Source organism: Salvelinus alpinus, chromosome 8 (genome assembly GCF_045679555.1).
Source record: "Salvelinus alpinus chromosome 8, SLU_Salpinus.1, whole genome shotgun sequence".
NCBI classification, from domain to species: domain Eukaryota; kingdom Metazoa; phylum Chordata; class Actinopteri; order Salmoniformes; family Salmonidae; genus Salvelinus; species Salvelinus alpinus.
In genome coordinates, this window is record NC_092093.1 from 41,322,660 (window position 1) to 41,394,748 (window position 72,089).

Here is a 72,089-nt window from a genome sequence, read left to right on the forward strand (position 1 = left end):
TTCTTCTCCAGATTAAACAGGAACACAATATGATTGTCTTTTAAACTATAACAAAAGTCACCGGATTGTCACCGTCTTAATGGTTCTTCATAGATAGCTCCTCTCTCTCGGTGGCCATCTTCCAGAGTTAGTTCTTCCTCCTTTCCTGTTGGTTCCATACTCTCTCTTATAGGGGAAGGAGAATATCTCATTAGTAGTGTCAGCTGTGCTCAATTGCCTCTGGTTACCTTGTCTCCCATGCCTTGTTGGGCTACCATCCGTGAGCCCAGCCTGCCCTCTGGTGGTCCTTCCACAATATATATATGTGTGTGTGTGCGTATATATATGTATGTATATGTGTGTGTGTGTGTGTATATATATATATATATATATATATATATATATATATATATATATATATATATATATATATATATATATATATATATATATATGAATGTGTATGTATGTGTATATATGTATATGTGTGTATATACATACATACACAAACACACTTGAAGTCGGAGGTTTACATACTCCTTTGCCAAATACATTTCATCTCAGTTTTTCACAATCCCTGACATTTAATCCAAGTAAAAATTCCCTGTTTTAGGATCACCACTTTATTTTAAGAATATGAAATGTCAGAATATGTCAGAGACAATGATTTATTTCAGCTTTTATTTCCTTCATCACATTCCCAGTGGGTCAGAAGTTTACATACACTCAATTAGTATTTGGTAACATTGCCTTTAAATTGTTAAACTTGGGTCAAACGTTTTGGTTAGCCTTCCACAAGCTTCCCAAAATAAGTTGGGTGAATTTTGGCCCATTCCTCCTGACAGAGCTAGTGTAACTGAGACAGGTTTGTAGGCCTCCTTGCTCGCACACGCTTTTTCAGTTCTGCCCACAACATTTCTATGAGATTGAAGTCAGGGCTTTGTGATGGCCACTCCAATACCTTGACTTTGTTGTCCTTAAGCCATTTTGCCACAACTTTGAAGAATGCTTGTGGTCATTGTCCATTTGGAAGACCCATTTGCGACCAAGCTTTAACTTCCTGACTGATGTCTTGAGATGTTGCTTCAATATATCCACATAATTTTTCTGCCTCATAATGCCATCTATTTTGTGAAGTGCACCAGTCCCTCCTGCATCAAAGCAACCCCACAACATGATGCTGCCACCCCCATGCTTCACGGTTGGGATGGTGTTCTTCGGCTTGCAATCTTCCCCATTTTTCCTCCAAACATAACGATGGTCATTATGGCCAAACAGTTCTATTTTTGTTTCATCAGACCGGAGGACATTTCTCCAAAAAGTACCATCTTTGTCCCCATGTGCAGTTGCAAACCGTCTGGCTTTTTTATGGAGGTTTTGGAGCAGTGGCTTCTTCCTTGCTGAGCGGCCTTTCAGGTTATGTCGATATAGGACTCGTTTTACTGTGGATATAGATACTTTTGTACCTGTTTCCTCCAGCATCTTCACAAGGTCTTTTGCTGTTGTTCTGGGATTGATTTGCACTTTTCGCACCAAAGTACGTTCATCTCTAGGAGACAGAACGCGTCTCCTTCCTGAGCGGTATGACTGCTGTGTGGTCCCATGGTGTTTATAATTGCGTACTATTGTTTGTACAGATGAATGTGGTACATTCAGGCGTTTGGAAATTGCTCCCAAGGATGAACCAGACTTGTGGAGGTCTACCATTTTTTTTCTGAGGTCTTGGCTGATTTCTTTTGATTTTCCCATGATGTCAAACAAAGAGCCACTGTGTTTGAATGTAGGCCTTGAAATACATCCACAGGTACACCTCCAATTGGCTCAAATGATGTCAATTAGCCTATCAGAAGCTTCTACAGCCATGACATCATTTTCTGGAATTTTCCAAGCTGTTTAAAGGCACAGTCAACTTAGTGTATGTAAACATCTGACCCACTGGAATTTTGATACAGTGAATTATAAGTGAAATGATCTGTCTGTAAACAATTGTTGGAAAAATTACTTGTGTCATGCACAAAGTAGATGTCCTAACCGACTTGCCAAAACTGTAGTTTGTTAACAAGAAATGGAGTGGAGTGGTTGAAAAATTTGTTTTAATGACTCCAACCTAAGTGTATGTAAACTTCCAACTTCAACTATATAAATATATATACACACACACACACTGAAGACAACCAACATTCTTAAAGAGAATAGTTTCGTGGGCTAGGGCTAGGCTGTACTTTTTTCTCACACGCAATGGACACCATCTTTAATTTCAGAGAGCTCTGCTTGATTTTTCTTCTTGGCTGTGTAATTTAGGGTACCCTACTGGGCTCTTAATGTGGCTGCCGATCGAGATGATGATTGAGAAGTGGTTCGTTGCAGGACGGAGTTCAGGTACCGAATCCCCCAGACTATAGATACATTCCTCCCCATCGTCCTCTCTCTCCTCACGTTGGTGTCCCTCGAAGCTATTCTGGCCCAGCAATGGAACTTATCCTTGATTTGCAAGCTGGTGGCCCAGCCCTTATCCACCTGGCTAAGGAACTTGTCCCTCAATTTCTCCTTGACTCAGTCCCAGACAGACGCACAGAGTAGTATGACTTAGTATCAGTTCCAAATAGGCTTTTAAGTCCTTCTTGCGAGAGTTTTTTTTCTTGATGACTGTCGATTACCTGCACAATGCAGCTCAAAAGTGCAGGCCTTTGGTTGAGCTGTGAAGCGTAGCCACACGAGCCATGCTTTGTGGACTTCAATTATAGCTGTATTTTGAAGCTCTTCAGTTCAGTACAGTCTAGCTCTATTAATAGGGTGTAGTTCTATGGTGAAGTACCACAATCGTTGCTCCACCAGTTCTAGTGTCCTGCCTCTTTTCAGGGGAACTCCAGTCCATCCAGCCCAGAGATAGTGTTCCTTCTGTCTGAGCATCGAGCAAACCCTTTCTCGCTTTGTTTTTTTCAATCTCACAGCCAACTAGGTCCAGCACTCTCCACCCGCATGACTATTCGATGTGTCTGTGTGCATCTGTGTGAGAGGGTTTGGCGTGAATGTGTGTGTGTGTCTACATATACGGTGCATTCAAATTATTCAGACCCCTTTTACCACATTTTGTTACGTTACAGCCTTATTCTAAAATGGATTCCGCATCAATCTACACACAATACCCCATAATGATAAAGCGATTGAATTTACATTAGTATTCAGACCCTTTGCTATGAGACTCGAAATCGAGCTCAGGTGCATCCTGTTTCCATTGATCATCTTTGAGATGTTTCTACAACTTGATTGGAGTCCACCTGTGATAAATTCAATTGATTGGTCATGATTAGGAAAGGTACACACCTGTCTATATAAGGTCCCACAGTTGACAGTGCATGTCAGAGCAAAAACCAAGCCATGAAGTCAAAGGAATGGTTGTAGAGCTCCGAGACAGCATTGTGTCTCGGCACAGATCTGGGGAAGGGTACCAAAAAATTTCTGTAGCATTGAAGGTCCCCAAGAACACAGTGGCTTCCATTATTCTTAAATGGAAGAAGTTTGGAACCACCAAGACTCTTCCTAGAGATGGCCGCCCGGCCAAAAACTGAGCAATCAGGGGAGAAGAACCTTTGTCAGAGAGGTGACCAAGAACCTAATGGTCACTCTGACAGAACTCCAGAGCTCCTCTGTGGAGATGGGAGAACCTTGCAGAAGGACAACCATCTCTGCAGCACTCCCCCAATCAGGCCTTTATGGTAGAGTGGCCAGACGGAAGCCACTCCTCAGTAAAAGGCACATGATAGGTGTCTTTTGGCAAACTCTGGACTCTGACCATGAGAAACAAGATTCTCTGGTCTGATAAAACCAAGATTGAACTATGCCAAGTATTACGTCTGGAGGAAACCGTGCACCATCCCTGCGGTGAAGCATGGTGGTGGCAGCATCATGCTGTGGAGATATTTTTCAGTGGCAGGGTCTGAGAGACTAATCAGGATCGAGGGAAAGATGAACAGAGCAAAGTACAGAGACAACGCAGAAGTGGCTTCGGGACAAGTCTCTGAATGTTCTTGAGTGGCCCAGCCAGAGCTCGGACTTGAACACGATCGAACATCTCGAGAGACCTGAAAATAGCTGTTCAGCGACGCTCGCCATACAACCTGACAGAGCTTGAGAGGATCTACAGAGAATGGGATAAACTCCCCACTACAGGTGTGCCAAGCTTTTAGTGTCATACACAAGAAGACTTGCGGTTGTAATCGCTGCCAAAGGTGCTTCAACAAAGTACTGAGTGAAGGGTCTGAATACTTATGTAAATGTGATATTTCATTTTTTAGGGGGGCAAAAATTTGTTTTGGATTTGTCATTATGGGGTATTGTGTGTAGAATGGTGAGGGGAAGCAACTATTTAATACATTTTAGAGTAAGGCTTTAACGTAACAAAATGTGGAAATAGTCAAGCGGTCTGAATACTTTCCGAATGTACTGTATCTGCACTTGAGTGTGTGAATATGGCTTAAAGTATTTATCTGAACTCACACACAGCTGCCTGCACGCCTCAACCAAACACCCCCACAAAACAAACAGTCTCTCTTCACTCTTTTGTACTCCCTTTGTTTTTCCTTCCCATTGCCAAAGAGAATGTATATAGGTGATCAAACTGGCTGGAGCTGCATGGCAATATTGAGGACAGGAAGTTCAGCACTGACACACAGCATCTGCCTTTTGTTTCATCACAACTCACAGGACTTCTCTGCTGTTTGCACGTCCTATACTGGTGGTGTGAAATGTCCGACTACCAGACGTGCCATTAGGCATGGTCCTTTATGGAGTAGATACAGTTTAACACTGCCTTCCTGTCAATACTGTCTTTTCCCCTTCTTTTCCTCTCTCTCTCTCTCATTTCCTAATACCTAAAATGTGTCTTTCCCCCTTCTGTATCAGTATTTTTGATCTGCTCTCTTTTTAACTGGACTGTAAGATCAGATTTTCTCTCTCCATGTCTTTCTTCCTCTTTTATCTCTGTGTTCTCTCACGCCTCCATATCTCAGAAGCCCAGCAGATTTTGAGAGAAACGGGAGGTTGGAGGGTTCAAGGTGAGACGGAATACTTAAAATCATCAGTGTTTTCTTCCACCTTCATCTCTTATCCCCTCCAACCTAATGTATAGTCAACCCAGGCATCTGCTCTGCCATCCTGGGTCTCCACTCCAGTCGTGCCTGGGGTTTTGGGTTCTATCTTGAGTAGGGCCCTATTAAATCTGCATTGTGGAAAACATGTACGGAATCATGGAATTAAAATGGAATGGCAGCAGGCACGACTGCACGATTTTAATCAATTAAAATGTATTGAACTTAGTAGGACATAAAGTAAATGTATTGAAAATTAATTCGCCAAGTTAATCATAAGAGATGAACAAAACTAATAAGTGATTCAGTTTTTTTTCGTAAACGGCACAGGAATGCCCATCTCTGTGTGTTGTGTGCGGGGTATGTCAAGTCTACAGTCTTGGCCAAAAGTTTTGAGAATGACACAAATATTAATTTTCACAAAGTCTGCTGCCTCACAGTGTCTTTAGATATTTTTATCAGATGTTACTATAGAATGCTGAAGTATAATTACAAGCATTTATTTCGTAAGTGTTATAGGCTTTTATTGACAATTACATGAAGTTGATGCAAAGAGTCAATATTTGCAGTGTTGACCCTTCTTTTTCAAGACCTCTGCAATCTGCCCTGGCATGCGGTCAATTAACTTCTGGACCACATCCTGACTGATGGCAGCCCATTCTTGCATAATCAATGCTTGGAGTTTGTCAGAACTTGTGGGTTTTTGTTTGTCCACCCGCCTCTTGAGGATGGACCACAACTTCTCAATTGGATTAAGGTCTTGGGAGTTCCCTGGCCATGGACCCAAAATATCGATGTTTTGTTCCCCGAGCCACTTTCTTATCACTTTTGCCGTATGGCAAGGTGCTCCATCATGCTGGAAAAGGCATTGTTCATCACCAAACTGTTCCTGGATGGTTGGGAGAAGTTGCTCTTGGAGGATGTGTTGGTACCATTCTTTATTCATGGCTGTGTTCTTAGGCAAAATTGTGAGTGAGCCCACTCCCTTGGCTGAGAAGCATCCCCACACATGAATGGTATCAGGATGTTTTACTGTTGACATGACACAGGACTGACAGTAGCGCTCACATTGTCTTCTACGGACAAGCTTTTTTCCGGATGCCCCAAACAATCGGAAAGGGGATTCATCAGAGAAAATGACTTTACCCCAGTCCTCAGCAGTCCAGTCCCTTTACCTTTTGCAGAATATCAGTCTGTCCCTGATGTTTTTCCTGGAAAGAAGTGGCTTCTTTGGTGCCCTTCTTGACACCAGGCCATCCTCCAAAAGTCTTCGCCTCACTGTGCGTGCAGATGCACTCACACCTGCCTGCTGCCATTCCTAAGCAAGCTCTGTACTGGTGGTGCCCCGATCCCGCAGCTGAATGAACATTAGGAGACGGTCCTGGCGCTTGCTGGACTTTCTTGGGTGCCTGAAGCCTTCTTCACAACAATTGAACCGCTCTCCTTGAAGTTCTTGATGATCCGATAAATGGTTGATTCAGGTGCAATCTTACTGGCAGCAATATCATTGCCTGTGAAGCCCTTTTTGTGCAAAGCAATGATGACAGCATGTGTTTCCTTGCAGGTAACCATGGTTGACAGAGGAAGAACAATGATTCCAAGCACCACCCTCCTTTTGAAGCTTTGAGTCTGTTATTCGAACTCAATCAGCATGACAGAGTGATCTCCAGCCTTGTCCTCGTCAACACTCACACCTGTGTTAACGAGATAATCACTGACATGTCAGCTGGTCCTTTTGTGGCAGGGCTGAAATGCAGTGGAAATGTTTTTGTGGGATTCAGTTAATTTGCATGGCAAAGAGGGACTTTGCAATTAATTCGATCACTCTTCATAACATTCTGGAGTATATGCAAATTGCCATCATACAAACTGAGGCAGCAGACTGAAAATGTATTTGTGTCATTCTCAAAACCTTTGGCCACGACTATATGCTATGTAGCTGTTAGTGACAATGTTAATGATAAACGGAAACCTGGACAAACAAAACTGAGAAAACAGAATTTGGGAAAACAATGGAATCAGGCAAAAAAAATACGGATTTTATCACGCTGATCTATTTTGCTATGCACAGTGCTGAACATGTACACTGGTTCTCTGTATGTGTAGAGATACTGCTGTCTCCAATAGGACCATTATAAGAGTGGCTTGGAGTCCAACAGAGGACAGCCCTGACTCTCCCTCAATTTTGAATTCCTGTTTTTTACTGACATCTAATGGTGAAACTCATTAATGCGAACCAGTGTAATGGGAGCAGACTTTAATTTGAGTCAATGGCATTACCTTGCCCATGTAGAACAACGGTTCTGGTTGAACATAATGCTCTATTTCATGTGTTGGAATTATTTTGATTAGTGGCAAATGATTTTCTGCCTTGCCTGCATGCAGAAGTGAGGTCTGCATTCTTGTGCATGTCACTAGATGTATTGTGAAATTGCCTTTGTGTCCCCCCCACTGCATGACTGCCTGTTGAAAGTACACAAGAGTGCCGCTGTATGGACGTGGGGTGTAAATGCACCAATGACGTTAAAATGAATCTGTCACCAGTGTCTGCTTATATACACTGAGTGTACAAAACATGTCAGACTGACCAGGTGAAAGCTATGATCCCTTATTAAATCCACATAAATCAGCGTAGATGAAGGGGAAGAAGGATTTTTAAGCCTAGAGACATGGATTGTGTATGTGTGCCATTGACGGTGAATGGGCAAGACAAAATATTTAAGTCCCTTTGAACGACGTATGGTAGTAGGTGCCAGGCGCACCGGTTTATGTCTGAAACACTGTGTTTTTCCACACTGAATGGTCCACCACCAAAAGAACATCCAGCCAACTTGACACCTCTGTGGAAAGCATGGGCCAGCATCCCTGTGGAATGCTTTCGAAACCTTGTAGAGTCCATGCCCTGATGAATTGAGGTGGTTCTGAGGGCAAAGGGGGGAGTGCAACTCAATATTAGGAAGGTGTTCTTAATGTTTTGTACACTCAGTGCCACGTGTCGATATGGTGTTGTAGCCTGTAAGATATTCATGAGCAGGCTAAATTAAATGTGTGAACAGGTGATCCACTACACACCTTTGATCATGTTACATATTTAGACACATTGGTACTTGATTTCAAAACTCACTTAGGCAGATGCATAGATTCTCACACACACACACCCCTCCATCTCCACCCCTCTAACTAACTCCTCTCCTCCCCGGCAGTCGCAACATGTCAGGTGATCAGGAGGACCAGCAGCAGCCTCAGCCCCCCCACGGCCAACACCCCAAGGACACCAAGCCACGCTCCCTCCGCTTCACCTGGAGCATGAAGACCACATCGTCCATGGAGCCCCACGACATGATGAGCGAGATCCGCAAGGTGCTGGACGCCAACAGCTGTGACTACGAGCAGCGCGAGCGCTTCCTGCTGCTATGTGTGCACGGTGACGGCCACGCCGAGAGCCTGGTTCAGTGGGAGATGGAAGTGTGCAAGCTGCCGCGACTCTCACTCAACGGTGTGCGCTTCAAGCGGATCTCGGGCACATCCATCGCCTTTAAGAACATTGCGTCCAAAATCGCCAACGAGCTCAAGTTGTAGGGCCTCCTAAAGATACGAGGGTGGGGGAGTGTTGAGCGAGCAGGTAAAATCTTGCGATTTGAAATAGACTAAAGCAGGGATATTCAACTCTTACCCTATGAGGGCCGGAGCCTGCTGGTTTTCTGTTCTACCTGATGATAAATAATTGCACCCAATCTTGTGTCCCAGGTCTAAATCAGTCCCTGATTAGAGGGGAACAATGAAAACATGCGGTGGAACTGGCTTTGAGGTCCAGAGTTGTATTTGACAGGACTAAAGGAGGCTGCGTAACGTGGGGGAAAGAAAGCGCTTCAAAATGGACTGAACGAGCCGTACAGTCGTTATAAAAAAAACTTAAGTCGCAAATTCACAACGGTTTTCCTCCAAGACACTTACAAAGTATGTATTGAAAACTATGTATAGCTTTTGGCAATCATTTCCTGCGTCTTTGGAGCATTATCATTGTTGATGATGTGAGAGGTGGTCTTGAGCTGTCGGGACGTTGGTCTGACATTGACATTTAGTTGTCTTGTTTTTTTGCCGAACGCATTATTGCCATTGTGGCTCTGGAACAGGGCTCTCCAAGCCTGCTCCCGGAGAGCTATCATCCTGTAGGTTTTTGCTACAACCCTAATAATTAGCTGGTTGATTAGCTTACATCAGGTTAGTTACAACTGTGGTTGGATTGAAAACCTACCGGAAGGTAGCTCTCCAGGAACAGGGTTGGAGAGCCCTTGTCTGGAAGATGCCTCCCCATTGGGAGTTTAAACTCTCATACAAGGGAGGGAGTGGAGGAAGAACATTAAAAATGGACTCCTTCCCCCTCTTACAGAGTACCCAGAATTCCTCTTGCCAAGAGAATATGGCTGCCAGATACGAGTGGTTGGATAGCCTAGCTAATTGCACAAGTAGTTACGGTATTATTGTCAAATACTGTTAATTTTGGCAGTTTGCGCCCTCTACCCTTACTTAGCTAGCTTCTACACACTTGCACACACACTTTCATTCTATGATTTGAACCGGTTGTTCATCCATGTGATAACAGCATAAATGCAATGTATGGACCCAGCTAAGCCTCTGCTGTACGGGGTCACCCACTCCAGAAAGCAGGGCCTGGAGGATGACACATTTCGGCAGACCCACGATTTAAAATGGGGGATTGTTGCAAAGTATCATGGGACTGGGTCACTCGCTACAAAAAAAGACTTCAGGGAAGATTTTCCTTCCTGGCATATCTGCATATTTAGTTTTTTTCCCCCTTTGTTACCATAATTGTTTCAACGGTTCTCTTCTCAGATATTACTGAAATGCCCCCTTCTATCTGGTCCCACCCACCTGGGCCGGTTCAGATGTGGTCGGCCATTCCTGGAACAGATCGAAGATCAACCACGGCCATATTCAGGCCTTCAGTATTCACTTCCACCTTCCTAAAAACGTTGGCACGGTTTTTTTGGGGGGGAATGTAAATAATATACCTTAGTTTTGCAACAGCTGCATATTGATATACTTCCTTGTTTTTTTTTATTGAGCCCAGAGCTGTGGAATTAGTGTTAACTCATTCATCACCGGGTAAGTTTAACACGTGTCTCTATTAAAATACCTTCAGTGACTAGCCTCTGTGTCTGACTGAAGCCATGGCATCTTCAAGGGTTGTGGGTTCGTTTCCCGCATGGGACACCTAACGAATGTGTTGACTTCAGAAGTCGCTTTAGAAATGAAGTGACCATATTCTCTCTTGCAAAAGCTATTTGGTCAATAAAGTTTTAGATGAAAATGCTATATTATGTGACTATAGTTTTGAAAAAAGGATGCGGGTAATGTGAGATCTTTTATATTTTTCCATGTTATCTATTGCAGTAATGAAGGTTGAAAAGTGCCTTCAATGACACTGAAAAGGCATTAAAGGGGCCATCTGCGGTTTCATCAATAACAAAGCAGAAACCCTGCCACTGTTTTAGTAAAAAATTAAGGGATGGAGCTGGAGACCAACTCAAATTCATAGACCGAGACAATGGATGCAAGGACTGATCAGGGGCAAAGTACAGGGGAGCCAGGGGGGGTTCAGCTTCCACGAATGAGATATTAGCTCCCCTAAATGTGGCCAGAAATAGACCATTTATTTAACTTTATTTTCTATCAATATTTGTTTTCTTTCCTGGATCAGCTGATGATGGTCGCCAATATCACTAGACAACTAGCCTTTGGCTAGACACCAATGCGCATCCAAAACATCCCAACATTGGTGATAGTTGACTCTTTCGGTTAGAAGCCATTGATTTTGCAATGGCGTAGGCCTTCATTATTTTGGACTTGGGTGCCCATGAGAACTGTTTTCACAGAGAAACATAATGAAATGTTACATAGGCATAGTTACAATGCGTTTTCCGACATCTCCAAGATCCAGGAATCGTACAGGGTTCTAATTCAATTGTTAAATGCTTAATAATGACAAATAACACTGTCATTAATGTAAGGAAAGAAAGGTAGTCTTTTATGTCACACAATCTGTGAAGACAAGCATTCAACTCCTGAATTAGGGTGTAAACACATTTGAATTCAACTTGTGTTATATTAATGTAGGCTACCTGTTCTGCGTGTGTAAAACTGCATCAGTTTAGAGGGTAATCTTCCGGCAATGGTGTAGGCCTAATGGAGGGTAAACACAACTGAACGCAGTTGACCCTCCCTTTTCAGAAAAATGCATTGAAAGTATATGGAGCGTAAGATCACGGGACCGGCAATCAGAGTTTATCAACCAAATTATTTTTTTTTACCACTAGCTATCTGTAGGCCTATTTGAATTTTATGGTAATAGGCCTATTACACATTTTTAGCCCAGTCACGATAATTGACCATGTGTGAGGGTGACCATCCCGGGACAGTTTCAGGCCCATTTTAGGTTACAAAAAAAAAGGTACATTTGTCAGCAAGAATGTCATTGGGCACACTTTGTGTTTGGAAATAGACATGTTTAAAATTCTTTAAATGGCACGAGTGTACATGCATTGCACTGTTTGGATTATTTTGGAGTGGACGAACATGCACAGATAGCCTACTTTAAGTGTTTTGTTTGACAATCAGTTGAAACCATCATGACTGGTTGTGTTCATGCCACATTGATTAATTTGTACCATTAAATTACGCAAGCGGGGACTGACCATCCATGATTTAAAAATTATAGTTTTAACCATACTTTGAGTCTATACAGTGCGTTTACAAACAGAAAACAGGCATATTTTGGGTTCTGATGGAGTACGACAGTTGAACTAAGCTCATGGGGAATTTAAGTTATATTCTTCAAGAATCAATGGGTATGTATCATGCATTTTAAAGTCCAAAAATGGATGCAGTGTCGCAGATTGGGAATCGAAATATAATGCCTATTGCTCCGCTTTCAATGACCTGATATCTGGATAAGCATGTGTAGATCTTACGATGTACTGTAGATCTATGCCACTGTTTAGATCACCGTATTCAAGAACAGCTCCATGACTCTAAATTGTAGGTTTCTGGCCCCATCAGTTGTCGGTCTTTTAGCAGGGCTGTGGGTGAGTCCTCAATGGCACCCTATCCCCTTTAATGCATTTTCTTTTGAACAGGGCCCAGTTGGAATAAGACATAAGGCTCCATTTGGGACGCATTCCTGAGTCATTGAGTGAACTGTGCTCACAGCTACACGCCTATCTTATGTTACTGAGCTGGTTTGTATTTAACAGATGTCTTAATACTTTGGCTACAGTGGGTAAGAAAGTGTTACCATAAATGGGACCACTAGGTGTCACTGTATGACAGGGGTCTCCAGCTGGTCCTGACGAGCTATAGAGTACACAGCAGTATTACACATGCTAACAATAATCGTGGTCCAGACTGAAGGCAGTTATGTTACGTTAAACAGTTTGGCTATAAATATGAATAGATTCTCAGATCATATGGTTCAGTGGATACCAACATGTTGTAGCTAGATATGTCAAAATCTTATCGAAACAATTAGTCAAGGGTGAGCATTCAACTATTAACATTCTTAACAAGGCTTAAGAATGAGAACTAATCCTATAAAATTATTCAAACTAAAAAATGTTACATTTTATTTAACCAGTTAGGCCAGTTGAGAACAAGTTCTCATTTACAACTGTGACATGGCCAAGAAAGCAAAGCAGTGCGACACAGTTACACATGGGATAAACAAACGTACAATCAATAACACAATAGAAAATCTGTATAGTGTGTGTAAATGGAAGAGGTAAGGCAATAAATAGGCCATAGTGGCAGAGTAATTACAATTTAGCAAATAACACTGGAGTGATAGATGTGCAGATGATGTGCAAGTAGAAATAATGGGGTGCAAAAGAGCAGAAAAAAAGAAATATGGGGATGAGGTAGATAGTTGAGCTATGTACAGCTGCAGCAATCGGTAAGCTGCTCTGACAGCCGATGCTTGAAGTTAGTGGGGGAGATATGTCTCCAACGTCAGTGATTTTTGCAATTCGTTCCAGTCATTGGCAGCAGAGAACTGGAAGGAAAGGCGGCCAAAGGAGGTGTTGGTTTTGGGGGTGACCAGTGAAATATACCTGCTGGAGCGCGTGCTACGGGTGGGTGCTGCTATGGTGACCAGTGAGCTGAGATAAGGCGGGGCTTTACCTAGCAAAGACTTATAGATGACCTGGAGCCAGTGGGTTTGGCGACGAGTATGTAGCGAGGACCAGCCAACGCGAGCATACAGGTCGCAATGGTGGGTGGTATATGCGACGTTGGTGACGAAACGGATGGCACTGTGCTAGACAGCATCCAATTTGCTGAGTATAGTGTTGGAAACTATTTTGTAAATGACATCGCCGAAGTCACGTATCGGTAGGATAGTCAGTTTTACGAGGGTATGTTTGGCAGCATGAGTGAAAGAGGCTTTGTTGCGAAATAAGAAGCCGATTCTAGATTTAACTTTGGATTGGAGATGCTTAATGTGAGTCTGGGAGAATTTACAGTCTAACCAGACACCTAGGTATAAATAGTTGTCCACATATGTCAGAACCGTCCAGAGTAGTGATGCTACTCTGACTCAAGACCTGGGTTCAAATACTTTGAGTGGTTGCTCTAGCCTGCGCGTAGTGCCAAATGGGCAGGATTTACAGTTATGACTATTCTATTGTGGGCCGATTCAGACTTAAGGCGTACATTTCAGTAGTTAGTATTCCGACTTAACTTCTGCAGATGCGTAACAGGCATGATTCTTACATGCGCTGAAGACAATTAAACCGCTTAAAACCCCACTTTCTGGCCAACAGATTCAGTAAGTATCTAAAGCCATCCCTTTAAATTTGGTGTACTTTTTAATTCTAACTTATGGAGAGAACGGTTTAAAATATTAAGACAATGTAAACTGTCTTCACCAATTGGTAGATTAAAAATACTGATCGTGTATATTATTTAGGGTTTGATTCATCCTGGAAGTTAACATTCAATCGTTCAAGTCATGAAATATTGGAAGGTGAGAAGTGTACAATAGGGGTTGAACAGTAGTCGTATAACTCAACCCTAATAATCTTCAATGATGGTCCCGTTATGACAATGGGCCAGTCGTAGTGAACCAGGCTCCAGGTTTAAACTGCTACTTATGGTCTGCGTTCCGTAATGATTCAAATCAGCTACATGTCCCAAATTGCGCAACTAAATACTTTAGCCTAATATGATTCACCATTGCTAGCAATCCTCAGGAACCACAACAAAAAAAAACACAGAAATGTAAATGAACAAGTCAGTGACATGTAGGTTTAACTGACGGTGGCTACCGATAATGACTAATATTTAACGAAACATTAAGTCTGGGGATAATTAAAACAAATAAACTAGGTTTGGTGCTTTACTGTCATTTGCACATGGCTACAGAAGCCAATAGTTTGGGTCTCAATTTCATTCCAAGTTTAGACCAGCATTTCATAAACCTCTGTGGAAGAGGTGACATGCATGTTGCAGTATGACCTGTTTCACATGTCTCCAGTGTTAAAATGGAGCCAAAACAATTGTAATATTTACAATCCTCTTAACCAAATGGCTTACTCATTTACGTAGCACCATTCTCTAATTTACAAGCGCTATTGCTATTCAGGAAAAAGGTAGATGTTCCTCTTGGAACTGACAGGTTGGACAACATTGTTCAAAGTTTGATTGTGTAAGGCTTAGTATAGTTGTATTCCAGCCACTAGGGGGTACTCTGGCGAAGCCCATGGGAAATAAAGAAATAGTTTAAGTGATTTGTGGAGTGGAAGAATGAAAAACAAGACTAAACGGCTGTTACCTGTGCTGAAATGATTAAAAGTGAAGTAAACCGTACTTTTCGCATTGTAGTTTATATGATAAGCTCATTGGAAGGGTAACATTTGCACAGAAGGTAGTACACTAAGGGAATTCAGTCAGAATGAAATGCATCTATAGACACTATGCATTTGGTTTCCACTCCCTACAAATAGCATGCTATTATGCTTAAGTTAAAGGTCAGAATAAATGGAGACAAAATGGCATAAAAGGAATTGCATCAGAATTTCCCTTTGTCAATTGAGCTACAGTAGGCAAGTGTAATTAAGCACAGAGAAAGTATTAGAAAGGACTAATTCATGACAATGTCCAAACAAATCACATGCTCAAAGTGACAAACACAACAAGCACATTCCATGGGCCACAGATACTTTTATTTCAGGTGTTAATATCCATCCGCAAACATTTAGCAAAAAGTTTGCATTTGATACAAAATCCTTCATCACGCAGATGAAGACTCATCTAACTTTTGTGCCACTAAACGTGTCGGGCAGAGTGCATTTCCTTGATGTAGTTAAGACTTTATGGAGACAAGGGGGAGATATTGGTGACGAGGTGAGAGGTAAGAATGTTTGAGAGAGCGTGTTCACTTCTGGTCGGGCATCAGGTCGTTGAAGGACTGGCCGCCCTCCAGACGCTTTTCCATCTCAACAAGGGTCTTGACGCCGTCGACAACCATCTGCACCAGCTCCACCTCGGAGAAGCCCAGACGGTCTGCGTTGGAGATGTCGAAGACACCGCCTACCGCTGCAGTGTCCACACCACCTGGGGGGGGGGGGGGGGGGTACCAAAGAAAAGCTGAGCCAAATGGTGCTGGATACGGTTGGCTTCTCCGCAACTAGGGGTGATCGGCCAATCCTGCTCCTGGAGAGCCAGTGGGTATGCAGGTTTTAGTTCCAGGCAGCCCTACTTTAACACCTTTCAGCTACTGTAATCTAAGTCCTGGGGCCTCAAATGTTGCTTATGCACAAAATACACAAATATGCATGCTCCAGTTCACTCAAAAGTTAGCGTTTATAAAATGGAATTTGACACGAGAATGTGCTTAGCTTCCTGCAGACTTTAGACCAGGGTTCCCCAACTGGCAGCCCATGAGTGGTATTAGGTCCATGCAATCCAATCAAGCGCAGTTTAAAGGTAGAACAGAAGGTTCACCTTACATTTTAGGGTACTGCACATCTTAGCCTACTGTAATTGCAAATGTATCACGTAAACAATATTTCATTAATAAACATAATTGTCATAACCATTGCAGAACAAGCTTTAGCCTACAAATTACCATGGGCATCCCTCATTTAAATTGGGTTAGATAAGCTATTATTTGAAGTGTTTTGCTCTATGCATCAGAAAAGGGAGTGTGATTTATAATACAGTAGAATGCAAATGAACAGAGTTGACTTTTTGCTTTGAAGTGTGTAGACTACCACTAAGTAGGCCTACTGTAGTTTAAAATTCAACATAGACAATGTTTCAGAATTTGCAGGCAGTGCAGTATATTTAGGGTCGGGAAAACTAAACACAACCATGTTTACAGGTCCTCAACAATTTGCAAATCGTTTTTCAGGAACTGTCAGAGCAAACGTAACTAAAAGTTTAAAACATTCTGCCAACACCTCCAGAGAGACATTTGATGTAGTTGGCCTAATTCCAACACCTCCAGAGAGACATTTGATGTAGTTGACCATTGCCTTTAGAAACCGCCTTGGCCTAATTCCAATACATCCAGAGAGATGTGCTGTGTTGTCACCATAAAAAAGGGAAAGATGGGCATTTCAGGCAGTGTTTTAATGCTTGTTCACACATGCAGTTTCAGGACAAGTCTGATTTATAACGGGCGTGCACGAAGTTTATAAATCTCAGTACTTTTGTACGTGTGCAGTCTTTTCAGAAGTGGTGTACAGTTATGAGGCCCGAGGAGCAGCTACTTAGCCAAAATAGGAGTAGGGCTGAATCAAAATCCCACAGCAGTGTAGCTCCCCAGGAGGAGAGTTGGCCATCCTGGCCCTATTCAGTGGACAGTTAACTTCTTATGGCTGCAGAGGCAGTATTGAGTAGCTTGGATGAAAGGTGCACAGAGGTGCCCATAGTAAACTGCCTGCTCCTCAGTCCCAGTTGCTAATATATGCATATTATTCGTATTGATAGAAAACTCTGAAGTTTCTAAAACTGTTTGAATGATGTCTGTGAGTATAACAGGCAAAAACCTGAGAAAAAAAATCCAAACAGGAAGTGGGAATTCTGAGGTTGGTCGATTTTCAACACAGCCCCTATTGAACACAGTGGGATATGGATGAGTTTGCACTTCCTACGACTTCCACTAGATGTCAGTCTTTAGAACCTTGTCTCATGCCTCTACTGTGAAGTGGGGCCGAAGGAGACAGGAAATAGTCAGGTCTACCATGACCTGGCCATGCGCGTTCACATGGAGCTCTGTTCCATCGCACATCTGAAGTCAATGTAATTCTCCGGTTGGAACTTTATTGAAGATTTGTTAAAGACATTCTAAAGATTGATTCAATACATTGTTTGACATGTTTCTACTGACTGTTACGGAACTTCTGGACATTGTCAGCTTTTAGTGAACGCGCTTCCTGACTTTGGATTTGTTTAAAACACGCTAACAAAAATAGCTATTTGGACATAAATGGATATTACCGAACAAAACGAACATTTCTTGTGGAAGTGGGAGTCCTGGGAGTGCATTCCGACGAAGATCAGCAGAGGTAAGTGAAGATTTATAATGTTTATGAGTTTTGTTGACTGCACAATTTGCCGGTTAACTGTATGGCTTCCTTTTGTGGCTGAACGCGGTTCTCAGATTGAATATTGTGCTTTTGCCGTAAAGCTTTTTGAAATCTGACACAGCGGTTGCATTAATAACAAGTGTATCTTTAATTCTATGTAAAACATGTATCTTTCAAAGTTTATGATGAGTATTTGTGTTATGACGTGGCTCTCTGCAATTTCTCCGGATATTTTGGAGGCATTTCTGAACATGGCGCCAATGTAAACTGAGGTTTTTGGATATAAATATGAGCTTTATCGAACAAAACATATGTATTGTGTAACATGAAGTCCTATGAGTGTCATCTGATGAAGATCAAAGGTTAGTGATTCATTTTCTCCATTTCTGCTTTTTATGACTCCTGTCTTTGGCTGGAAAAATGACTGTTTGTCTGTGATTTTGCGTTGACCTAACATAATCGTTTGTGGTGCTTTCGCTGTGAAGCCTATTTGAAAATCGGACACCTTGGTGAGATTAACAACAAGATGACCTTTAAAATGGTATACGATACATGTATGTTTGAGGAATTTTAATTATGAGATTTCTGTTGTTTGAATTTGGCGCCCAGCACTTTCACTGGCTTGCAGCCATAAGAAGTTTTAAGACCTAGTGGAAAGTGTTATCCACATTTAGGAGAATTGTAGCCAGTTACAGCCAAAGGTTTAGAGGCATGTTGGATTAGTATAACTGTCAATTTAAGTACATGGATTCCGATTCAATTAAACATTGACATCTTGAATGCACAATGTTTTTACCAGGCTACAGTAACAAACATTGGTTAATAAATCAAACGTAGAGAGACTATTCCAGATCTGCTCGACGTTCACTTAATCCCAATAACTGCTAGACAGAATGCCCCATCTACATTTCCTAATAGAATTGGTGTATTGAAAATGTACATACCTGTGCCGCGCTTCTGCAGCCTCAACCTCTTGAGGACCTCGCTGAATTTCTCGTGCTTGCTCATGTTGGGCAGCTTGACGTGCACGCCGGCGCGCAGCCCTGTGCCCAGGTTGGAGGGGCAGGTGAGCACGTAGCCCAGGTGCTCGTTCCACATGAACTCATGGCCCTTGTCCTTGAACAGGCTCTCAATCTGAAGTGGTCAGAGGAAACAGGGAGGTAAGGGGCCAAAGGTTATAAGTTGTGTTGAGAAAGCAACTGCAGTGTTGGGGGACTGTTCAAGTTTAAAAGGTTTCCCCCTTTTTTTGCAACAGTTTATGACACACCTTTGTGAGGCCTGTGCAGAAGCGGTGGAACACCTCCTTCATATTGCCGCCCTTCTGCATAGAGATGACTCGCAGATGGTCCTCCTCATTCACCCAGACCAGGAAGGTCTTGCCATCATTGTGCCTGTCAACAAAAATCAACATATTAGTTCAACATTGGCTGGAATGAGACGCCATTATACATAACGATCATGTTTATTATCACTGACGGCACCCTCCAGCTGGTACTCCAGTGTAGGGTGAAGTTAGTCAGACGCTGATCTTGGGTAGATAAAAAAAAATATCCACCACTAATGGTTAGGATTCGGGGAGGGTAGCTTGTCCTAGATCTGTACCTAGAGGAACTTCGACCCAGAGCCTCCTTTAATTGACCCACAACATCAGAGAACACAACTGCATATCACTATTTTAGAGCAGGGCACGCCAACCCGGTTCCTGGAGAGCTAACATCCTGTAGGTATTCACACTCACCCTAATCTAGCACACCTGGTTCTAATAATTAGATGACTCATAACTGTTCAGGAACAGGGTTGACCACCCCCGTTTGAGTATAATGTGGATTGAAGAATCGTAGATGGGGCCTCCAGTGAATTTTGACCATTGAAGCGGTCAACAAGCATCCATTTTATTGGCACATGCACCGAAGACAACAGGCGTAGGTAGACCTTAGTGAAATGCTTACTTACGAGCCCATAACGAACAATACATTTAAAAAATACAGATAAGAATCAGAAAAAGTTACAAGTAATTAAAGAGCAGCAGTAAAATAACGATAGCGAGACTATATACAGCGTCAATGTGCGGTGGCACCGGCTCGTTGAGGTAATATGTACAGAGCTATTAAAGTGACTACGCATAGATGAGAGAACCAGCGGTGTAAATAAGTGGGGAATGCAAATAGTCTGGGTAGCCATTTGATTAGATGTTCAGGAGTCTTATGGCTTGGGGGTAGAAGCTGTTTAGAAGCCTCTTGGACCTAGACTTGGCGCTCCGGTACCGCTTGCCGTGCGGTCAGAGAGAACAGTCTATGACTAGGGTGGCTGGAGTCTTTGACAATTTTTAAGGCCTTGCTCTGACACCGCCTGGTATAGTTCCTGGATAGGAGGAAGCTTGGCCCCAGTGATGTACTGAGCCGTACGCACTACACCGTCAGAAGCCGAGCAGTTACCATATCAGGCAGCGATGCAACCAGTCAGGATGCTCTCGATGGTGCAGCTGTAGAACATTTTGAGGAACTGAGGACCCATGCCAAATATTTTCAGTCTCCTGAGGAGTGTGCTTGGACCATGTTATTTTGTTGCGGATGTGGACACCAAGGAACTTGAAGCTCTCAAACTGCAGCCTCGATGAGAATGGGGGCGTGCTCGGTCGTCTTTCCTGTAGTCCACTTTTTTTTTTAAACCTTTATTTAACTAGGCAAGTCAGTTACGAACAAATTCTTATTTTCAATGACGGCCTAGGAACAGTGGGTTAACTTCCCTGGGATAGGTGGCAGTATTTTCACGTCCGGATGAAAAACGTGTCCAAAGTAAACTGCCTGCTACTCAGGCCCAGAAGCTAAGATATGCATATTATTAGTAGATTTGTAGAAAACACTGAAGTTTCTAAAACTGTTTGAATCCCGTCTGAGTATAACAGAACTTATTTGGCAGGCGAAACCCTGAGGACAAAACATTCAGAATTATTTTTTATATATTTTTTGAGGTCACTTTTCAATGGGTTTTCATTGGGAATCCAGATTTCTAAGGGACCTTCTTGCAGTTCCTATCGCTTCCACTGGATGTCAGTCTTTAGAAATTGTTTGAGGTTTTTCCTTTGAGAAATGAAGAAGTAGCACTGTTCAGAATGAGGCTCGAGGGAAGTGTAATCTTTGTTAGAGGTGCGTGACCTGAAAGCTAGCTACACTTTGTTTTCCTCCGGTATTGAACACAGATCTAGTCTTGAATTTGATTGATTATTTACGTTAAAAAAATACCTAAAGTTGTATTACAAAAGTAGTTTGAAATGTTTGGACAAAGCTTACAGGTAACTTATGAGATATTTTGTAGTCACGTTGCGCAAGTTGGAACCGGTGTTTTTCTGGATCAAACGCGCCAAATAAATTGACATTTTGGATATATATATATTGACAGAATTAATCGAACAAAAGGACCATTTGTGATGTTTATGGGACATATTGGAGTGCCAACAGAAGAAGCTCATCAAAGGCAAGGCATGAATTATATCTTTATTTCTGCGTCTTGTGTCGCACCTGGAGGGTTGAAATAGGATTGTCTGTGTTTACTGGGGTGCCGTCCTCAGATGATAGCATCGTTTGCTTTAGCCGTAAAGCCTTTTTGAAATCTGACATGTTGGCTGGATTCACAACACATGTAGCTTTAATTTGGTGTATTGCATGTGTGATTTCATGAAAGTTAAATTTTTATAGTTATTTGAATTTGGAGCTCTGCATTGTCACTGGACGTTGGCCGGTGGGACGCTAGCCCACATATCCCAGAGATATTAACTGCTGTTCAGGGGTAGAACAGATTTACACCTTGCCAGCTCAGGGACTCGATCTTGCAACCTTCCGTTACTCGTCCAAAACTAACCACTAGGCTACCTGCCACCCCTTTGTCTTGATCACTTTGAGGGAGAGGTTGTCCTGGCACCACACGGCCAGTTCTGACCTCCCTATAGGCTGTCTCGTTGCTGTCGGTGATCAGGCCTACCACTGGTGTCATCTGCAAACTTGATGGCATTGGAGTCGTGCAGTCATGAGTGAACAGGGAGTACAGGAGGGGACTGAGCACGTACCCCTGAGGGTGCCCTGTTTTGAGGATCAGTAGTGATGAGCTTTGAGGGCACTATGGTGTTGAACGCTGAGCCGTAGTCAATGAGTAGCATTTCTCAAATAGGTTTTCCTTTTGTCCAGGTGGGAAAGAGCAGTGTGGAGTGCAATAGATATCGCATCTGTGGATCTGTTGGTGCTGTATGCAAATTGGAGCGGGTCTAGGGTTTCTGAGATAATGGTGTTGATGTGAGCCATGACCAGCCTTTCAAAGCACTTCGTGGCTACAGACGTGAGTGCTACGTGCCGGTAGTCATGTAGGCAGGTTACCTTAGACAGGGAGAGGTTGAAAACATCAGTGAAGACGCTTGCAGGTTGGTCAGTGCATGCTCGCAGTACACATCCTGGTAATCCGTCGTGCCCTGTGGCCTTGTGAATTTTGACTTGTTTAAAAGGTCTTACATCGGCTGCGGAGAGCGTGATCACACAATCTTCCCGAAACAGCTGGAGCTTTCATACATATTTTAGTGTTCTTTGCCTCGAAGCGAGCATAGAAGTAGTTTAGCTCATCTGGTAGGCTCGTGCCACTGGGCAGCTCTCAGCTGTGCTTCCCTTTGTAGTCTAATGGTTTGCAAGCCCTGCCACATCCGACAAGCGGTAGAGCCGGTGTAGTACGTTTCAATCTTAGTCCTGTATCGACGCTTTGCCTGTGATGGTTTTTCAGAGGGCATAGCGGGATTTATTATAAGCTTCCGGGTTAGAGTCCTGCTCCTTGAAAGCGGCAGCTCAGTGTGGATGTTGCCTGTAATCGGTGGCTTCTGGTTGGGGTATGTACGTACAGTCACTGTGGGGATGATGTCATCGATGAAGCCAGTGATCATCCGAAGAATCCCAGAACATATTCCAGTCTGTGCTACAAAACAATCCTGTAGCTTAGCATCTGCTTCATCTGACCACTTATTGCTCGTCACTGGTGCGTCCTGCTCTAATTTTTGCTTGTAAGCAGGAGGATAAAATTGTGGTCAGATTTGCCAAATGGAGAGCGATGGAGAGCTTTGTATGCGTCTCGGTGTGTGGAGTAAAGGTGGTCCAGAGTTTCTGGTTGCACATTTAACATGCTGATAGAAATTTGGTAAAACAGATGTAAGCTTCTTTGCATTCAAGTCCCTAGCTACTAGGAGCACCGCCTCTGGGTGAGCGTTTTCTTGTTTGCTTAAGGCGGAATACAGCTAATTCAATGCTGTCTTAGTGCCAGCCTCCTATGGTGGTATGTAAACGGCTATGAAAAATACAGATGAACTTTAGGTAGATACTGTGGTCTACAGCTTATCATGAGATACTCTACCTCAGGCGAGCAATAGCTCAAGACTTAGATAAAGTGCACCAGCTGTTGTTTACAAAAATACATAGACTACCCCCCCTAGTCTTACCAGACGCTGCTGTTCTATCCTGCCGGTACATCGTATAACCAGCCAGCTGCATGTTGATAGTGTCGTCGTTCAGCCACGACTCCGTGAAGCATAAGATATTACAGTTTTGAATGTCCCGTTGGTAGTTTAATCTTCTGCATTGGTCATCAGTTTTATTCTCCAAAGATTGCAGATTTGCTAGCAGAATGGAAGGAAGTGGGGGTTTATTCGATGGCCTACAAATTCTCAGAAGTCAGTACACCCTCTGGCCCCTTCTCCTCCTCTTCACGCTAATCATGGGGATCTGGGCCTGTTCCCGAGAAAGCAGTAAATCATTCGCGTCGGGCTCGTCAAAGGAAAAAGAGTATTCTGCCAGTCCGTGGTGAGTAATCCCAGTCCTGATGTCCAGAAGTTATTTTCTGGTCATAAGAGACGGTAGCGGCAACATCATGTACAAAATAAGTTTAAAGAAAGTTAGAAATATTGCAAATAAAAAATAAAAACAATTGGTTGGGGACACGTAATACGTCAGCATTCTCCGGCACCATTTTATCCTTTACTGCACTTTTGCGCCTTCCTTAATGAACACCGACAGACCATGGGAGGAATTCACTAGAAAAGCTGAATGCCAGACTAAGTCCCTTTATTCATCTGCCATCATGAAAGGAAAAGGAAGCCATTTGACGTCTACATGGAGAAAACGCTGCTGTGGTGCCCGGGGAACTCACCAGATGCCCCTGCCGTCAGGCCAGTCACGGCCCATCCCGGACGCCAACAGCAGGGGGGACACGGGCTTGTCAAACAGGAAGTGGTCGTCAATCAGCTGTTGCTGCTCATCGTCTGTCATGTTCTTCAGGGCGTAATACTGGCCATTGAGGTCCCCATCCAGTGAGGCTAGACCTGCAAAAAAATGTGTCGGTAAAACAAGTAGGCCTACATGAGTGGTCATCCTTTTTCACCAAATATAAAGCAAATTGCATATTTGTAAGGATTAGACCAACAATCAAGCAGTTATATTTTTTGCAAAGTGGCAATTTTAGTTAAGGATTCAATTACACAGTGGTGTAAAGTGCTTAAGTAAAAATACTTCAAAGTACTACCCAAGTAATTTTTTGGGTGACTGCTTTTACTTTACTACACTTACTGCCTCTGATCTGGCAGACCCACTAAACACAAATGCTTAAATTATGTCGGCGTGTTGGTGTGCCCCTGGCTATCTGCAAATAAATTACTGTCTGGTTTGCTTAATATAAATAATTCCAAATTCCTTATACTTTAGTATATTTCAGCAATTACATTTACTTTTGATACTTAAGTACATTTAAAACCACATACTTTTACTCAAGTAGTATTTTACTGGGTGACTTTCACTTGAATCATTTTCTATGAAGGTATCTTTACTTTGACAATTGGGTACTTTTTACACAACTGCCATTATATAAAACGCATCTAGAATAATTAAGTCTTAACCAATGCCAGTCAAGAGCAGCAAGTCAATTGCAGTGTGGCATGACTTCAATAGTATAATTAAGACAGTTCCACTCAGTGCTGTCAGGGGGCAGTGTCACAAAGGGCATGCAGCAGGACTCAAGACATTGAAGAGGACAGGGCTCGGTTACACACTTTCGATTGCCATGTTCTCAATGGCACGTCGCTCCCCACGGCTGCAGTGTGGGGGGAGGCAGAAACCGCGGACACTCCTGCCAGTTCGCACTCTGGAGCTCAGGACGAAGTTGGGGTCCAGGTCATCCCCACCCTGCCAAAACAACAACCGTCGTGTTAGCAATTAGCATGAAAGCAAACAGGTATGGACATTTGACATCGACTAAACCAGGGTTGGGGCTACATGGAGGTTTGAAAATAATGCATTGTGTGGCCATTATGCCCAATATGGATTTTCATTGACAAATTAATTCAAATTAATTTCCCAAATAGTTGTTGACTCATGTAGGACAACCTTGGGAGTGTGTATGTGGTGAATCAGGGTGTGAGGCGATTCAGAGTGTGTGGACATTGTGTGCCTTTACCACAAGGTTATCTGGGTTCAGGTCAGTCTTGTGTTTGTCTGAGGGCTTGTACCCGCCGTGGCGGTCTTCGATGATGGGGTCCAGCAGCTCCTTGAACACCTCGTACGTCTCCTCGTCTCCGGCCACACAGCCCACCGTCATGATGAAGGGGTGGCCTGGAATAAAACAGGGACAAGGTGAAGGAATAAAATGCCAGCCAATGGTGCTAACAGTTGACACCATCCAAGTGAAAATTTCACTGACAAAATGCTGTCCATTGGTCGTCAGAAATTGGTTTTGGAATTTTATACAAAATTGGTCAGCTGTGCCAGCAGTCACATCGGTCTTAGTTCCAATACTAGCTTTAGCCACCCTTAAGATGCAAACTGCTGTCAGAGTAACACGATCTACAATGAAGCCATTGGGCATTAATACAAATGTGGGTTAACATTCATAATGCTGTACATGTTCTGATTAAGAACAATGTTAAGTTGAGGTGACTAAGGTTTGCAGGACACCTGGGTTTAAAATAATTTGTATTGAATTATTTGTCATTTAAATACTTATTTTCTGTGTATTTGAGTTTTCAAATACATGTATTTAAAATACTCCCAATGTAGGACCCGAGTTAAAATGCATGGGAGTATAAATATTAGTTTTTTTTTAAATGCATGCCAATACCTTACACATGCATTTCCAAATACATTCCAATATTCAACTACTTGTATTTTAAAATAAAAAAACATACGCTACTACTCAAAATGTGAAAGTATTTGAAATAGTATTTAAACCCAGGTCTAGTGTGCATACCGGTACACATCTTCCGCTGGTTGCCGCTTACACTGGATGTTGTAGTAGGGCCTCACAATAGACATGATCAAATGAAAGGCCTACATTACAATTCAAAGTCAGTAATTCTGCTGTTAAATTGACATGTGACCCAACAACAGAGGGGAATAAAATGCAAGGCCTCAATTTAGCCTGTAATGTCACCTGCAGACAAATAGTGGACTTGACCTTGCTCAACAAATTTCATGGTGATGCTGCTGTGACAAATTGGAATAAATTGGTGTATGGCCATGGGTCCCATGTCAGTCCTAATGCATTGATAGGTAACTGGAACAATGCGCTCGACAGGGCCACAAATAATGAATTCCTAGTATTATACTGAACATTGCATTAGTGGCCACAACACAGGCACTTGGTAACAAGGTCACCGTTTCAACAGCGGAGGTTTTTCACTCGGTACATGGCTGACATTGCAAAATCCAAGCACCGGATGAGTGGGTAGGCTAAAACCCTCCGCCCTCTCGACGCGGCATAACAGACGGCTTAGGACCAACGTAGGCAAACTCGGGCTGTTTACCGGGGTTATCAACTCCAGTTTGAATGACATCATCCACGGTAAATCCACTTGGAGTCTCTTTGTCCCGCAGGTTGGCGTACATCTCTGGAGTCAGCACCTTGGCCATGTGGTTGTTATGTTGGCTGAGGTCGGGGTACTCCTGCTCCGTGGAGTAGCTCATCTTCAGTTTGTTGTGGGTGTCACCGAAAGGCATGACTGCGTTCACCTGTGCGCAAGGATGAAACGATGAGATGTCAGTGGTCAAGAGCCTATACCCGGCAAATGAAATAACTAATAGGAACAGAAATAACTAATAGTAAGTTACTGTATGCATTGTGACGCAGTGGTAGGCTATTTCGACACCTGCTTTTGAGGTAACAAACAAATTCCTGCCATTTGCGTGCCAATTCCTCATAATCCGAGAGGGTACACGCAACATACAATCAGTGCCCAAATATAGCAATTTATTTTCTCTAAAATATAAAATGTCCAACATAAAGGGAATGCATATTCATCCACGTTAATCCAAATATGTAGGTTACAGTGCGAGGCCATACTGTTCACATTAGTTTGAAGATACCGAATGCGTAATGTCCAGCACCAGATAAGACCTTGCAGATAGACCACGACCTTGCGGTCTCTTCCTTGTAAACTGCTATGCCAAACGGAAAATACACCCCTCTATACTAGTTGAGACGATTTTAACCAGGATGAAATATTGTACATGTCAGTTCGATTTAATCGTTTTGCGTGAAACCAAATCACTGACGTCTCCCCATTTCTCTAGGGTTAGATGCGCTTTCCCGAGATGCTGTCTAAAATACCAGTCTTTGTTCAGCCTATATTCCAAACGTTTTGCCATTATCATATAGCCAACACATGTATTAAATACAAAGCACATTAGACACCTAACAGTTCTGCAAATATGATGACATACTTATGCATTTATACAACGTATAAATAAAAAATACCTACCGTAGGACGTTTTTCTTTGGGAAAGACACACAAATCCTTTTCTCGACACACCAACGCTAATAATGGTGTCCAGAATGAATCAGCTTCGCTAGGTTTTTATATGCCAGAGAGCTCTCCTCTGATTGGATACTATTTAAAGTTCATTCATCCTATTGGAAATGGGAATAACGCAATTGCATATAGCGTCAACGCTGCGATTTAACAGCCGAAACCTCTCAGATCAAGTGGTGCTTTCCTTGACAGATCTCTTTATTGCCAACAGTAAGAGAGAATTGAATGGTACCAGTGGCTACATTCCATTTATCCGTACTGGGATGAATGGATATTGATTCTCCTAGCAAGCCTGAATGTCACCACACACAGAACCCTGCCTTGCTCATGTAGCAATGTTAATATGGTCAAATGGGCTTCAGGTAGCCTATACATAAGCTAAAATGTTGGGCTGTTTCAGGGGAATGTCGTTGTTCTTTATGATGATGGGGACATTTAGTGGCCTATTAATATATATGAATAATGTTTTATTTTCATATTCCAGTGCTTTTGTGTGGCTCATTTGTAATACCGTTTTAACAATAGGCATATTATACGCTCCATGTGGCTTATTTTCTCCCCCCACAAAAAAACCGAGGTAAAGACAGTTTCAGGTTGGATATTCGACGATATTCGCCTGTAGTTTTCCTTACCTCCACCAACAGCAGTTAGGGACCGTCAACATAGTGACAAATCAAATGTTTCAAATTTCAATAGCTATTTAACCACTACTCCTAAAACTTTAAAAACTGTTTCTAGCTAACCCGATGGCATAGACACACATTGCACACATTTTTTGTTGTTGTCGATTTACATCTTGCACTATTTTAAATTATATATTTACATTTTTTAATTTCAATAGCTCATTGGTCATATGACCTACTGGACTCAAACAAGGTTCAGAATGTCCACTGACTACCCTTCTATATTACACACCCTTTAGTTTGTCCATTTTCATGTCACACGTTTTTACATGAATTTTTCAAAATTTAGAATTTCAACAGCTCCTTGGTCATGTGACCTAGTGACTTCAAACAAGGTTCAGAATGTCCACTCAGTGGGCCTATACGTTGCACACCCTTTAGTTTGTCCATTTTCATCTTACATTATTTTACATGAATTTTTTAAAATTTCAAAATTCAATAGCTCCTTGGTCATGTGACCTCAAACAAGGTTCAGAATGTCCACTGACTATGCCTTCATATCGCACACTCGGATGTTTGTCTACTTTCATCTCATGCTATCAGACTTAAATCTGTAAGCTTTACAGACCATCTACACCAAAAAGTAAAATAGAGTTTTTGACCTAATCGTCACATAACAGCTAACCATTCATTACTGAAAATATAACTATCAAACCTGCATTACAAAGACCCCGCAGCTGAAGGTGTCCAGCTGCATGGTGTGAGTTATTTCCCCTCCTTTCCACTTTATGTCCACCCAGTCGTCTTTTCCATGGCAGGATTCTCTCATTTTGAAGTACTCTCTTTTTTTATGTAAACATAATGGAATTCTGATTAGTTATAGGCAAATAAATACACAGGCCAAATTTGTATGCTGTTTTCCTTATCACTATAATCTAGTAGTAATTTAGGAGTAGAGGTCATTTCCTTTATGCCCCATTCTACACACACAGCCTAAATTATAGGCACTGAACCATTTACAGGACAATAATAAAAGTAGCATATAGGATCCAACCCTATCACAGAGTGAATAAATGTAGAGCGTTTGTAGACTTTAAGAAAAAAATATTAAGAGACAGTTTCATCAGTGCTTAAAGAAAGTCATATCACAAAGATCACAGATGACAGCGCCCACCAAATCTATGACAATAGAGAATGAATTGTAAGCACCAAGGTGTGTTTGTCAAAATAATATCTGCAAATGTCAGTTGTTGAACATAATACTTCTATTTGCAATAGCAATTTATGATCTATGCAGTTGAGGAATATGCAATGTACCAACACTACATGTAGGACGGACATAAGACATTCCCACATATAGTATTTGTTTTTTAAATGTATTTTTTATTTCACCTTTATTTAACCAGGTAGGCCAGTTGACAACAAGTTCACATTTACAACTGCGACCTGGCCAAGATAAAGCAAAGCAGTGTGACACAAACAACAACACAGTTACACATGGAATAAACAAATGCACAGTCAATAACACAATAAAAAAGTCTAGATATAGTGTGTGTAAATGAAGTAAGATTAGGATAGGTAAGGCAATAAATAGGCCGTAGTGGGGAAATAATTACAATTTCGCAAATTAACACTGGAGTGATAGATGTGCAGAAGATTAATGTGTAAGTAGAGATACTGGGGTGCAAAGGAGCAAAATAAAAATAAAAATATAAATAAAATAAATAACAATATGGGGATGAGGTAGTTGGATGGGCTATTTACAGATGGGCTATGTACAGGTGCAATGATCTGTAAGCTGCTCTGATAGCTGATGCTTAAAGATAGTGAGGGAGATGAGTCTCCAGCTTCAATGATTTTTGCAATTCGTTCCAGTCATTGGCAGCAAAGAACTGTAAGGAAAGGCGGCCAAAAGAGGAATTCGCTTTGCGGGTGACCAGTGAGATATACCTGCTGGAGCGCGTGCTACGAGTGGGTGCTGCTATGGTGACCAGTGAGCTGAGATAAGGTGTACCTCAGAGATTAAAAGCTGCACGGTTGCCTTCCATGTAGGGAGCATTTCTATTAAATATGACATCTTGCTGATGCCTGTATGGAGCTCTCATTAAGATGACTCTCTGAAGCAGAAAATGCACTACCCAACTGGTGTGTTGTTTTCTTTCCCTTTACGTGTGACAGAAACACTTAAAGAAGGCTCAGCATCACTGAAGTCATTCCACAAGAATCCCTAGAGGCCTCTTCGTTCATTACCATGTTCAATGATGTGTTGTTGTTGCTTATCGTGTGTGGATCAGCAAATGAGAAGTGACTGTTTCATGACATCATCACTGGAGTGCCAGCCCATTTTTCTATCCTCTCCTATAGCCTAAATATAGATGTCATCATGCCACTCCTTTTGATGTATTTGTGATACAAGCATTCTACTCATCCCTCGAGCGTCGATTCATTGACATGGTTGTGACAGTGATTTCAGTTCCCATGCCACTCTTCCACTGGTATAGAATGCATGAGTTGACATTCAGTCGCGATAAGACCTCAAGTAGGTTTTCTGTTTCGATAAAGAGACGATTATCAAAGCATTGTTATGAGAGCATAACTTTTTCCAAAGCCATTTAATCAAAAGGTTTTTGGTCACATACACACAGTTAGCAGATGTTATTGTGAGTGTAGTGAAATGCTTATGCTTCTAGATCCGACAGTGCAGCAGTATCTAACAAGTAATATCTAACAATTCCACAACAAAACCTAATATCTAACAAATTCCACAACAAAGCCTAATACACACACTCTAGTAAAGTAATGGGATGAGAATATATAAGTATAAAATATATGGATGAGCAGTGACAGAGCTAGATAGTGTAGGATACAGTATACAGTATATACATATGAGATAAGTAATGCGAGATATGTAAACATTCTTAAAGTGGCTATATTAAAGTGACTAGTGTTCCATTTATTAAAGTGGCCAATGATATCAAATCTGTAGCTAGGCAGCCGCCTCTCTGTGCTAGTGATGGCTGTTTAACAATCTGAAGGCCTTGAGATAGAAGCTGTTTTTCAATCTCTTTTTCCCAGCTTTGATGCACCTGTACTGACCTCGCCTTCTGAATGGAAGCGGGGTGAACAGGCAGTGGCTCGGGTGGTTATTGTCCTTGATTATCTTTTTTGCCTTCCTGTGACATCGGGTGTTGTAGGTGTCCTGTAGGGCAGGTAGTTTGCCCCCGTTGATGCGTTGTGCGGACGGCACCACCCTCTGGAGAGCCTTACGGTTGTGGGCGGTGCAGTTGCCGTATCAGGCGGTGATACAGCCCGACAGGATGCTCTCAATTGTGCACCTGTAAAAGTTAGTGAGGGTTTTCGGTGACAATTTCACAATTTTTCAGCCTCCTGAGGTTGAATCGGTGCAGTTGAGCCTTCTTCACCACACTGTCTGTGTGCGTGGACCATTTCAGTTTGTCGGTGATATGTACACAGAGGAACTTAAAACGTTCCATCTTCTCCACTGCTGTCCCGTCAATGTGGAAAGGGAGGGGCGCTCCCTTTGCTGTTTCCTGAAGTCCACGATCATCTCTTTTGTTTTGCTCACCGAGTCAGCGTATACGTCAGTGTTGTTCTCTGAGGCTACCCGGAACATATCCCAGTTCACGTGAATGAAGCAATCTTGAAGCGTGCAATCCGATTGGTCAGACCAGTGTTGGATAGACCTAAGCACGGGCGCTTCCTGTTTTAGTTTCTGCCTATAGGAGGGGAGCAACAAGATGGAGTCATTGTCAGATTTGCCAAAAGGAGGTCTGGGGAGGGCTTTGTATGCATTGCGGAAGTTAGGGTAGCAATGGTTGAGCGTGTTACTCACTCGTGTACTGCAATCAATATGCTGATAGAATTTAGGTAGCCTTGTTCTCAAATTAGCTTCTTCCTTGCTGAGCGGCCTTTCAGATTATGTCGATATAGGACTCGTTTTACTGTGGATATAGATACTTTTGTACCTGTTTCCTCCAGCATCTTCACAAGGTCCTTTGCTGTTGTTCTGGGATGGATTTGCACTTTTCGCACCAAAGTACGTTCGTCTCTAGGAGACAGAATGCGTCTCCTTCCTGAGCGGTATGACGGCTGCGTGGTCCCATGGTGTTTATACTTGCGTAGTATTGTTTGTACAGATGAACGTGGTACCTTCAGGCATTTGGAAATTGCTCCCAAGGATGAACCAGACTTGTGGAGGTCTACAATTTATTTTCTGTGGTCTTGGCTGATTTATTTTAATTTCCCCATGATGTCAAGCAAAGAGGCACTGAGTTTGAAGGTGGGCCTTGAAATACATCCACAGGTACACCTCCAATTGACAAAAATTATGTCAAATAGCCTATCAGAAGCTTCTAAAACCATGACATAATTTTCTGGAATTTTCCAAGCTGTTTAAAGGCACAGTCAACTTCGTGTATGTAAACTTCTGACCCACTGGAATTGTGATACAGTGAATTATAAGTGAAATAATCTGTCTGTAAACAATTGTTGGAAAAATTACTTATAGTTTGTTAACAATACATTTGTGGAGTGGTTGAAAAACTAGTTTTAATGACTCCAACCTAAGTGTATGTAAACCTCCGACTTCAACTGTAAATTGCAATTATTCTCGAATGAGCGGCCGTTCATGTGCAAAGGTTTAGCATTTCAATTAATATAATTATTAACCTTGTACAGTGAATCCCTTTTGTCTTTCCCTCTCCTTCTCAGTCCTCACCCCTTTCCTTTGTCTACCAATCCGCCATATCGGCTTCGTCCGCTAGGGACTTTTTCTTTGTATCATGTAGTAGCCCAAATATGTACTGTTTGTTTATGTATTTCTGTGATTATTGAGTTAGATAGTAAATAAATAATTAAGCCAATTGGTATATCGCTGATTCATCATTTAGGCTTGGGTTTGTGCAGATATCCAAGGGTTTGCGATGTTCAGTAATGAGAACTGATGAGGTAATAATAATTCATTAATAAGCGACTATTTTGATAAGATATGAAAATATCTGAAGAGTCGAATTCGGGAAATAGAGACTAGAGCAAAAAATATGTGGTGCTCCGACTTCCTAGTTAATTAAAGTTTACATGATCAGTTTAATCACGTATTAATAACACATAGAAAATTGATTTGATAAAATAAGTCTCCACATTTAATAATAGTCCAGACACGACAGTGTGTTTATTTCAATTGTTTAACTGTACTAGAATGCTTAAAAGGCTGCAAAATCTTTTAATATCGGTTATCGGTATCAGGTTTTTTTGGCAAGGAAAATATCAGATATCGGTGTCAGCCCAAAATTTGATATCGGTGCATCCCTAATAGAAAACACACACGTAGTTGCCAAATCTACAAAATAGCAAAATGAGATAATCATAAAATAACTAGGTAAGATACTCAAGTGAGAGAGTGGTGAGGAGCACTCCCCTCTTTCCTTCCTCAGAGAACTCTGCAGAACAACTTGGCAGAACAGTCTTTGTTTCCGCAACGGTCTTAGTTTTGCAGACGAGACCACCACGGACACAACCGCTGCTTACAGCGGCCGCTGAGAAACCAGGGGAGACTGAAGTACTAGCACTAATTGGTAATTGCCTAGCAGAGGTGAAGAGCACACCTCCCTGGTTGTGAGTTGGTTGTGAGATGACATTACAGGACAATGTTTCCTGAACGTTATTAGAACGTGTTCAGTTATGCATGGGCTTGCGGGAAACATTCAGACATGGTGAAAGGCAAACTTTTTCTTCATGACATCATGTCTGTCACGATCTTGTTGACGTGAAAGAGAGGACCAAGGCGCAACATGACTTGAATACATCTTCTTTAATTATAACGACGAAGATGAACACGTAACACTTAACACACTAACCAAACAACAAACGTGAAACCTAAAACGCAAGTGCACACACAAACTACTTACGTCGACATGTACAATGACCCACAAACAGCTAAAGCCTATGGCAGCCTTAAATATGGCTCCCAATTAGAGACAACAGACATCAGCTGTCTCTAATTGAGAACCCATTCCGGCCACCATAGACTTTCCTAGTAAACTACACACCCATAGACACAGCTAGATACATACACTCAACACAAAACCATAAACTACAACCAACACCCCCTCTACCATATAATACCCCAAAATACACACATACCCCATGTCACACCCTGACCTAACTAAAATAATAAATAAAACAAATAATACTAAGGCCAGGGCGTGACAATGTCAGTGTTCCAGAGATGGCTCAGTGCAGTTGTGAACAAAACAAACATCAGAAAAGTGCTATCTTAACCATCCAACATATTCTGGAAAAAAAAGCTTTGTTATTGCTTAGTAGGCACCATCTCTTTGCAGTTCTGTCAGAGGGGACACAGTAAAATGTCAGCAGCACAGGTAGTTTGTGAGACTCTGCATGCCCAGAGTTGCACTTGGCTCCCTGTTTCTGACTGACGGATGTGCCGTCGTGAATATTCACGAGGAGGACGGACATCAGACAACGGCACAGAGAGAGCAGAGAGGCGAGGAGAAAGGTGACAGAAGCTCAGCAGACACACCGTAATGTTAAGAGACCAAAATGCCCAAAGTGCCGATCCAGTTGGTCTAGAAGGGAGGAGTTCTCTTTTCAAAGAACACTTTCAATAGCTGAAGAAGGAAAGGAAATCATCTTTCTTGGAGATTGAGAGGTGTCTGTCAACATTTGGTTTTGCGCAGTCCCAATAGACTGCGATTGCAGTAGTTGTATTGATAGTTCAAATGGGAATTACAATGCAGAAAAAGGGGATGCAATGTTCTGAAAATTGGAAGTGTTTTATAGAAGTTATGCTTACCTCAAATGAAATGGTGTGAAGTATTATTTTCCATACTGGACTAGGTAGCGCTTCATTACCCTTCAGTACCTCACTGAATTGCCTGTCACTCCCATCTGATCATTGATGAATCAATGTCTTTGCATTTCTCCAGAAACAAATATGTGTCAGACCCACAATGTATTTACAAGATACACTCTTATAACCACATATTCACCTCTACCTAAATAATCACTGCATTCCCCGCCCACAGTCATCCCACTGGGCACACCAACGTTTGGCGAGTTTACTACTCGCCAACGTCCAGTCTCTTGACAATAAGGTAGACGAAATCCGAGCAAGGGTTGCCTTCCAGAGAGACATCAGAGATTGTAACGTTCTTTGTTTCACGGAAACGTGGCTCACTCGAGACACGCTATCGGAGTCGGTACAGCCACCTGGTTTCTTCACGTATCGCGCCGACAGAAACAAACATCTCTATGGTAAGAAGAAGGGCAGGGGGGTATGCCTTATGATTAACGAGACGTGGTGTGATCATAACAACATACAGGAACTCAAGTCCTTTTGCTCACCTGACCTAGAATTCCTTACAATCAAATGTCGACCGCATTATCTACCAAGAGGATTCTCTTCGATTATAAACACAGCCGTATATATCCCCCCCAAGCAGACACATCGATGGCCATGGGTCTCGACCCCTCCCTGTGCAACTGGGTCCTGGACTTCCTGACGGGCCGCCCCCAGGTGGTGAGGGTAGGAAACAACATCTCCACCCCGCTGATCCTCAACACTGGGGCCCCACAAGGGTGCGTTCTCAGCCCTCTCCTGGTCTCCCTGTTCACCCATGACTGTGTGGCCATGCACGCCTCCAACTCAATTATCAAGTTTGCAGACGACAGTACAGTGGTAGGCTTGATTACCAACAATGACGAGACGGCCTACAGGGAGGAGGGGAGGGCCCTCGGAGTGTGGTGTCCGGAAAATAACCTCACACTCAACGTCAACAAAACAAAGGAGATGATCGTGGATTTCAGGAAACAGCAGAGGGAGCACCCCCCTATCCACATCAACGGGACAGTAGTGGAGAAGGTGGAAAGTTTTAAGTTCCTCGGCGTACACATCATGGACAAACTGAAATGGTCCACCCACACAGACAGCGTGGTGAAGAATGCGCAACAACTTCTCTTCAACCTCAGGAAGCTGAAGAAATTCGGCTTGTCACCAAAAGCACTCACAAACTTCTACAGATGCACAATCAAGAGCATCCTGTCAGGCTGTATTACCGCCTGGTACGGCAACTGCTCCGCCCACAACCGTAAGGCTCTCCAGAGGGTAGTGAGGTCTGCCCAACGCATCACCGGGGGCAAACTATCTGCTCTCCAGGACACCTACACCACCCGATGTCACAGGAAGGCCAAAAAGATCATCAAGGACAACAACCACCCGAGCCACTGCCTGTTCACCCCGCTATCATCCAGAAGGCGAGGTCAGTACAGGTGCATCAAAGCTAGGACCGAGAGACTGAAAAACAGCTTCTATCTCAAGGCCATCAGACTGTTAAACAGCCACCACTAACATTGAGTGGCTGCTGCCAACATACTGACTCAATCTCTAGCCACTTTAATAATAAAAAATTGGATGTAATATATGTATCACTAGTCACTTTAAACTATGCCACTTAAGTTTACATACCCTACACTACTCATCTCAAATGTATATACTGTACTCTATACCATCTACTGCATCTTGCCTATGCCGTTCGGCCATCGCTCATCCATATATATTTTTATGTACATATTCTTACTCATTCCTTTACACTTGTGTGTATGAGGTAGTTGTTGTGAAATTGTTAGATTACTTGTTAGATATTACTGCATGGTTGGAACTAGAATCACAAGCATTTCACCACACTCGCATTAACATCTGCAAACCATGTGTATGTGACAAATAAAATTTGATTTGATTTGAAATGTTGGTAATAGTTGGTTGAGACGTCGATCAATGAGATGTCAACCTTTATTCACCCACTCAAATAGACAGGCAGAAAATTGTTGAATTCCCAAAGTGTTATTCAACCATCTAAAAGCATAACCAAATTTTTATGGAATAACAATGCCTGATTTTTTGTTTTAGTTGGCATCTAAATGTGTTATTACTGCACCTTCAACCATTTTAAAACACAACAAAGCTCAAATGGGACTAAAACGTGTTATCCCTGTGCTTCATCTAATAGCACAGCAAATGACCAGGCTTGTAGTTGAGATTACATGAATGCTGTTCAAGATTCTGCACAGATTATTATAGCAGTTGGGAAGATCTCCACAGACCGGCGGCTTTTGCATGCTATCCTGAACATGCACGCTTTCTATAATTACTGTACATACATAGGAAGATATTCAGTAACAGTAACCTCAAAATGTGGCCATGGATGTGTTACTCATTTGAAGATTGAATAAATACTCTTACATTAGTTTGTAAAATAGCCTTAACTTTCGGCTATTTACTGTATTACAAAAGTAATATTGAATCGTGTTTGGTTGACAACGCAACCAAATATTAACATTTAAAGGAAATGTACTGTATCTAGTGCTTGAATAGTTTCATCTGAGCCACTGGCTTAATCCTATTCTTAAATTTAGATTTTTTTGGTTGAAGTGGAGATGTGAACCCAACATATTAATTTGTAGACAAACTGGAATTTAAGCCAGACTAAGTCAGTAGCACAGATGGAACTATCCAAGCAGAAGATGCGTCTCCTTCAAATGTTGACATTTGGTCTTGACAACCAAACTCAATTCAATATCCAGTTTGTTAACAAATGAAATCAAGATAAAATAAAATGGTATTGGTCACAAACACATATTTTGCAGATGTTATTGCGGGTGTAGCGAAATGCTTGTTTAATTGATATGTTGGATTCACATCTCAACCAAAAATTCAAAGTTAAAGAATAGTAACAGATAGAATAGAAATCCAGATCATTCCAAAGGGTTCAGCCACTGTAGGCTGACTAGGTACATTGGGTCACGAGAATAATTACAACTTAGGTAGTTCCCGTCGGATAACCATTTGACAACGTCTAGGGCTGGTTTCCCAGGCACAGATCCCGGACTAGTCCTGGACTAAAAGCACTCTCAGTGGAGATTCTCTGTTGAGCATGTTTTTTAGTTCAAGAGTAGGCTTAATCTGGGTCCAGGAAATCATACATTTGTTTTGAGCAACGAGGTCCTTCAATGATGAACACCATCAGCTACTGTATGGGTAATGCACCAATGACATACTGTATGAAACCCGAACTCCAATGCTAGCCTCAATTTTCCCCCTTCCATCATAGTAGCCCGCACGACAGTCAATAGTGGCATTTCTTGCATTTTTAACCAGCCACATGAATGTAGGTCACCAGAGATGTTTTATAAGAGCGTAATTATCTTGAATAATCAATCCTTCACCCCTTACTCTGCTAGGGAGAGGGGCCAGTTGTGCATAGAAAGTGTGCCCTGCTATTCTTCTATTGGCAGGATACATCTGGGATGGTTCTATTCCAGGGTAGAGCTGTTTCAATTGTAGCATGGTATACCATGCTCACTGTCAGTGTCTGCTAGCCTGTCTGTGTCTGTGTCCCATCTAGGGACAGGTGTTGAATATTAGCATGCGCTATACATGCTAATGGTACGAGGGCTGATTGTTTATTCAATGTGTCAATTTGGTTACACCTATCCCTATCCAAATAAACTGTCTCGTGATGGATTTGCGAGGGCTATCATAGACATTTCTGTGGCTGTGTAAGTGTGTTTGCGTTTGGCTGCGACCGCATGACCTTGAGCGATGCAAAGCAACGTTTTCTGTGGCAGGAGAGACTGGGGCAGAGAAAGAGATGTTCAGAGTCAGTGATTCTAAAGAGCGCTTGCTGTTAATCAACACAGAGTTTTGAAGGGGGGCTGAGGCTTCTCACCATACATTTCCCCTTATCACACACACTCCCCATCCCCCACACAATCTGCTGTAGCAGCGGCTTCGTTAGCAGGTGATTTTAAGGTAGCCACAATGACAGCCCTTGGTGTCAGTTGAACATGCGACCCCCCGATAAACACAAGGCGAAGGGTCCTCCTTAAGAATGAAGGCTGAACTGAAACCTTCATGGCTTCATTGAAGCTACCTCAGTGTAGGCTGCAATAGATCAGAGTGTTACGCGTTGGATTACGTAACGCCACAAGGGTGCGTTCTGAGCCCTCTCCTATTGTACACTGTGATTAAGACAAGCTTTATGCCTCATGTCAGAAGAGTGCTGCTAATATGCTAAATGGTGGCCTCCCTTATCTCTTGGCCCCTGCATATGGACTATTTAGCTCTAGCTTTGCATTGAAACATCCTCACTTTTGCACAATGCTAAAATTGTGTGCTCAGCTCATCTTGTGGATAACAAGATCCCCGGTGGATCAAGTGAAAGTGCAGTTGGCAGATGCACAGATTCCCTATTGCGTAATACTCCCTCTCTCTCAAACACACACGCATAAGCTCAGTGGGGGTCAGGCATGATGTAGGGACGATTTGATTGGAGCGATATAATAGAGCTCAGGTCCTTCCAGTAGGTAGTTCCGCCATGATCACGCACTGTGAGGTAAGGAATCCACTCAAATCACTACGCTGTCCGCCTGTCCCACACCGGACTCATGCCACCCCTCATTTTTGTAGTGTGTGTGTGTATGTGAGGTATGTACGAGTGATACCACGAAACATTCCATCCTTCTGAGAAAGATTCTGCTTGGACTCTTCCTCTGATTCAGCCTCTTCCATGGCTGGTGTCACTCACCCTTCACGTGACTTCGGACACAGATGGTGCTCTTATCACGGGCTAGCTGATGTGCTAAAGCGCCCTGATGCACTGAATTAATCATTTTAGCTGCTTCACAGAGCCCACTGGCCTTCTGGCCATCCTCGCTACCCAGGACATTCTGTGGCAACACTGCAGACGAGGTGTCATGTGGTCTGCACTTGCTTCTGCGTCCAAAATGGCACCCTATTCTCTATGTACAGTATTGCACGACTTTCTTCCAGGGCCCATAGGGCTCTACTCTAAAAGTAGTGCACTATGTATGGAATAGGCTGCCTTTTGGTTACAGCTGGGAATTCACCTTATTTAAGAACCCGGAAACTAAACAATGTCTGAACGTTCTGTTTTGTGGAGGACTTCCATTGGGGCGTTCTTGCTGTTTTGCGAACGTTAGCTAGCTACGTCAAAATGTCGTGGGATCATACCAAGACAAACCTTTCAAAGTCGAATGGCAAGTCTGTGCCACATCTGCGGATTATTCAAGAGTGGGAGGATGATATGAAAAAAATGGCCACATATCAGCTACGAAGACATCTTCAGTTATTTTGTCTTGTCTCTCAGTGTGGATGGGTCAGAGATGAGTAGCTACAAAAGCACAGAGGCAAATCAATACCTCCGCAGTGACAAAGCTGGTGCTTATTCACTGTCTTGAGGATGACAACTTGGTGTTCCTCAATGCAGATGTCCAGCCCAGTCAGAGTAAAACACAGCATCATTCTGCCTCGGTTCTTGTAATCTGTTGGCACGGTGGAGACTGTAGGGTGTTCATGTGTTGCAGGGCAGGGGAAGTCTTACAGTCATGCAGCTGCAATACTATGGAAGGTAGCTAACTCGCTGGCTTTTTGTTTATCATAACTTGCCCTTTCTATAACTGATACATTTGACGTTAGCTAGTTACTTAGCTAGCTAGCTAATTGTGATGATACCTGCGGGTTTAGTCTGGAGAGTAACGGTTAGAGGCACAGTAGTGAGTGTCAAGGAGCCATGACTTTCTGCAAGCCCAGATAGAGTGTTAAACTCTCAAGAAGTTCTAGAAATCAAATGTCCTGTTCCGAGTAAGTGTGAGTCTCTGACTGAACTCTTCTCTGGCTAACTCACTGACGTGAAGCTGGTAGATGGGGTTCCTCAGCTGCAACCTAATGGAGCCTGTGGGTACTACATGCAGGTGCAAATGGGCATGCTCCAGGACTGGAGAGAAATGGGCATGCTCCAGGACTGGAGAGAAATGGGCATGCTCCAGGACTGGAGAGAAATGGGCATGCTCCAGGACTGGAGAGAAATGGGCATGCTCCAGGACTGGAGAGAAATGGGCATGCCCTAGGACTGGAGAGAAATGGGCATGCTCCAGGACTGGAGAGAAATGGGCATGCTCCAGGACTCTCCAGGACTGGAGAGATGCAAACTGCTGTCTGGGCTCCATCTGAGCAGGTTATCTTTTTTTTTTTTACCCTTTTTTCTCCCCAGTTTTGTGGTATCCAATTGGTAGTAGTTACAGTCTTGTCTCATCGCTGCAACTCCCGTACGGACTCGAGAGAGGCGAAGGTCGAGAGCCATGCGTTCTCCGAAACACAACCCAACCTAGCCGCACTACTTCTTGACACAATGCACATCCATCCCGGAAGCCAGCTGCACCAATGGGTCGGAGGAAACATCGTACACCTGGCAACCTGGTCAGCGTACACTGCACCCAGCCCGCCACAGGAGTCGGGCTGGGTGCAGTGTATGAGACAGCGATGAGACAAGGATATCCCTACCGGCCAAACCCTCCCTAACCCGGACGACGCTGGGCCATTTGTGCGTCGCCCCATGGACCTCCCGGTCGCGGCCGGCTGCGACAGAGCTTGGGCTCGAACCCAGAATCTCTGGTGGCACAGCTAGCACTGCGATGCAGTGCCTTAGACCACTGCGCAACCCGGGAGGCCGAGCAGGTTGTTATTGATGTGCCTTTTGATGTGAAGTTCTGTACTAATGTTATCCCTAAATTGAAGGCATTGTATTTCACACATATGATGCCAAGGATAGTAGATGAGTTACAGTCATGCAGAATAACTGTGGTCCAAATATATTCATCTATGCGGTATCTAAGGTCCTAATACTTCTGTTTTTATATTTTTTCCCTTGTGATTCCTCTTATTAATTCCTATACACTTGTGTGTATAAGGTAGTTGTTGTGAAATTGTTAGATTACTTGTTAGATATTACTGCATGGTCGGAACTAGAAGCACAAGCATTTCGCTACACTCGCATTAACATCTGCTAACCATGTGTATGTGACAAATAACATTTGATTTGATTTGATTAGTTAGGCTGTTGATTGTGGCTTGTGGAATGTTGTCCCACTCCTCTTCAATGGCTGTGTGAAGTTACTTGATATACTTGATATTGGCCAGAACTGGAGTACGCTGTTGTACACGTCAATCCAGAGCATACCAAACATGATGAATGGGTGACAGGCCATGGAAGAACTGCAGTCCATGGAATTGTGTACAGATCCTTGTGACATTGGGACGTGCATTATTATGCTGAAATATGAGGTGATGGCGGGCAGATGAATGGCACGATAATGGGCCTCAGGATCTCATCACGGTATCTCTGCATTCAAATTGCCATCAATAAAATGTAATTGTGTTCGTAGCTTATTCCTGGCCATACCATAACCCCACCACCACCATGGGGCACTCAGCAAACTGCTCGCCCACACGACGCCAAGTTGCTCGCCCACACGACGGTTGTGAGGCCGGTTGGACTTACTGCCAAGTTCCCTAAAACGATGCTGGAGGCAGCTTATGATAGAGAAATGAACATTAAATTGTCTTGCAACAGCTCTGGTGGACATTCCTGCATTCGGAATGCCAATTGCACGCTCCATCAAAACTTGAGACATCTGTGGCATTGTACTGTGAGACAAAACTCCACAGCACAAGGTGCACCTGTGTAATCAGCTTCTTGATATGCCACACTTGTCAGGTGGATGGGACTATTTTGACATAGGAGAAATGCTCGATAACAGGGATGTAAACAACTTTGTGCACAACATTTGAGAGAAATAAGCTTTTTGTTCATATGGAACATTTCTGGGATCTTTTACTTCAGCTCATGAGACCAACACTTGACATGTTGCGTTTATATTTTTGTTCAGTGTATTTAGTAACTCAGTCTCATTCTTATTTCTTTCATGGGATTTGCTCAACCTCCTATGTTTGTTTTAAAGGTGCACTAAGCAGAAATCCCTCCGCCATTGTTTGCTAAATTCTAATAGTTCACAAAACAGGCTCTACAAGTTTAGTGTAGAGCCTCATTGTACCATCTAAACCGCTAATAAATATATTTTCCATAAGCAAAAATATTGTATTTTCAGCTGTTTGAAGCTGGTGTACAAAACCGAAGGTAAAAGATGCAAAAACTAAACTTAAGAACGGGAAGCATAGAAATAGTGTGCATGAACAGCTCTGCTGCTTCTTAGACTTGCTTTCAATGAAAATGACCGATCTATAACTCACATTTCTATGTGAATTAGGTCGGGTTGCCCAGTTTCTATAATGTGTTTTTATGAGGCGCTTCAACAACCAAATTCATTTTCTATCAATGGTTAATAAAGGATAATGTGACTTGATATGGGCAGAGGAGCTAGCTATAAAGTATTTTTAGCAGGAGCATATTATTTCTCCATCTCTGCTCTGCCTCCACTCTCCTCCCCTCCTCTCCACAAAGCGACATTCACTTCCTCCTCTGGTCACCTTCATCCGTCTGCTACCCAGTTCCTGCAAGCCTTGCGGCAGTCCGAGGGCGGAAAAAGCTATCTTTCCTTCTGAATTGATTCCGGCTCTGTGGCGGTAAATAGAGCTCTGACTCATCATACATGTCAGCATGGCACTAGTCTGTCTGTCTGAGTCTATGTATGTCTGCCTGTCATGTTATGACAGTTATACACTGTCTGTCTGTTTGACTCTGTGTATGTACAGTATATCTGTCTGTCTGTCGGTCGGTCGGTCGGTCGGTCGGTCGAGCTGGACAGCTCAAGATCCAACTGTCCTTCCCTGCTTCATTACCCCCTCCTCCTCTCCACCTCTCTCTCTCTCAAACTACCATTCATCACCTCCTGCATTTGCATATGAACTCTGAGCCACTGTTTTAAATGAAACATTGGGCTCCATTGTTGCCATGAGAACAAAAGCAGCAGTGACTTAATGCCTTCTCCTCTCTCAGCATCCCCTCTTTGCCTCTTACCCCCAGGCTACCTGCCTGCCTACTTTGGGTTCACCAGTTACAGTCAGACGCTCTTGGTTATTAAAATATGATTTTTTTATTTTTTTATTTCACCTTTATTTAACCAGGTAGGCTAGTTGAGAACAAGTTCTCATTTACAACTGCGACCTGGCCAAGATAAAGCAAAGCAGTTCGACACATACAACAACACAGAGTTACACATGGAATAAACAAACATACAGTCAATAATACAGTAGAAAAAGTCTATATACAGTGTGTGTGCAAATGAGGTAGGATAAGGGAGGTAAGGCAATAAATAGGCCATGGTGGCGAAGTAATTACAATCTAGCAATTAAACACTGGAATGGTAGATAGATGTGCAGAAGATGAATGAGCAAGTAGAGATACTGGGGTGCAAAGGAGCAAAATAAATAAATAAATAACAATATGGGGATGAGGTAGTTGGATGGGCTATTTACAGATGGGCTATGTACAGGTGCAGTGATCTGTGAGCTGCTCTGACAGCTGGTGCTTAAAGATAGTGAGGGAGATATGAGTCTCCAGCTTCAGTGATTTTTGCAGTTCGTTCCAGTCATTGGCAGCAGAGAACTGGACGGAAAGGCGGCCAAAAGAAGAATTGGCTTTGGGGGTGACCAGTGAGAAATACCTGCTGGAGCGCGTGCTACGGGTGGGTGCTGCTATGGTGACCAGTGAGCTGAGATAAGGCGGGGCTTTACCTAGCAGAGACTTATAGATGACCTGGAGCCAGTGGGTTTGGCGACGAGTATGAAGCGAGGGCCAGCAAACGAGAGCGTACAGGTCGCAGTGGCGGGTAGTATATGGGGCTTTGGTGTCAAAACGGATGGCACTGTGATAGACTGCATCCAATTTGTTGAGTAGAGTGTTGGAGGCTATTTTGTAAATGACATCGCCAAAGTCGAGGATCGGTAGGATGGTCAGTTTTACGAGGGTATGTTTGGCAGCATGAGTGAAGGATGCTTTGTTGCGAAATAGGAAGCCGATTCTAGATTTAATTTTGGATTGTAGATGCTTGATGTGAGTCTGGAAGGAGAGTTTACAGTCTAACCAGACACGTAGGTATTTGTAGATGTCCACATATTCTAAGAGGACCGTCAAGAGTAGTGATGCTGGACGGGTGGGTAGGTGTGGGCAGCGATCGGTTGAAGAGCATGCATTTAGTTTTACTTGCATTTAAGAGCAGTTGGAGGCCACGGAAGGAGTGTTGTATGGCGTTGAAGCTCGTTTGGAGGGTTGTTAACACAGTGTCCAAAGAAGGGCCAGAGGTATACAGAATGGTGTCGTCTGCGTAGAGGTGGATCAGAGAATCACCAGCAGGAGGAGCGACATCATTATCTTCCTTTCCTAAAAACCTTTCTGGTTTTCTACCAGACGAGTGCTCTGAAGAGCATGTGCTCACACGGTGTGCCAGGTGGGCCAGCCGTGAGTGCTTTTGGGAAAGAGCATCCTCGTTATGTGGTCATCCATTGTTTCCCTCGCTGCTATTTGCCATCCCTTCCCTCTCAATGTGAAGTAGTGATGATTCAAATGTAGAGGGGAAGTAGAATGGGTGATTCATGCCATGGGATGATACAATCTGGGCCTTTTCTGTCTAATAGCAAATGGGAGGATCTCTTAATTCAAATGGTGTGAAGTTGAAATGCATATTCATAGCAAAGACCTTGATATAAAACCCATGAACAGCGTGTACTGTATGTCATCAATGCTATTTGTGTCTAAGAACATATTGCAGGCTAGTTTCAATATCTATGACAACCAGAAAACCAAGGACAAATGCATGTGTGCACGACTGCCACCGTCACTCTTTCTCTTTCTGTCTCCGTGTCTCTTAGCCTTGCTTTCTCTTTCCCAGAAGTAGTAATCCATTTTGGATATGCAGTTAACATTAATCTTTAAGAGCCCTGCATAATCTCAGAGTATCAAAGTGCCTCCATTTTGTCTCAGTTGGATGCAAAAATACAGTTTGTAGCATCATATCTTGTTTGTGTCTGTGAGCGCCACCACCTGCTATAAGGTCATTTGCGTTTGAGCTATCAGGATAATTCATTTGAGAATATAGTTGGTGTCGGTGACCTGTTTTGTAGAACTTGAAACCTCAGGAAAAGTAGGATGACATTCCTTGCATTAGCGGTGTGTTTTCCCACTGAGTTATGTGCCACTGTCCCCTTGCCCCATACCTTTGGATGTTTTTAATACCAAGCATCCATCACTGTCATTTGCTCTGCCCACCTCCTCCAAGGACATTCTGATTGGCTCTCTCTCTTCCCCCTCCTCTTCCCACCCGCTTGTTTCTACTCAGTACACACCCTACTACTATGCCCTATTATGCCCTAAATTCTCAAGCCCGGAATTTCTATGCTTCCCAAATGGTACCCTATTCCCCCTTTATAGTGTACTACTTTTGACCAGAGCCCTATGGGCCTTGGTCAAAAGTACTGAACTATAAAGGGAATAATGGGGTGCCATTTGGAACACAACCCTACTAGACCTTGAACCCGGGCTTCAGATCAGGCCTGATGAAAACCTGTCCTGTGTTACTGTGGTTTATGTTCTTTCCCCAGAACCAACCTCAGAACACCAACAACACCGGAAGAGCCCTCAAAACGCAGGCACACAGAGTCCTGGCTTCCCGTGTCAGCACTTCCCTCAATGCCATTTTGTTCTCTCTTCAAAGCGAAGGAAGAACAGAGCAAAACCGTCCTCCCTCCTTCACACTTTCTCCTAGTCTCCCACCCTCCCCTCCTCCTCCTCCCCGTAAACGCTCTCCACCTGTGTCTGTGCAACGAAGCGGCAGCAGAGGAAGCAAATGCACAGAAGGATTTCAAAGCTCCATTGATGCCAATCAACAAATGCCGCAGCTAACTATAGCTGTTTTACAGGCAATCCCAGTACATGCACTTTAAAATGTTCTACTGCCTGACTAAAGGGCCTGGCAATTGTATAAATTATGGATCTCCTTGACTCGGCTCTTGCGTTTGGCTGTGATAATTCATTTTGAATGACAGGAGGCCAGTGCGGGAGGCTGGATGCACACACACACACACACACACACACACACACACACACACACACACACACACACACACACACACACACACACACACACACACACACACACACACACACACACACACACACACACACACACACACACACACACACACACACACACACACACACACACACACACACACACACACACACACACACACACACACACACACACACACACACACACACACACACACACACACACACACACAGTGAGGCTGGAGAACACTATATTTACATTTGAGTAATTTAGCAGATGCTTTGGTTGGTCGGGGCTGTCACAAGTTATTGATCACTGTTGCTTGCTGTAAGGCTGTTAGGATGGAGGAGAGTTGTGGGGGGGGGGGGGGGGGGTGTTAGTGTGTGAACAGATTCTCTATCCATCTCTCTCGCATTACCTCTGACTCACTTATACATCACCCATCCTCTCTATTTCATCCTCTTTCTTATCTCAAGCCATCCCTTGCTGTAGGCTACTTCTCCCTCTCTCCCCTTTAATCTGTACATCTCTTAGTATTCACAGATCACCTGTCTCCATTTCAAAATACTCCCTCTTGTTATCTTTAATCCGAACACCTCTCCCTCGGTCTCCCTTTCTCTTCACTCTTCCTTGTTCCAATCTCTTTCTTTCACTCCCCCTCTTCCTATGCTCCTCCCTCTTCACTCTGTAGTTCCCTCTTTCTCTCTCTCCATTTACATTTCCCTCTACTTCTCTTTCTATGTCTCATGGCCTCTCTTTTTCTCTCTCATTCTGTGGCCTTTTACATAATTCACATAGCGCTGGAGGACACAGATGGCTTGTACCATATAGGAGCAGATTAGGCAGTCAGAGCTTCGCCACAGACCCCATGTGCTCCCAGGCCTAGGCGTACTGTATGAATGATTTAGAGTGCACGGATAAGGCTGTGCGGTCGCTCTGCTTTGGGAACAGTGTGTCCACCATTCAACATCCAGCCCCCCCCCCCCCACCCCGACTCCTTTTCTCCCTAGCCTCGCACTCTCTGACCCGGGCAACATCTTCACTTATCTAGTCGGGACAGGACTCCAGTCGGTAGAGGAGCAAGCCAGTGGAAAGAGGAGGAGTTTATTGGATGGATGGAGGAGGAGGAAGGGCCAACCACTGCAGTCACTGCTGCAGCGCTGAACTCTCCCAGAGTGCACCTGGTCAGGTCTGTGTGTGGGTGTTTGGGACTGTGCCCGGCTTTTTTTTCTCCTCTCTCCCTGACGCTCTCATCCTTCCTCCGTTCTTTCTTTTATCCAGGGACCATCCCATAGCAGTCTGCCCTCCAGAAGCATGCACACGCAGACACACACACACAGCCTGGGTTGCACCGATTAAATGTAAGCACCATACACATTGCATGGACATTGCTCACCAAGGGCAGTCTAGTGGGCAGTGCCAGTGGATCAACAGCCTGGGTACCAGTGATAGTATTGGCGGAGAGGGGTGTGTGGCTGGCGGGCATTGCCAACAACATCTTTACATATTTGAATTACTGAATAGGTCAGCCATAACTGCTCTAACCTCTAGGTGCTGTTCGTTTGAGTCATTTGTTAGTAGATGTTCCTATCAAGTGCAGCTTATAGTGAACGCAAACAAGATGTCTTAGAGATGGGAGAATAATGAAATAACCTAACATCCAGGGTGGCAAGTGCGTGAATTCAACACTGCACCTGTGAAATCTGAATAAAAAAATGAATACTATGCCCAGAACCGCTGAATCAGACAGTACTCCAAGATGACTGGCGATCATCTGGTCCTGGCACATTGACCTACCTTGAGTGTCTGTATTAGAAGGAACATATGATACGAGTGGACAATTTGCACAGGGTGACATTATGGAGGGTAGCACCCGGAGAGAGTGAAAAGGGAGCAGACGGGGTTATCTTTCTTTTACCTCTCAGACACATTGCCTGACACTTTTGTACTTGTCGGCCAACTGCCTTGTGGTTCTGATTACATTCAACTTGATGGTGCCCTCCGACAGACGGGCAAACGGCTGCATCCACTATCCTCTTTACAACCTCTCTCTCTCTCTTCTGGGAAGGCGTTCCACTAGATGTTGGAACATTGCTGCGGGGACTTACTTCCATTCAGTCACAAGAGCATTAGTGAGGTTGGCCACTGATGTTGGGCGATTAGGCCTGGCTCGCCGTCGGCATTCCATTTCATCCCAAAGGTGCTCGATGGGGTTGAGGTCAGGGCTCTGTGCAGGCCAGTTAAGTTATTCCGCACCAATCTCGACAAACCATTTCTATATGGACCTCGCTTTGTGTACGGGGGCATTGTCATGCTGAAACAGGAAAGGTCCTTCCCCAAAGTGATGCCACAAAGTTCGTCTAGAATGTAGAAGAATCGTCTAGAATGTCATTGTATGCTATAGGGTTAAGATTTCCCTTCACTGGATCTAAGGAGCCTAGCATGAACTATGAAAAACAGCCCCAGACCATTATTCCTCCTCCACCAAACTTTACAGGACACTATGCATTCGGGTAGCTAGAATTCTTCTGACATCCGCCAAACCCAGATTCGCCCATTGGACTGTATGATCGTGAAACGAGATTCATCACTCCAGAGAACGCATTTCCACCGCTCCAGAGTCCAACGGTGGCGAGCTTTACACCACTCCAGCCGACGCTTGGCATTGCGCATGGTGATCTCAGGCTTGTGTGTGGCTGCTTGGCTTTGGGATTTTTCATGAAGCTCCCGAGGAATAGTTTGTGTGCTGACATTGTTTCCAGAAGCAGTTCAGAACTCGGTAGTAAATGTTGCAACCGAGGACAGGTGATTTTTACGTGTTACGCGCTTCAGCACTCACCGGTCCTGTTCTGTGAGCTTGTGTGGCCTACCACTTCGTGGCTGAACCGTTGTTGCTCCTAGACGTTTCCACTTCACAATAACGGCACTTACGGTTGACCGGGGCAGCTCTAGCAGGGCAGAAATTTGACGAATTGTCTTTTTGGAAAGGCGGCATTCTATGACGGTGCCACATTGAAAGTCACTCAGATTGTCAGTAAGACCATTCTACTTGTGATGCCTTTAAAATAAAGTTTTTTTATGTAGTTCTATCCTTGAGCTGTTCTTTTTTATTCATGTTCTGTAATATGTAATGTTTCATGTTTTGTGTGGAACCCAAGGAAGAGTAGCTGCTGCTTTTGCAACTGCTAATGGGGATCCTAATAAAATACCAAATACTTCCACATTTTTCTATGGAGATTGCATGGCTGTGTGCTCGATTTTATACATCTCTCAGCAACGGGTGTGGTTGAAATAGTCACATTCACTCATTTGAAGGGGTGTCCACATGCAGTACTTTTGTATACAGTACCAGTCAAAAGTTTGGACACACCTACTCATTCTACAAATTTTTACTATTTTCTACATTGTAGAATAATAGTGAAGACATCACCACTATGAAATAACACATAAATGTTTCACAAATCAAAATATATTTTATGTTTGAGATTCTTCAAATTAGCCACTCTTTGCCTTGATGACAGCTTTGGACACTCTTGGCATTCTCTCAACCAGCTTCATGAGGTAGTCACCTGGAATGCATTTCAAATAAGTGCGTGTGCCTTGTGTGTGCCTTGTAAAAAGTTAATTTGTGGAATTGCTTTCCTTAATGCTTAGGAGCCAATCTGTTGTGTTGTGACAAGGTAGTGGTGGTATACAGAACATAACCCTATTTGGTAAAATACCAAGTCCATCTTATGGCAAGCAACAGCTCAAATAAACAAAGAGAAATGACAGTTCATCATTACTTTAAGACATGAAGGTCAGTCAATCTGGAAAATTACAGTCGCAAAGACCATCAAGCGCTGTGATGAGATTGGCTCTCATGAGGACTGCCACAGGAAAGGAAGACCCAGAGTTACCTCTGCTACAGAGGATAAGTTCATTAGAGTTATCAGCCTGAGAAATTGCAGCCCAAATAAATGCTTCAGAGTTCAAGTAACAGACACATCTCAACATCAATTGTTCGTAGGAGACTGCATGAATCAGTCCTTCATGGTCGAATTGCTGCAAAGAAACCACTACTAACGGACACCAATAAGAAGAAAATACTTGCTTGTCCAAATTAGAGATTTTTGGTTTCAACCGCCGTGTCTTTGTGAGACGCAGAGTAGGTGAACGGATGATCTCCGCATGTGTGGTTTCCACCGTGAAGCATGGAGGAGGAGGTGTGATGGTGTGGGGGTGCTTTGCTGGTGACACTGTCTGTGATTTATTTAGAAGGCACACTTAACCAGCATGGCTATCACAGCATTCCGCAGCGCTACGCCATCCCATCTGGTTTGCGCTTAGTGGGACTATCATTTGTTTTTCAACATCACAATGACCCAAAACACATCTCCAGGCTATGTAAGGGCTATTTGACCAAGAAGGAGAGTGATGGAGTGCTGCATCAGATGACCTGGCCTCCACAATCACCCGACCTCAACCCAGTTGAGATGGTTTGGGATGAGTTGAACAGCAGAGTGAAGGAAACGCAGCCAATAAGTGCTCAGCATATGTGGGAACTCCTTCAGGACTCTTGGAAAAGCATTCCCCATGAAGCTGGTTGAGAGAATGTCAAGAGTGTGCAAAGCTGTCATCAAGGAAAAGGGTGGCTACTTTGAAGAATATATTTGTTGAACACTTTTTTGGTTACTACATGATTCCATATTCTATTTCATAGTTTTGATGTCTTCACTATTATTCTACAATGTAGAAAATATATATATATAATTTTTTTTTTTTTTTAAACCTTCAATGAGTAGGTGTGTCCAAACTTTTGACTGGTACTCTATATAGTGTATATATATTTGCTCACAACAACCACATGATGACAACTACAGTGCCTTCAGAAAGTATTCACACCACTTGATTTTTTTACCAAAAATGTTTTTACAAAATGGTATTAAAATGGCTTTGTCATTTTTTTTGTTTACAATCTACAGAAAATTGTCTGTAATGTTAAAGTGGAAGAAAAATTCTAACATTTTGTAAGAAAAAATATTATTAGTATCTTGATTACAATATATACAGTGGGGAGAACATGTATTTGAAACACTGCCGATTTTGCAGGTTTTCCTACTTACAAAGCATGTAGAGGTCTGTAATTTTTATCATAGGTACACTTCAACTGTGAGAGACAGAATCTAAAACAAAAATCCAGAAAATCACATTGTATGATTTTTAAGTAATTCATTTGCATTTTATTGCATGACATATGTATTTGATCACCTACCAACCAGTAAGAATTCCGGCTCTCACAGACCTGTTAGTTTTTCTTTAAGAAGCCCTCCTGTTCTCCACTCATTACCCTTATTAACTGCACCTGTTTGAACTCGTTACCTGTATAAAAGACACCTGTCCACACACTCAATCAAACAGACTCCAACCTCTCCACAATGGCCAAGACCAGAGAGCTGTGTAAGGACATCAGGGTTAAATTGTAGACCTCTACAAGGCTGGGATGGGCTCCAGGACAATAGGCAAGCAGCTTGGTGAGAAGGCAACAACTGTTGGCGCAATTATTAGAAAATGGAAGAAGTTCAAGATGACGGTCAATCATCCTCGGTCTGGGGCTCCATGCAAGATTTCACCTCGTGGGCCATCAATGATCATGAGGAAGGTGAGGGATCAGCCCAGAACTACACGGCAGGACCTGGTCAATGACCTGAAGAGAGCTGGGACCACAGTCTCAAAGAAAACCATTAGTAACACACTACGCCGTCATGGATTAAAATCCTGCAGCGCACGCAAGGTCCCCCTGCTCAAGCCAGCGCATGTCCAGGCCCGTCTGAAGTTTGCCAATGACCATCTGGATGATCCAGAGAAGGAATGGGAGAAGGTCATGTGGTCTGATGAGACAACAATAGAGCTTTTTGGTCTAAACTCCACTCGCCGTGTTTGGAGGAAGAAGAAGGATGAGTACAACCCCAAGAACACCATCCCAACCGTGAAGCATGGAGGTGGAAACATCATTCTTTGGGGATGCTTTTCTGCAAAGGGGACAGGATGACTGCACCGTATTGAGGGGAGGATGGATGGGGCCATGTATCGCGAGATCTTGGCCAACAACCTCCTTCCCTCAGTAAGAACATTGAAGATGGGTCGTGGCTGGGTCTTCTAGCATGACAACGACCCGAAACACACAGCCAGGGCAACTAAGGAGTGGCTCCATAAGAAGCATCTCAAGGTCCTGGAGTGGCCTAGCCAGTCTCCAGACCTGAACCCAATAGAAAATCTTTGGAGGGAGCTGAAAGTCCGTATTGCCCAGCGACAGCCCCGAAACCTGAAGGATCTGGAGAAGGTGTGGGCCAAAATCCCTGCTGCAGTGTGTGCAAACCTGGTCAAGAACTACAGGAAACGTATGATCTCTGTAATTGCAAACAAAGGTTTCTGTACCAAATATTAAGGTCTGCTTTTCTGATGTATCAAATACTTATTTCATGCAATAAAATGCAAATGAATTACTTAAAAATCATACAATGTGATTTTCTGGATTTTACAGTCTAACCAGACACCTAGGTATTTGTAGTTGTCCACATATTCTAAGTCAGAACTGTCCAGAGTAGTAATGTTGGATGGGCGGGCCGGTGCAGGCAGCGATCGGTTGAAGAGCATGCATTTAGTTTTACTTGTATTTAAGAGCAATTGGAGGCCACGGAAGGAGAATTGTATGGCGTTAAAGCTCGTCTGGAGGGTTGTTAATACAGTGTCCAAAGAAGGTCCAGAAGTATACAGAATGGTGTCTTCTGCATAGAGGTGGATCAGAGAATCACCAGCAGCAAGAGCGACATCATTGATGTATACAGAGAAGAGAGTCAGTCCAAGAATTGAACCCTGTGGCACCCCCATAGAGACTGCCAGAGGCCCGGACAACAGGCCCTCCGATTTGACCCACTGAACTCTATCAGAGAAGTAGTTGGTGTACCAGGTGAGGCAATCATTTGAGAAACCAAGGCTATCGAGTCTGCCAATGAGGATGTGTTGATTGACAGAGTCGAAAGCCTTGGCCAGGTCAATGAATACGGCTGCACAGTATTGTTTCTTATCGATGGCAGTTAAGATATCGTTTAGGACCTTGAGCGTGGCTGAGGTGCACCCATGACCAGCTCTGAAACCAGATTGCATAGCGGAGTAGGTATGGTGGGATTCGAAATGGTTGGTAATCTGTTTGTTGACTTGGCTTTCTAAGACCTTAGAAAGGCAGGGTAGGATAGATATAGGTCTGTAGCAGTTATGGTCAAGAGTGTCCCCCCCTTTGAAGAGGGGGATGACCGCAGCTGCTTTCCAATCTTTGGGAATCTCAGACGACACGATAGAGAGGTTGAAGAGGCTAGTAATAGGGGTTGCAACAATTTCGGCAGATAATTTTAGAAAGAAAGGGTCCAGGTTGTCTAGCCCGGCTGATTTGTAGGGGTCCAGATTTTGCAGCTCTTTCAGAACATCAGCTGACTGGATTTGGGAGAAGGAGAAATGGGGAAGGCTTGGGCGAGTTGCTGTGGGGGGTGCAGTGCTGTTGACCGGGGTAGGGTTAGCCAGGTGGAAAGCATGGCCAGCCATAGAAAAATGCTTATTGAAATTCTCAATTATAGTGGATTTATCGGTGGTGACAGTGTTTCCTATCCTCAGTGCAGTGGGCAGCTGGGAGAAGGTGTTCTTATTCTCCATGGAATTTACAATGTCCCAGAACATTTTTGAGTTTGTGTTGCAGGAAGCAAATTTCTGCTTGAAAAAGCTAGCCTTGGCTTTTCTAACTGCCTGTGTATATTGGTTTCTAGCTTTCCTGAAAAGTTGCATATCACGGGGGCTGTTCGATGCTAATGCAGAACGCCATAGGATGTTTTCGTGTTGGTTAAGGGCAGTCAGGTCTGGAGAGAACCAAGGGCTATATCTGTTCCTGGTTCTAAATGTCTTGAATGGGGCATGCTTATTTAAGATGGTGAGGAAGGCATTTAAAAAAAATAACCAGGCATCCTCTACTGATGGGATGAGATCAATATCCTTCCAGGATACCCCGGCCAGGTCGATTAGAAAGGCCTGCTCTCTGAAGTGTTTCAGGGAGCGTTTGACAGTGATGAGTGGAGGTCGTTTGACCGCTGACCCATAACGGATGCAGGCAATGAGGCAGTGATTGCTGAGATCTTGGTTGAAAACAACAGAGGTGTATTTAGAGGGCAAGTTGGTTAGGATGATATCTATGAGGGTGCCCGTGTTTACGGCTTTGGGGCGGTACCCCAAAGTTCATTGATAATTTGTGTGAGATTGAGGGCATCAAGCTTAGATTGTAGATTAGATGAGCCTGAAATCAAACCCACAAATGCTGATGCTCCAGATACTCAACTTGTCTAAAGAAGGACAGTTTTAATGCTTCTTTAATCAGAACAACCGTTTTCAGCTGTGCTAACATAATTGCAAAAGGGTTTTCTAATGATCAATTAGCCTTTTAAAATGATAAACTTGGATTAGCTAACACAACGTGCCATTGGAACACAGGAGTGATGGTTGCTGATAATGGGCCTCTGTACGCCTATGTAGATATTCCATCCAAAAATCTGCCGTTTCCAGCTACAATAGTCATTTACAACATTAACAATGTCTACACTGTATTTCTGATCAATTTGATGTTGTTTTAATGGACGAAAAATGTGCTTTTCTTTCAAAAACAAGGACATTTCTAAGTGACACAAAATTTGAACGGTAGTGTATATGAGAATATTCTGCAATCCACAATCCACTGCAATTTATGCTCTCTATGTGGTTTATCAACACAATGATTTAATAAGGCATTACAAAGGATCATAGCATTATAACGGCAAGTGATGATAAAACTGTAACGTGATACGATTTATTCCTTAGATCGTGCATATGAGAGCAATATTAGGTGTAGCTGTCATGGTGGTGCGATGTGTATTCTAGCACCCAGGAGTTGGATGATGGTTGAAGTGTAAGGCAGGATTGTCACTGCCTTGTGTGCTAGGCTGTTATGAAACCCTAGAACATAGAGAAATGAAGGGGGGCGGGGGGTAGTAAACTGAAGATGGAAGGGGCCAGCTCTTTGGTCATTAAGGTGAACCCCTCAGAGGGGCCAGTTTCTCTCACACACATACACACACATACACACACACACACACACACACACACACACACACACACACACACACACACACACACACACACACACACACACACACACACACACACACACACACACACACACACACACACACACACACACACACACTATGACTCAATTAACAAACCCAACTGTGACATAAGGTCATTGACATTCTTGGACCGTGGCACGAGAGTGTGTTTTCTGAATGGCCCTCTATATGTGTCACAGTAGGGATCAGCCTGTCATTTTAAAAAGGATCTAGTCACTCACACCGGATCATCTCTGGTCACCTTGATCTATGGCATGTCAAGACACTCATATGCAAAAATAAAATATGTGCGTTTCAATGTGTGTGTCACATGACTCGGTACTGTACAGGCCAGACTATAATCCCTAAACCTCTTTAGGACTGTGTGCGTGCGTGCGTGCGTGCGTGCGTGCGTGCGTGCGTGCACGCGTTCACACTAATGTGTGTTCAATAGGCACATTCTCTAAGTCTAAGTTGATATTGCAAGAAGCTTCCAAGACCTGCTGGGACAAATATCGGAAACTCTTGGTGAAGTTCTAAGTATTTCCTTAATAGAGTACAGCATATCATAGAGAAATTACAGTTTTTTTAGTGTTTTTTAAATATATTTTTTTACAATTGCTAACATCCTTTTTGTTAGGCGGAGCAACACAGGGGAACCCAAGAGCAGACTCAGACCAAGAAACAGGGATGAATGATCCAAGGTATTTATTGTAACACAGGGAGATATGGTGTGCAGATCCGGGGAAGCTCGGATGAGTGGTAGACGTGGAGGCTGAGCTTGGAGTGAGCTGGGTTGGAACAGGGTAAACAGGTCCGGAGAGGAATCCAATGGAGTAGTGGTATGGTGAATCCAGAACAGGGTAGCGAGATGTGGAAAAGGAGACAGAGTCAGAGCGGCAAATTGAGCAGAGATTACGATCTGGCAGAGTGGAAGTGGCAGGACTGAGTATTTGTTGAAGTCTTGATTATGGAATGGGTTGCAGCTGGTGAGGATCTGCTCTGTCTCCAGCACACCTGTCTCCAACCACACAATCACAAACAAACAGAAAGGGAGGGGGAGAGAGAGAGAGAGTGTACTGGAGGAGTGGCTGCAGGTCAAGGAGACACCAGATGTCCACTAGGGGGTGTGGCAGGAGCAGATGTGACACTTTTGTCCAATCTGTATTCACATTTTCAAAAGTTTAAACACAATTAGCACAACATCTGTCTGTTATGGACCATACCATTAACACAATTAATGTTGTTTTCACAGAATATGCAGTCAATTAACACATTTCTAAAAAGCTTACATTTTCTTTACATACAAGCTTACCCAATACCAAAATGATGGATCTTTGTCTAATTTACAAATGCTTGCACACAACATGCCAGAAATTAAGACCTAATGTTCAAAACCTTAAATATAGTATAAAGCCTCTACTTCTGCAACAGCAGCAGCTCAAAAGCTGTATTGAAACAGCTGATGAGCATTTTTGAATGAACAGATCATTGAAACATTGAGAAATAGCTGATTTACTGTAATTTGTGTAAAATAGACCAACCACAGCTGATTCCAATCTCAATCAGAGACATAGCCAGGTGTTGAAGTTTTTTCAATTACATGGACATACACTGTAAAAAGGTCACTTTTTGGATTGATTTCATTTAATGTGGTTACAGAACAACACAGAGTAGAGAGAGAAAAAATGATGTCTGGACCAGAGAGAGGAGTAGCTGGACCAGGCAGAGGAGTAGCTGGACCAGGCAGAGGAGTAGCTGAACCAGGCAGAGGAGTAGCTGGACCAGAGAGAGGAATAGCTGGACCAGAGAGAGGAGTAGCTGGACCAGAGAGAGGAGTAGCTGGACAAGGCAGAGGAGTAGTTGGACCAGGCAGAGGAGTAGTTGGACCAGGCAGGGGAGTAGCTGGACCAGGCAGAGGAGTAGCTGGACCAGGCAGTGGAGTAGCTGGACCAGGCAGAGGAGTAGTTGTACCAGGGAGAGGAGTAGCTGGACCAGGACAAGGGAGAAGGAGAGGTAGTGGGAGAGGAGTACTTGGACGAGGCAGAGGAGTAGCTGGACCAGGGAGAGGAGTAGCTGGACCAGGACAAGGGAGAAGGTGAGGTAAGGGGAGAGGAGAGGAGTAAGAATGCGTGGTGGTGTTTAAAGGAGAGTAAGAGCTGTTGTCACTGATGAAATAAGAGCCACCATCATAGACCATGTGATAAATCATGGTCTATAGCTACTCCATGGTTTATCACTGAGAGATACTGGTGAAAGAGGCCAGCCTAATCTCAGACGGTCAACCGTGGCTTCCATTATCCAGATTGTTCAACAGACCAACAGGTAAGTAGTGGATTTCACAAGGGCTTCTTCTATCATTACTGTTGCTATGTCCCACAGTAACTGTAGGCCACCAGTCCCAATGCAAATACATACAGTTGAAGTCAGAAGTTTACATACATCTTAGCCAAATACATTTAAACTCAGTTTTTTCTCAATTCCTGACATTTAATCCCAGTAAAGGTTCCCTGTCTTAAATCAGTTAGGATGAGTACTTTAATTTAAGAATGTGAAATGTCAGAATAATAGTAGAGAGTGATTTATTTCAGCTTTTATTTCTTTCATCACATTCCCAGTGGGTCAGAAGTTTTTGGTAGCATTGCCTTTAAATTGTTTACCTTGGGTAGCCTTCCACAAGCTTCCCACAATAGGTTGGGTGAATTTTTGCCCATTCCCCCTGACAGCTGGTTTCACTGAGTCTGGTTTGTAGGCCTCCTTGCTCGCACACGCTTTTTCAGTTCTGCCCACAAATTTTCTATAGATTTGAGGTCAGGGCTTTGTGATGGCCACTCCAATACCTTAACTTTTTGTCCTTAAGTCATTTTGCCACAACTTTGGAAGTATTCTTGGGGTCAATGTCCATTTGGAAGACCCATTTGTGACCAAACTTTAACTTCCTGGCTGATGTCTTGAGATGTTACTTCAATATATCCACATAATTTTCCTCCCTCATGAAGTCATCAATTTTTTTGTTTAGTGCACCAGTCCCTCCTCCAGCAAAGCACCCCCATAACATGATGCTGCCACCCCCATGCTTCACGGTTGGTATGGTGTTCCTAAGCTTGCAAGCCTCCCCCTTTTTCCTCAACATAACGATGGTCATTATGGCCAAACAGTACTATTTTTGTTTCATCAGACCAGTGTTCATTTCTCCAAAATGTACAATCTTTGTCCCCATGTGCAGTTGCAAACCGTAGTCTGGCTTTTTTTTAATGGCGGTTTTGGAGCAGTGGCTTCTTTCTTGCTGAGCGGCCTTTCAGGTTATGTCGATATAGGACTCGTTTTACTGTGGATATAGATACTTTGTACCCGTTTCCTCCAGCATCTTCACAAGGTCTTTTGCTGTTGTTCTGGGATTGATTTGCACTTTTCACACCAAAGTAAGTTGATCTCTAGGAAACACAACGCGTCTCCTTCCTGAGCGGTATGTCGGCTGCTGGGTCCCCATGGTGTTTATACTTGCGAAGTATTGTTTGTACAGATGAACGTGGTACCTTCAGGCATTTGGAAATTGCTCCCAAGGATGAACCAGACTTGTGGAGGTCCACAATTTTCTTTCTGAGGTCTTGGCTGATTTCTTTAGATTTTCCCATGATGTCAAGCAAAGAGGCACTGAGTTTGAAGGTAGGCCTTGAAATACAGCCACAGGTACACCTCCAATTGACTCAAATGATGTCAATTAGCCTATCAGAAGCTTCTAAAGCCATGACATCATTATCTGGAATTTTCCAAGCTTTTTAAAGTCACAGTCAACTTCATGTATGTAAACTTCTGACCCACTGGAATTGTAATACAGTGAATTATAAGTGAAATCTGTCTGTAAACAGTTGTTGGAAAAATGACTTGTGTCATGCACAAAGTAGATGTCCTAACCGACTTGCCAAAAATATAGTTTGATGACAAGAAATTTGCGGAGTGGTTGAAAAATGAGTTTTAACGACCACAACCTAAGTGTATGTAAACTTCCGTCTTCAACTGTATGTTGTATTTTTGTTCCTCTAAAGGACGTAACGTCTTCCTCCCTCTTGGGGAAGAGAAAAGCTCCTCAGTGAAAACCAAGAGCCATTGTAGGAATGGTCATTGCTGACAATGCAATAAAAGTGAGAGAAATTCAGACCAGAATTGTAGAGGACAACCTGGTATTTCACAATGTGGAAAGCATCAGCCTGACTACAATTGCTCGGACTCTGAGCAAACACAGAGTTTGAATGAAACAGTTGTACACAGTTCCTTTTGAAAGGAATAGTGAGTGGGTCAAGGAACTCTGGCACCAATACGTCCAGGTATGTCTATGTCTTGTTCTACAGTGAGTTTTACACTATGCTACTCGACATGTAAACATGGGTTACAGTACATACAGTAGGACGTACTGAAACATACTGTGTTTGAATTCTTTCAGAGGGTCATGGAGTTGGAGGCTAATCAGACCCCACATGAAATCATTAACGTAGACGAGGCAGGGTTTAACCTGGCAAAAACACATCGGCGGGGAAGAAAGGTCATCGGGAAAAGTGCCACCGTTGATGTGCCGGGTCAGAGAGGAGCAAATATCACAATGTGTGCTGCAATCTCGAGTGCTGGTTTGGTCCTGCAGAAATGCCAGATTAATCCCGACAACACTGAGCTCCTTCTTTTGTTTTTAGATGACCTCCACAAACAACTGGCGCCAGAAGCAGAAAAGGAACCGCTGGGAGGAAACATGAGGACATTAGTGATTGCATGGGACAATGTAGCATTCCGCCATTCACATGCAATCACGAACTGGTTTGCAGCCCATCCAAGAATGGTTTCCCTTTTCCTCCCCTCTACTTTCCTTTCTGCCTGGAGGTGGAAAGTGCATGATCATCGGCCACATGACCAAATGTCCCTCCTGGATGCAATGGACGCCGGCTGCAGAGACATCTCAGCTGAAGACTGCCACGGGTGGACATGGCATGCCAAGCAGGTGCATAGCAAGATACGACATAAGATGTGATGTGGACGAGAGCATGTGGCCAAATGCTGAAGATCGTATAGATTAGAACAGGACTGTGCGTTTTTGTGTTTTTTCCCCTTCTGTGCCTTTTTTTACTGTAATTGTGTTTTATTTTGACCCATAGGCCATGTGTGTAGGATGTTTTGTTGATCACTGGCAGTAATTTCATGTTGCAGCTTTTACTGCAGCAATTCTGTCATTTAGAATGTTTTTCTACTGTACATTCTATGAAGTAAAGATGACTCATTCACTTTTAGATAGTATGTTTCCAAAAATGCACCCATTTGACACTCAACCAAAAAATGTAGAGTGGTTTACAGTAAAAGGAAACTGAATTATAAAAAACTATGGATTTCATATTGTCTATTATATGCAGGTAGAACTGAGAATAATAAGAGATAAAAGTAACAAGTAATTAAAGAGGAGCAGTAAAAAAATAACAATATATACAGGGGGGTGCTGGTACGGAGTCAATGTGAGGGGGTACTGGTTAGTTGAGGTAGTATGTACATGTAGGTAGAGTTATTAAAGTGACTATGCATAGATGACAACAGAGAGTGGCAGTGGTGTGGAGAGGGGAGGGGCAATGCAAATAGTCTGGGTAGCAATTTGACTAGATGTTCAGGAGTCTTATGGCTTGGGGTAGATGCTGTTTAGAAGCCTCTTGGACCTAGACTTGGTGCTCCGGTACCGCTTGCCTTCCGGTAGCAGAGAGAACAGTCTATGACTAGGGTGGCTGGAGTCTTTGACAATTTTTAGGGCCTTCCTTGACACCGCCTGTTATAGAGGTCCTGGGTGGCAGGAAGCTTGGCCCCAGTACATTGTTCACACTACCCTCTGTAGTGCTTGCGGTCTGAGGCCAAGCAGTTGCCATACCAGGCATTGATGCAACCAGTCAGGATGCTCTCGATGGTGCAGCTGTAGAACATTTTGAGGATCTGACCCATGCCAAATCTTTTAAGTCTCCTGTGGGGGAATAGGTTTTGTCGTGCATGCTTCACGACTGTATTGGTGTGCTTGGACCATGTTTGTTTGTTGGTGATGTGGACATCAAGGAACTTGAAGCTCTCAACCTGCTCCACTGCAGCCCCGTTGATGAGAATGGGGGCATGCTCGGTCCTCTTTTTCCTGTAGTCCACAATCATCTCCTTTGTCTTGATCACGTTGAGGGAGAGGTTGTTGTCATGGCCTCACATGGCCAAGTCTCTGACCTCCTCCATAGGCTGTCTCGTTGTCGGTGATCAGGCCTACCAGTGTTGTCATCGACAAATTTAATGAGGGTGTTGGAGTCGTGCCTGCCCGTGCAGTCATGAGTGAGTAGGGAGTACAGAGTACAGAGCACACACCCCTGAGGGGCCCCTGTGTTGAGGATCAGCGTGGTGGATGTCTTGTTACCTACCCTTTCCAACTGGGGGAGGCCCGTCAGGATGTCCAGGATCAAGTTGCAGAGGAAGGTGTTTAGTCCCAGGGTCCTTAGCTTATTGATGAGCTTTGAGGGCACTATGGTGTTGAACGCTGAGCTGTAGTCAACGAATATCATTCTCACATAGGTGTTCCTTTTGTCCAGGTGGGAAAGGGCAGTGTGGAGTGCAATAGAGATTCCATCATCTGTGGATCTGTTGGGGCAGTATGCAAATTGGAGTGGGTCTAGGGTTTCTGGGATGATGGTGTTTGTGAGCTATGACCAGCCTTTCAAAGCACTTCATGGCTCCAGACGTTACCTTAGTGTTCTTGGGCACACTATGGTGGTCTGCTTAAAACATGTTGGTATTACAGACTCGGACATGGAGAGGTTGAAAATGTCAGTGAAGACACTTGCTAGTTGGTCAGCGCATGCTCGCAGTACACATCCTGGTAATCTGTCTGACCCTGTGGCCTTGTGAATGTTGACCTGTCTAAAGGTCTTACTCACATCGGCTGCGGAGAGAGTGTGGGGACGACGTCATCGATGCAGTTATTGATGAAACCAATGACAGACGTGGTGTACTCCTGAATGCCATTGGAGGAATCCCGGAACATATTCCTGTCTGTGCTAGCAAAACAGTCCTGTAGCTTAGCATCTGCTTCATCTGACCACTTTTCTTATTGATCTAGTCACTGGTGCTTCCTGCTTTAATGTTAGCTTGTAAGCAGGCATCAGGAGAATAGAATTATGGTCAGATTTGCCAAATGGAGGGCGAGGGAGAGCTTTGTACGTGTCTCTGTGTGTGGAATATAGGTGTCCAGAGTTCTTTTCCCTCTGGTTGCACATTTACCATGCTGATAGAAATTTGGTACAACTGATTTAAGTTTCCCAAAGCTCATCAATAAATGTCCATTGTTTGTGAGGCTTTGTCTTCGGGTATATGAGGCTAATGTGGGTATAGCGGAGTAACCCTCCACAGTAAACCTTGGGCTAACAAATAACGTATAGCTATATAAAGGTTTGTTTGTGTGCATAGAAGGCCTAACCTCAGTTCAGCCTGTGGCCAACCTTGCTCCTTCCTCTTCCTCTTCCCCTGGGTAATCACCAGGGTGAATCCTGTTGACTTCCTGGAAACGGCTTAGTGACGCCACTCATGAGGACTATTTCACCACAGTGCTCTTGCGAGGAATTCCTGAAATAGCAGGTCCTCTACGGGTGAATGGTTGGTGGTTGAGGGTTGCGGTTGAGGCTATAGTAGGATCAACAGCCGTAGTAATCACTGCTGCGGTTATGTGTGGAGGGAGAGATTAAGTGTGCACGCTCGTGGCAACTGCTCTTACAGCAGACTGGTCGTTACCGCACCGGCCCAATCCCTTACATAATCAGCTTTTCCTTTTCTCCTCTCATTTCATCTGCATGTGTGGGTTCATTTCAAGCTCTCTCTCTCTCTCTCTCTCTGTCTATGTGTCAGTATGCATTTGTTAGTGAGTCTGCTAAAGTCCCTGTGAAAGCAGTGCCAGACTCTATGTTTTTTGCTTCTGTTTTACCATTACTTCATCCTGGTCAGGTTTTCATTGTAAAAGAGAATGTAAAAGAGAAGTGAAACCACAAGCCACAATTTGTGGATAAAACAATTTGTGGATAAAACAGCGGCACGTAACATCAAAGGAGATAGAGAGTGTGTGTGCGCATTTGTGTGTGTGCATATGTGCTTGCACCCAATGATATCTCCAACTCTCTGTGTTTCGGTTCTTTAAAAATAACCACTTCCTGAAAATCCTCAGTGTCGTCACATCCAACAGTAACAATGTTATCACTTTTTTGGACTCTCTATCACATTCAGCAATGTAATGCAGTTCATGCCGTGGCCGTGCAAGACTGACAGTAGGCAAGCAAGGCAAAGGGGCTGACGTTTTGTAATGCAAGTCAAGTAAATGTCTTGTATCTGCGAACACTCACACAGTAGCAGCTACTGCAGTTTTGTACTCCATCCTTACTTGAGAAACAAAATCTTTCACGTAGGTAATGCAGTGATAGGAATTGGAGATTTTTTGCGAAAGATAGGCCGTTGTCGCAAATAAGAATTTTTTCTTAACTGACTTTCCTAGTTAAATAAAAAATGTAATATATATATATATATATATATATATATATATATACACACACTACCATTCAAAAGTTTGGGGTCACTTAGAAATATTCTTGTTTTTGAAAGAAAAGCTCATCTTTTTGTCCACTAAAAGAAGGCCAGCATCCCGTAGTCGGCTCTTCACTGTTGACGTTGAGACTGGTGTTTCGCGGGTACTATTTAATGTAGCTGCCAGTTGAGGTCTTGTGAGGCGTCTGTTTCTCAAACTAGACACCCTATTGTACTTGTTCTCTTCCTCAGTTGTACACCGGGGCCTCCCACTCCTCTTTCTATTCTGGTTAGAGCCAGTTTGCGCTGTACTGTGACGGGAGTAGTACACAGTGTTGTACGAGATCTTCAGTTTCTTGGCAATTCCTCGCATGGAATAGCCTTCATTTCTCAGTACAAGAACAGACTGACGAGTTTCAGAAAAAAAGGTCTTTGTTTCTGGCCATTTTGAGCCTGTAATCGAACCCACAAATGCTGATGCTCCCATTTTATTGGTTGGGAGGTAATCTAATTCTGTCACTATCAATTGATTGAAGATTGATGATGTTTAAACCCAGACAGGGAAACACTTGTGACATTCTTTCATTGGGTAAAGCCACGGAAGAAGAGTAACCAGCTGTTAAATGTCACGCTGGTATAAAGGATGTGAGACAGACGCAGGAATTCACAAGGGTTTTTTAATACACCCAAAACAAACACGTATACAAAAACACTGAGCTATACCCAAACAAAAGAGCGAGGGTTAACCTTGTTGAACGCCACAAAACGATACCCGTGATAAACTAATGAAAAAAAAAAATTGTGTTTGACCAGATACAATGCTATTTTACAGTAAACAAATTGACAACAGACTTTCAGCACGCATATTGGGAAGGACGCACGGCACTTACACAAATTACTGATGATTGGCTGAGAGAAATTTATGCTAAAATTATTGTGGGGGCTGCCTTTGACATTATCGATCATAGCCTGCTGCTGGAATAACGTATGCGTTCTGGCTTTACACCACCTACACAGAGGGTGTTCTTTAAAACCTTTTCTCAATAGGGGGTGCTGTTTACACTTTGTAAAAATTTCGTTCCCAAATTAAACTGCCTCGTACTCAATTCTTGCTCGTACAATATGCATATTATTATTACTATTGGATAGAAAACACTCTCTAGTTTCTAAAACCGTTTGAATTATTTCTCTGAGTGAAACAGAACTCATTCTGCAGCACACTTCCTGTCAGGAAGTGAGATTTCTGAAATCGAGGTCTCTGTTCTAGGGCCAGTTTATAAATTCCAATGTAAGCTATGGGGCTACATGTACTGCATACGCCTTCCCCTAGATGTCAGTAAGCGGTGAGAACTTGAATGGAGTGGATTGCATCATCTGGGGCACTATAAATCCTCTTGGAACGGAAGGTCCGACCTTTTCAACGGGGGGCCTGACGCAGGAGGGACATCACCATGGCGTCCTGAAAAGCTTTCGTTTGAGAAGTTCTATATCTCCGGCTCTGATTTAATTAGATTTTTGTCTTAAAAACTTCATAAGGTAGTTAATTTAAACCGACTTATAGCAGTTTATACCAGTTTATTGCGATTTTCTGGAATTTATTTGTCACGCGCTATCGCGTGTTGGACACCTCTCCGGCACATGGCTAGCGTTAGCTGCTAATTCTACAGGACAAGAGGACATCTTTCAACCAAAAGACGATTGTTCTGGACAAAGGACACCTTGCCCAAGATTCTGATGGAAGCTCATCAAGTCTTTATGCTGTTAATTCGTATTTATGTTGAAAAAAGTTACACAATAATTCCGCCATTCATTTCGGCACGGTCTCGCTGTAACGCACGCTGTATGCCGTAGTAACGTTAATTTAAAAAATCTAACACAGCGGTTGCATTAAGAACTAATGTATCTTTCATTTGCTGTCCAACCTGTATTTTTTAGTCAAGTTTACGATTAGTTATCGATTAGATTAGGTGCCTCTCCAAGATGGCGCAGGACAGATTGCTTGAAGTTTGGCTACAATTCACATTGTATAACCACGATTTGTGCCGCTAAATATGCACATTTTTGAACAAACCCTATATGCATTGTGTAATATGATGTTACAGGACTGTCATCTGATGAAGTATATGAAGGTTAGTCAAAAATTATATATCTTTTGCTGGTTTGTTAGGATCGCTAACCTTTGCTGCTGGTAAATGGCTTGTGTTTCTGGCTATTGTGGTAAGCTAATATAATGCTATATTGTGTTTTCGCTGTAAAACACTTAAAAAATCTGAAATATTGGCTGGATTCACAAGATGTTGGTCTTTCATTTGCTGTATGCTGTGTATTTTTCAGAAATGTTTTATGATGAGTATTTAGGTATTTGACGTTGGTCTCTGTAATTATTCTGGCTGCTTCGGCGCTATTTCAGATTGCAGCTGCAATGTAGAACTGTGATTTATACCTGAAATATGCACATTTTTCTAACAAAACATATGCTATACAATAAATATGTTATCAGACTGTCATCTGATGAATTTGTTTCTTGGTTAGTGACTATTTATATCTTTATTTGGTCGAATTTGTGATAGCTACCTATGCAGTAAAAAAATGGTGGGAAAAAAAGTTGTCTTTTGCTATCGTGGTTAGCTAATAGAAATACATATTGTGTCTTCCCTGTAAAACATTTTAAAAATCAGAAATGATGGCTGGATTCACAAGATGTGTATCTTTCATCTGGTGTCTTGGACTTGTGATTTCATGATTTAGATGCTAGTATTTACTTGTGGCGCTATGCTAGGCTATGCTAGTCAGCTTTTTTACTGATGAGGATGCTCCCGGATCCGGGATTGTGTGCAACTAGAAGTTAATGGAAGGCTCTCAAACATAATCCATGTAGAAGCAGGAATTCCCCAGGGTAGCTGTTTAGGCCCCTTGCTTTTCTCAATCTTTACTAACGACATGCCACTGGTTTTGAGTAAGGCCATTGTGTCTATGTGTGTGGATGACTCAACACTATACACATCAGCTACTACAGATACTGAAATGACTGCAACACTTAATGTCTTTTTTGAGTTTCTTCAGGTAATGATTTGCAGGGTAATACTTATGGATCATTCTGAAAGAGACCTCTTTGACCTTGTTAACAAGCAAGTATTTGTGTGGTAATATCCATACTTTTTCCCCAACATATATTAGTGACCAATGTATTCCAGTAACTTGTGACATAAGGAATGGATACAATCTCCCTTTGAAATAAAGCACGTATAGATCAAGGAGAAACATATTTTCCCTATTGGAGAGTCAACTGGATTAAGCGAGGCTAGGTCAAGAAGGTCTGGCTACACCTCTAAATAACATGAGAGTTCCAGATGGAATAGCATCAAAGACTATGGCGAACTCTCTAGGTGTTACAGGGATATTGTAACGAGATAAAATAAATTTGTGACTTGTGTCCAAAATCTGGCACAGATTGTCAACATTGTTCTCTTATCCTTATCCGTATTTTTTTTAAACTGCACTGTCGGTTAAGGGCTTGTAAGTAAGCATTTCACTGTAAGGTCTACTGTAAGTGAAACTGTAATACCTGTTGTATTCGGCACATGTGACTAATACAATTTGATTTGATTCAACCACACTGCAGAACTGGGCATCGAATCACATTTTGGGTACTTAACAGGCACTAGTTCTGATTTACAAGCCGCATCACTCAAAGACTTCTGAAAAGACCTATAGGAAATGTCTCTCTTGCTCTGTTTTCAGATCAGAGTCATGCAATGTCATGGTAACTATACTGAAAAAAATATTAACGCAACATGTAAAGTGTTGGTCCCATGTTTCAAGAGCTGAAATAAAAGCACAGAAATGTTCCATACGCACAAAAAAGCAGATTTCTCTCAAGTTTTGTGCACAAATTTCTTTCCATCCCTGTTAGTGAGTATTTCTCCATTGCCAAGATAAACCATCCATCTAACAGGTGTGGCATATCAATAAACTGATTAAACAGCATGATCATTGCACATGTGCACCTTGTGCAGGGGACAATAAAAGGCCACTCTAAAATGTGAAGTTTTGTAACACAACACAATGCCACAAAAAAAATTATGTTTTGAGGTATTGTGCAAATGGCATGCAGGAATGTCCACCAGAGCTGTTGCTAGAGAATATAATATAAAATTCTCCACCATAAGCCGCTTCCAACGTCGTTTTAGAGAATTTGGCAGTACGTGCAACCTTCCTCACAACCGCAGACCACGTGTCACAACACCAGCGCAGGACCTCCACATCCAGCTTCTTTACCTGCAGGATGGTCTGAAACCAGCCATCCGGACAGCTGCTGAAACTGTGGGTTTGCACAACCAAAGAATTTCTGAACAAACTGCCAGAAGCAGTCTCAAGGAAGCTCATCTGCGTGCTTGTTTTCCTCACCAGGGTCTTGACCTGACTGCAGTTCGGTGGGCAAATGCTCACCTTCGATGGCTGCTGGCACGCTGGAGAAGTTTGCTATTCATGGATAAATCTCAGTTTCAACTATACTGGCAGATGGCAGACAGCATGTATTGTATTGTGTGAGTGAGTGGTTTGATGATGTCAACATTGTGAACAGAGTACCCCATGGTAGCAGTGGGGTTATGGTATGGGCAGGCATAAGCTACAGAGCACAAACACAATTGCATTCTATTGATGGCAATTTGAATGCACAGAGATATCGTGATGAGGTCCTAAGGCCCATTGTCGTGCCATTCATCCGCCGCCATCACCTCATGTTTCAGCATGATAATGCACGGCCCCATGTCACAAAGATCTGTACACAATTCCCGGAGCTGAAAATGTCCCAGTTCTTTAACGGCCAATCACCAGACATGTCACCGATTATAATGTTTGGGATGCTCTGGTTCGACGTATACGACAGCGTGTTCCAGTTCCTAAAATCCAGCAACATCACACAGCCATTGAAGAGGAGTAGTACAACATTACACAGGCCACAATCAACAGCCTGATCAACACTTTTTTTTACCCCTTTTTCGTGATATCCAATTCGTATTTACAGTCTTGTCCCATTACTGCAACTCCCCTATGGACTCGGGAGAGGCGAAGTTCGAGAGCCATGCGTCCTCTGAAACACAAACCTGCCAAGCCGCACTGTTTCTTGACACACTGCTCGCTTAATCCGGAATGTGTCAGAGTAAACACCGTCCAGCTGGCGAATGAGGTCAGCTTGCAGGCACGCTGCCTGCCACAAGGAGTCGCTATAGCGCAATGGGACAAGGAAAATAAACCGTCCCCTAACGGGAACGATGCTGGGCCAATTGTGCGCTACCTCATCGGTCTCCCGGTCACGGCCCGGCTGTGACACTCAATCAATCAATCAATTTTATTTTATATAGCCCTTCGTACATCAGCTAATATCTCGAAGTGCTGTACAGACACCCAGCCTAAAACCCCAAACAGCTAGTAATGCAGGTGTAGAAGCACGGTGGCTAGGAAAAACTCCCTAGAAAGGCCAAAACCTAGGAAGAAACCTAGAGAGGAACCAGGCTATGAGGGGTGGCCAGTCCTCTTCTGGCTGTGCCGGGTGGAGATTATAACAGAACTATGCCAAGATGTTCAAAAATGTTCATAAGTGACAAGCATGGTCAAATAATAATCATGAATAATTTTCAGTTGGCTTTTCATAGCCGATCATCAAGAGTTGAAAAACAACAGGTCTGGGACAGGTGGCGGTTCCATAACCGCAGGCAGAACAGCTGAAACTGGAATAGCAGCAAGGCCAGGCGGACTGGGGACAGCAAGGAGTCACCACGGGCGGCAGTCCCGACGCATGGTCCTAGGGCCCAGGTCCTCCGAGAGAAAGAAAGAGAGAAGGAGAAAATTAGAGAGAGCCAAGATTTTCAAAATTTCCATAAATGACAAGCATGGTCAAATAATAATCAGGAATAAATCTCAGTTGGCTTTTCATAGCCGATCATTAAGAGTTGAAAACAGCAGGTCTGGGACAGGTAGGGGTTCCATGACCGCAGGCAGAACAGTTGAAACTGGAATAGCAGCAAGGCCAGGCGGACTGGGGACAGCAAGGAGTCACCACGGCCGGTAGTCCCGACGTATGGTCCTAGGGCTCAGGTCCTCCGAGAGAAAGAAAGAGAGAAGGAGAAAATTAGAGAGAGCCAAGATTTTCAAAATGTTCATAAATGACAAGCATGGTCAAATAATAATCAGGAATAAATCTCAGTTGGCTTTTCATAGCCGATCATTAAGAGTTGAAAACAGCAGGTCTGGGACAGGTAGGGGTTCCGTAACCACAGGCAGAACAGTTGAAACTGGAATAGCAGCAAGGCCAGGCGGACTGGGGACAGCAAGGTGTCATCATGCCCGGTAGTCCTGATGTATGGTCCTAGGGCTCAGGTTCTCAGAGAGAAAGAGAGAACGAGAGAATTAGAGAGAGCATACTTAAATTCACACAGGACACTGGATAAGACAGGAGAAGTACTCCAGGTAACCAACTGACCCTAGCCCCCCGACACAAACTACTGCAGCATAAATACTGGAGGCTGAGACAGGAGCGGTCAGGAGACACTGTGGCCCCATCCGAAGAAACCCCCGGACAGGGCCAAATAGGAAGGATATAACCCCACCCACTTTGCCAAAGCACAGCCCCCGCACCACTAGAGGGAAATCCTCAACCACCAACTTACAATCCTGAGACAAGGCCGAGTATAGCCCACAAAGGTCTCCACCACAGCACAAACCAAGGGGGGGCGCCAACCCAGACAGGAAGATCACGTCAGTAACTCAACCCACTCAAGTGACGCACCCCTCCTAGGGACGGCATGAAAGAGCACCAGCAAGCCAGTGACTCAGCCCCTGTAACAGGGTTAGAGGCAGAGAATCCCAGTGGAGAGAGGGGAACCGGCCTGGCAGAGACAGCAAGGGCGGTTCGTTGCTCCAGAGCCTTTCCGTTCACCTTCACACTCCTGGGCCAGGCTACACTCAATCATATGACCTACTGAAGAGATAAGTCTTCAGTAAAGACTTAAAGGTTGAGACCGAGTCTGCGTCTCTCACATGGGTAGGCAGACTGTTCCATAAAAATGGAGATCTATAGGAGAAAGCCCTGCCTCCCGCTGTTTGCTTAGAAATTCTAGGGACAATTAGGAGGCCTGCGTCTTGTGACCGTAGCGTACGTATTGGTATGTACGGCAGGACCAACTCGGAAAGATAGGTAGGAGCAAGCCCATGTAACGCTTTATAGGTTAACAGTAAAACCTTGAAATCAGCCCTTGCCTTAACAGGAAGCCAGTGTAGGGAAGCTAGCACTGGAGTAATATGATCAAATTTCTTGGTTCTAGTCA

General features: G+C 43.4%; 2 protein-coding genes and 1 long non-coding RNA gene across 7 annotated transcripts in view; 1 reads left to right on the plus strand and 2 right to left on the minus strand.

Annotated features, from left to right (window-relative positions):
- Positions 1-10,236, plus strand: part of LOC139583168 (MAP/microtubule affinity-regulating kinase 3-like) — a 128,127-nt gene extending 117,891 nt beyond the window's left edge. For 2 of the 5 annotated variants that reach the window (XM_071413973.1, XM_071413974.1), the window contains exons 16-17: positions 4,989-5,033; positions 8,270-10,236. In XM_071413973.1, the coding sequence (XP_071270074.1) occupies positions 4,989-5,033; positions 8,270-8,645 (421 nt within the window). In that variant the 3' untranslated portion in view covers positions 8,646-10,236. The other 3 variants (XM_071413975.1, XM_071413976.1, XM_071413977.1) reach the window with 2 other exon arrangements.
- A 5,046-nt stretch (positions 10,237-15,282) lies between these two features.
- On the minus strand, positions 15,283-27,658 carry LOC139583170 (creatine kinase B-type-like). The gene is made up of 8 exons (XM_071413978.1): positions 27,447-27,658; positions 26,493-26,697; positions 25,148-25,302; positions 24,744-24,876; positions 23,849-24,020; positions 18,942-19,065; positions 18,619-18,808; positions 15,283-15,695 (listed from the first exon to the last, which is right to left on the minus strand). The coding sequence occupies exons 2-8, from the start codon at positions 26,683-26,685 to the stop codon at positions 15,517-15,519; spliced, it is 1,146 nt and encodes a 381-aa protein (XP_071270079.1). The 5' UTR covers positions 26,686-26,697; positions 27,447-27,658; the 3' UTR covers positions 15,283-15,516.
- Positions 27,659-65,424: 37,766 nt separating this feature from the next.
- LOC139583140 (uncharacterized) overlaps positions 65,425-72,089 on the minus strand; it is a 21,741-nt gene continuing 15,076 nt past the window's right edge. The window contains exon 2 of the long non-coding RNA XR_011676490.1: positions 65,425-72,089. This exon is cut by the window's right edge and continues 5,107 nt beyond it. This is a non-coding gene — a long non-coding RNA (uncharacterized lncRNA).

Coding starts and splice junctions, on each gene's coding strand:
- LOC139583170 (XM_071413978.1), bottom strand. CDS start 26,685: ATGCCTTTCGGTGACACCCACAACAAACTGAAGATGAGCTACTCCACG. Junction 24,877..25,147: donor TGAACCCAGATAACCTTGTG/GTAAAGGCACAC, acceptor TTGTTTTGGCAG/GGTGGGGATGACCTGGACCC. Junction 18,809..18,941: donor TCTGCACAGGCCTCACAAAG/GTGTGTCATAAA, acceptor TGACCACTTCAG/ATTGAGAGCCTGTTCAAGGA.